At 37.6% G+C, this 72089-nt stretch overlaps 1 long non-coding RNA gene across 1 annotated transcript; it reads right to left on the reverse strand.

Moving 5' to 3' along the window:
* Nucleotides 1-23491: 23491 nt before the first annotated feature.
* Nucleotides 23492-25221, reverse strand: LOC127125955 (uncharacterized). The gene is made up of 2 exons (XR_007804844.1): nucleotides 24949-25221; nucleotides 23492-24827 (listed from the first exon to the last, which is right to left on the reverse strand). It is a non-coding gene; the product is annotated as an uncharacterized LOC127125955 (long non-coding RNA).
* Between the last annotated feature and the right edge of the window lie 46868 nt (nucleotides 25222-72089).

Consider the following 72089-nt stretch of genomic DNA (forward strand, 5'->3'; position numbering starts at 1 on the left):
TCTATCTATTATCTCTCGAATGAGATGATAACGCCTAAGTATGTGTTTGGATCGTTCATGAGATCTAGGCTCCTTAGCTTGTGCGATAGGACCATTGTTATCACAATAGAGACCAATGGGATCCATAATGCTAGGAACTATGCCAAGTTCACTAATGAACTTTTTGATCCAAACAGATTCCTTTGTTGCACTTGAGGCAGCAATATACTCGGCCTCAGTTGTAGAATCAGCAACTGTATCTTACTTTGAACTTTTCCAGCTCACAGCGCCACCGTTTAAGCAAAACATATAACCAGATTGCGATCTAAAGTCATCCTTATCTGTCTGGAAGCTAGCGTCGGTGTATCCAATTACAGCCAACTCTTCCTGACCTCCATATATCAAGAATGAGTCCTTAGTCCTTCTCAAGTACTTAAGGATATTCTTGACAGCTACCCAATGGGCATCACCAGGATCAGATTGGTACCTACTCGTTGCACTTAAAGCATACAAGACATCTGGTCGAGTACATAACATGGCATACATGATAGATCCTATTGCAGATGCATATGGAATCTTATTCATGCGATCCCTTTCTTCCTTAGTTGAAGAGGATTGTGCTTTTGATAGACACAAGCCATGTTGCATAGGTATGAATCCTTTCTTGGAATCATGCATATTAAAGCGTCTCAGCACTTTGTCTATGTATGTACTCTGACTTAGGCCAAGTAGTTTTTGTGATCTATCTCTATAGATTCTGATTCCTAATATATAGGCTGCTTCACCTAGGTCCTTCATAGAAAAGCATTTCCCCAACCAAGACTTTACTTGTTGCAGGGTAGGGACATCGTTTCCAATGAGTAATATGTCATCTACATATAACACCAGGAACACGATCATGCTCCCACTAACCTTCTTGTAGACACAAGGCTCATCTTCGTTCTTGATGAATCCATATTGTTTTACTGTTTCATCAAAATGAAGATTCCAGCTTCTGGAAGCTTGCTTCAATCCATAGATTGATCTTTGTAGCTTACATATCTTTTGGGCTTCTTCTGGTATGTCAAATTCTTCAGGATGTGTCATGTACACATCCTCAAGAAGATTCCCATTGAGGAAAGCCGTTTTGACATCCATCTGCCATATTTCACAATCATGATATGTAGCGATAGCAAGTAAAATCCGAACAGATTTAAGCATTGCAACTGGTGAAAAGGTTTCATCATAGTCAACCCCATGAATTTGTTTATATCCTTTTGCAACCAGTCTTGCCTTATAGGTATGTACCTTACCATCCGTGTCAGTCTTCTTTTTGAAGACCCACTTGCATCCTATAGGACTAACTCATACAGGAGGCTCTACCAAGGTCTAAACTTGGTTTGTGTACATGGAATCCATTTCATATTTCATGGCTTCTAGCCACTTCTCAGACTCAGGACCAGTTATGGCCTCTTGGTAGGTCACAGGCTCATCTTGATCCATGACTAATACATCACCTTGATCTGTTATGAGATATCCATATCTCTCAGGTAGGTGACGTATCCTGCTTGACCTACGCTGGTCTTGTTCTACTTGAGCAGGTTGCTCTTCCACAACCACTTGTGTTTCCTACTCTAATTCCTCCATAGGTGTATCGATGCTTTGTGATTCTTGAATTTCTTCAAGCTCTACTTTCCTCCCACTGGTTCCTTTGGAAATAAAATCCTTTTCTAGGAAAACTCCAGTTCGAGCGACAAACACTTTCCCTTTAGAAGGATTGTAGAAGTAATACCCTCTTGTTTCTTTAGGATACCCCACAAATAAGCATTTCTCAGATTTGGGCTCAAGCTTAGTTGAAATTTGTCGTTTCACATAAACTTCGCAACCCCAAATCTTCATGTAAGACATATGTGGGTTCTTACCACTCCATATCTCATATGGTGTCTTCTCAACCTTTTTGGATGGAACACGATTAAGTGTGTAAGCTGCTGTCAATAGTGCATGTCCCCAAAAGGAGTTTGGAAGATCGGCGTGACTCATCATGGATCGGACCATGTCTAACAGGGTTCGGTTTCTTCTCTCAGATACACCATTCCATTGGGGTGTTCCAGGATGAGTGAGTTGGGATAGGATCCCAAACTCTTTCAGATGGTCATCAAACTCTAGGCTTAAATACTCACCACCTCGATCTAATTGAAGAGTTTTAATATTCTTACCTAGTTGGTTTTGTACTTCATTCTTGAATTCCTTGAACTTTTCAAAGGACTCCGATTTGTGTTTCACTAAATACACATAACCATATCTACTGAAATCATCAATGAATGTGATGAAGTACTGAAAACCTCCTCTGGCTGGTATGTTCAGTGGTCCATATACATCAGTATGTATAAGGGCCAAAAGATCATTCTCTCTTTCACCTTTTCCTGTGAATGGAGACTTTGTCATCTTTCCAATTAAACAAGATCTGCATGTCTCATATGATTCATAATCAAAAGAGTCCAACAGTCCATCTTTATGGAGTTTGGAAATGCATTTCTCATTTATGTGGCCTAATCGACAATGCCAAAGGTAAGTTGGATTTAACTCATTAGGTTTCATCCTTTTAGTATTAATGTTATAAATAGGCATTTCAAGATCAAGGACATATAATCCATTGTTCATTTGTGCAGTAGCATAGAATATATCATTCAAATAAATTGAACAACAATTTTTCTTTATTATAAATGAAAAACCAAACTTGTCCAAACAAGAAATGGAAATAATATTCCTGCTAATTGCAGGTACATAATAACAGTTCTCTAACTGAATTATTAAACCACTAGGTAAAGTCAATACATAAGTTCCTACGGCTAAGGCAGCAACCTTTGCTCCATTGCCAACTCGTAGGTCGACTTCACCTTTTGCCAAATCTCTACTCCTTTTTAGTCCATGCACATTTGTACAAATGTGAGAACCGCATCCAGTATCTAATACCCATGATGCAGAAGTAGATAAATTAATTTCAATAACAAAAATACCTGAAGTTGGAGTCTCTACTCCATTCTTCCTATCTTCCAGGTACTTTGGGCAGTTCCTCTTCCAGTGTCCGGTCTTACCGCAATGGATGCAGGTGCCTTCTTTTGCTATGCCTCCACTAGGCTTCAAAGCAGCAATAGTGGGTTTGGGTTTGACAACTTCCTCGCCTTTCCCTTTTTCATGTTTGAGGACAATCCTCATGTTTCGGTACCAATCTAGAAAATTTGTCCCAGACAATTTTTCCTTCTCAAGGATTGATCGCAAGATGTTGTTAGAGGTGTTTGTTGTCATGGTAATCTACATAAGGATTAATGAAAATATAAGTATCATTGACATATTTAATTAGGCCTTTAATTAAATATGCTCCCACTATTTTACTCAAAACAAATGACCCTCATCATTTGATTCGAAAAATCCCGTTGGAAGATTTTCTAGTGGGTCGAGAACCATATTTCACTTCGTTCTAAGTCCGCGTAGGCGGATTACACAAAACTAGGTTATTTAGGTAGGAACTCCTTCCAATTGTATCTCATACAACTCAAAAAAATTTCAGTTGGGTGAATAACTCCTTATTCCAATCCATCATATGGATCATTCCCAACTCTTGCTTCTAAACATATATAATATTATTATAATTAAGTTTGACCCATCGTTTTAGCAGTTGGATATTACAATTATCCCATCGTACCTTACCAATATAGAAAATGCACCTCGCGTAGGCGAAACCTACATTGTCCGATACTAGTCTTGATGAGTGCTAAAACTTGGAAAGCAAACACATATAATATTATTATAATTTGTTTAGTTAAGTTTGACCCATTGTTTTAACAGTTGGATATTACAATTATCCCATCGCACCTTACTAATATAGAACATGCACCTCGCGTAGGCGAAACCTACATTATCCGATACTAGTCTTGATGAGTGTTAAAACTTGGAAAGCATAAACTTAATATTTAGTTTGAGGGAATTGCAATTTTTCTGATCTCACCGGCTTATTTATCATATAAATCGCCTCTCACATGCATCAACATACATACATACATAATGAAATAGTTATGGCCCCTAGCGCAATTGTTCTCCCAAGCCAATGAGAGAACCTAAGTTAACCTAACAACGATCTAAGCTTCTCCAAGCAAGATCTTCAAGGTTGTCCTCCTTTGGCACTGACTTCTTTGCTTTCTTCATATCATTACATTACATAAAAGAAACTCATTTTACATACGAGGGAGTGAGATGAGAAAAGAAGTTACATTGAGAGACTAAAAAAAAGGCACGACACGCAGGTCGTATTTTAAAACCCAAAACAAAGTAAAGGAAAACTAAGGCCATAACTGATCACCACAAGACAATAATAAACACATTATTATTATTATTATCAATTTTAATTCTTTTAATTAATTAAAACCAAATTAAATTTCGACGACCGATCACACTACGCAGAGTTAGCCGGGGGTCCGCTGCCCGGTCAGCGGGAACGGGTTTTCGCATCAACACTTGATACTTTAAAGCACTTAGTTAGCCGAACGGGTGAATTTTGCCTTGCATTAACCGGTTAACCAAATGCGTTAACCGGTTAACACTATTTGGAATCTGTTCAAAAATTGTTTTCTGTCTTGCGTTAACCGGTTAACCAAATGCGTTAACCGGTTAACACTGTTTGAAAATCTCTTGGAAAACTGTTTTCCGTCTTGCGTTACCCGGTTAACCAAATGCGTTAACCGGTTAACACTGTTTGAAAAACTTAAAAAATTTATTTCGCATTGCGTTAACCGGTTAACCATATGCGTTAACCGGTTAACATTGTTCCAAAAAGTGTTTAGAAAGCAAAACTCTTATGCAGTCACAACCTCCATCGCATAACTCTCTGACAACACAACCCTTGTGCCGTCACTAACCCTGATGCACCAATTTCAGACCGTCAAACACATCTCGATTGTTGATTCAGTATGATTGATCAACACGTCATTGCTTCACCATACTAATGTCGGATCAAGAAGCAAATGACCATTGATCGCTCAAAGGAAAACAACCATTGAGTGTTTGAATGAACGAAACGAGAACACTATATCATATATATGTATTTTGCATCAGGATTACATATATCATATATATAACTTGATCGATCTCAATTTAATCTTTGATTCATTCTGTCTTTAATCATATTAATACAGAACAAAAACAGTTATCAGATTCATGGTTTCGTAAGTGGCTCTGATACCACAAAAGGAGAATTACCATCCAAGGCGCAACGGAATTTAAAAATTTCTCCATTTAGTGATCCTTACGAATGGGCATGATCAGTGATAGAATCGTTACCTCTTGTGGCGATTCAAACCTTTGGTGCAGATCTCTTGTAACGATCAAAACCTTGGATACAAATCCACGGAGCGATCACGAACGTTGAACGATGACAACGTCTCTACTCAGTCCACACGAACGGGTTCCTTCAATCTCAGTGCTAGCTGGTACGAATGAAGGCTTTGAGTGAGAGACGGAGGGAAACAAAATTCCAAGTCTTCACTTGAGTTGAGTCGGCTTGACAATGCTTCTACCCAAGGGTTCTACTTATAGAACCACTTGTGTGGGCTTCAAGCTAAAAAGCCCACTTAAGTGTAGTTTGGCCCATATCTTATAATATGCCTAAAATCACTTAAGCGTGTGGTACCTTACCATATTTCGTATTCCACTTAAGTGCACCGTACCTTACGGTGTTCCTTAGTTACTCTATTTCTCATCAATCTGTCCTTTGTGTGTGACCCTGTAGGTTTTCGCGACGTTGGCAATTATATTAAATCACGCATTTAACATAATAAACAGTGAGCGGTATCTAGCAACACATCACTACTACCCAAGACACGAAAATGTCATGTGATCTGACAAAACCTCCTGTGATAATAATTCTGTGTATAATTACCCCTTTGCCCTTATGTCTATATTGAACACAAGGTATATACCGTGTCATCCTTGTCCAGTTCAATATTGGGCCCATAGACATTTATCCTGTTACGCAGGATGGGTAAATTCCATCTAGGTCACTCATGTCCCTCAGCATGCTTCGTGGAGTACCCATCAACTGTCTTTATGGTTATCTAGTTATGGACAACGTTGGATCAGCAATAAAGCACTCGACTCTACATCTAGGGTTCACAGTGGTTTCAGGTCGAAGAGTGGTATACACCATTATCACTATGAGAATAACTTATGACACTTTGCATAAATTTCTATATAGTATTCTCATAGCGGGTCAATCCGGTATAAATATTACTCTTAACATTCATACCTATGTTTAAGACTTGATAACTCTTTATCCATGATCCATGAGATGTGATCATCAGTCTACAAACATAATAGTCTTAATGCTTTAATGTTATCCCACTTCACAATAAATCTCGACTACGGATACTTTAAGAATAGCGTCCTTATATTTAATGTGATCTCATGATTAAGTCATACTTGATACATTAAACGGACTAGCTATTCTAGGGATTTTATTAATCAAACATAATAAAGAAAAAGCCTTTTAATTATTAATAAGTAATTCGATACAAGTACCAAAAGTATTGGCCTCTAGGGCTTACACCAACACATATCCCGCTAGATTGAGTACCTCACCCTGGGGCAATCTAGGCAAAAATTAGGGATTTTTGGCAAGTAACTGCATCCTGACAAGACTTTGTTCTGCAACTGCCTTCTTTCAAGGATTCCTGCTCAATCGTCATCAACTGAAGCTTCAAATACAGTGGATTCAGAGTTGGTGGAGAAATGGTCATTATGTTCAATGTAGCCCTTTTTCCATGTATATCACCAATTTCAAATTTGTAAAGATCCATGGAGTCTCGCCATTTACGGACTACCATTCTATTAAATAAATTCGAGCCTTTATCCAATTCTTTGCACTCTTATTTGTTTTTGTTTAACAAATGTTCGCATGTTTTAATTAATGAATACCATTGTTTTAAACAAATAAAGTTTTTATAAACTATTTTTAACAAAATGAACATTCACAAGGACTAAAAGGACAAGTGGAATGTCCTCAGTTCTTTTCCAAGGGTAGTATGATTTCCAAAGGGTAAGATATTTGTTCATGTTCTAGCATTTTTATATCCTTTTCATCAGCTTTCAGTTGTCTCCCCGTCGAGCGCAGAAAGATTGTTACATCATCAGCTTCCTAGAGAGTCTGGTATGAGAATTTCTCTTTGCTGACAGTGACAGGATCTATCTTATTGGATTGCTTTCTCCTAGTAGAATTTGTGGATTTTCATCCAACGCAGTTCCCGGATGGTTTGTTTGTGCATATATGCTTGTTTCCCCTGCGGGGTCTTATTAATCCATGATTGGCACTGGCATTTGTGTTTTATCAATTATATGGTTGTCATCCCTTGTGTGCATTGATCTAAAATCCCTTATAGATTGATAAAAGTTGATATGCTATACTACTCACGAGGAAGTTCGTCTTTCCCCAGCATGAGTAAAAGTTCTCAGCGGAGTAAACATATATTCCCTGCAGAGCTATCTTTCAGACAGTTGTCACCTCAGTAGGAAGTGGCCTTGGGCAATCAATGAAGGGCTTGTTTCCCTTTTCATCCTCGACATGTCACATGTTGACAAAGGATTCATTTCCGATTCCCTCAGCCAAGGCAGTTCCTTTGAGAATACTTGCAGTTTATCCCCAGTAGGATTGCCTGATCCGAGTTTGATAATTTGTATCCCCTCTAAGTCTGAAGATTTCTTCTAGAGATGAGAGATGATGTAGAAGATGTGTTTGCTTCCTTCCCCCCAGAGGAGCAAATTGTTCTTTCTCCCCTTAGTAGAGTTTCCTCTCCAGCGTTTAGAAGGGAGTGTTTTGATTGATGTGTATATGGTTGGTGTTTGTTCCCCACGGAATTTCACATCATTTCTTGATAAGTTCCCTATTAGAGTTTCTTCTACGACGGATCTTATTGATATTCGGCCACTTGTTCTCGAGAATTGATGGAAAGTCCCAGACAGAATCTTCTGCATCTTCTTTATGCCAGCATTGTTGGCCCTTGGAAGACTCCTCTTGGGTAGAATTTTGTTTCTTGTAGTTGGAAGTTGTGACTTTTCCTGTCCCCAGCTATGATCGATATCTGCCCGTGTTTGATCATCCCCACCAGAGCTGAGTTCTCCTGTAGGCTTTGGCCTTCTTGTTGAGATGTTATGTCGAACGTCCGTTCGTGATTCTTGGACCTGTTTGTGTTAGATATATCTGTCTGTCAGCATTAGTCATACACAAATCATGCATATACGCACATAGTCATAGCATTCAGATATTCATGTTGCATTCTTTTCCATATATCTTTGATTGTTATCTCTTGCTATTGGTGAAACTTTCTTCCCCATGCAGATGTTTGTGTTTGATCTCTCCATATAGAGTCAGCCTCATAGGCAGAAAGTGTCTACCTTTCCTTCTTTCTTCCCCACTGAGTTATGTCCTCGTGAATGATTATTGTTTCAGTTTCCTCTCCAGTTATGTACCGGGATGGAATTACTCCCCTGAGATATATCCTCATTGGGTTGAGTCTTGTTTGATTGTGTCTTTCTATTTTGTTCCTGGATTGACTCTCCTTTCTTGTTATCCCCTGCAATTCCCTGTGGTTTAGTTGTTCAATTGCTCAGTAACCAGCAGGTGTGCATCTTTCCCCAGCGATCTCTGTGGCCTTCCACCCAGTAACCGGTAGTTGTAAGTCCTATTTCTGTGGTTTTCTACCCAGTAACCGGTAGATGTAATCCCCTCTTTGTTGGTTATCTTTACCCAATAACTAGTATTGATACTCCTTCATTTTCGAGTATTTCACCCAGTAACCGGTGATATATCTCTTGGATAATTGCTTTTGTTAGGAAATTTATCCCTTGCGAGTCGTATTTCATTTACCCTTGTTTGGTAATGATTGTTTATCCTTCTGATTGGTCATCATTTTATACCCAGTAACCGGTATCCCGATGTCCTTTCTTTTTCGATCGATTTATCCTTCATTAATCCAGTAATCGATTGTGGATAATCTTCCATGTGATTATGTTATCTACGTTATGACGGTAATAGATAATATATCTCATGCGCTCTTCAGTCGAAGTCTTTTTCTTCCCCAGTCGAGTAAGATTCGTATTTCCTTGTGGAATCGAATGCCCATCCTGTAAGTCGAGTCTGCTTTTTCAGCCCTCCTTTCGGATGATGAGTGTCTTGGATATGTTCCCAATTCACGCCTGGTTGGTCACATATTATATGCCCAGTAACCAGTATCCCTGGTGTTCCTTCCTTCTGCTCCCTATTATGACTTTTTGTCCCCTATGGAGTCGGATTTCTCCTAGAGCGTGTTGTTCTCTCACCCAGTAATCTGTGTTTTGATAACATGTCTCGCTTTGAGTTTATTACCCAATAACCGGTAATATCTCATTTTTTTCTTTCTCAGTTGAGTCCTTTATGGACATCCCCGACTGAGTCCGTATTTTTTCCAAAGTATCCGTTGCGGATAGTTTTGCTGTATTGGTATATTCCCCAATACATGTCTCTTTGTGTCAACTCTAGTCTTTCTATCGATTTATTTTCGTGGAATCCCTTCGTGTCTCCCAACAAGTTTTCAAGTCGTGACCTGCTCACGCATTTTTTCATTATTTACCCCAGAGTCTTTGTCTCCCTAGTGAGTGTGTTACTCCTATGGATTTTTCAGTTTCTCCTGATTTCTTTTCCTTCGTGGCAATTATTCACCATGAAGATTTTATTTTTGCATACATACATTTACATCATGAGGTCTCTTAGGGACCAAAATTCGTCTCTTTGTTATTATTTAAGCTCATTCTGCCTCGTCGAGACGAAGATTTTAACCATCATATCTCCAGCTAGAATGAACTTAAGTAGGGGCATCTGTAAGACCCTAATTTTGACCCTAAGATCCCTCATGGCAACATATCATGGCACTAGTGCATTGCCTCAAGGATCATAGCATGTTTGGCTCCTTAACCCTAGGGTTGGGACTTGTGTGAGTGGTTTGAGACCACCAAGCATGCTTGTATTGTATATTATTTCTTTTCTTATTTTGTTTACTAACCAAAAGCATAAAAATATGTCACTAACTCTTTTTGTTTTGAAGCTCAAGTGATCATGTGCTCCAATGCTCCTAGGAGGCTCCTAAGCTCAATGCAACGGCTAGATGAAGATGAGAAAAAGAATGACAATGGTCCATAAAGCTCTCAATCATCATATATGTCTCCCAAGTATCTCAATTTTCCAATTTGATTAAGATAACCCAAAGGGCTTGAGGATTATTTCCCAAGGAAACCCTAATTCAACTGTGCCTTGACTGTGCCTTGCTCATGAACCAACCTCAATCTATGATCAAATTTAATCAAGTTAAGTTCTTTAATTAATTATTTTATGAATATATGATCTTATTTGAGGATCCTCAATCATTTATTCATCAAGATTGGAAGTTTGGCCTTGAAAAGTTGACCAGTCAAGTCATCTGACTAAACTGAGGTCCATTGAGATGTAACTTTTGATGTGTTTGTCAAATGAAGATGACCCTAAGAGAAAATATGTTCTTAGTAACCATATGAACAACTTTCATGTTCATCAAAAATCCATTTGAAACTTGTAAGGTCATCATTCATTTCAAAACATTATGGGTCATTTTGACTGAAACCCTAATTTTGGGTCAACTTCCCAAGGACATAACTTCCTTAATTTTTATGATTTTGAGGTGATACCAAGTGAATTGGAAAGCTTAATATGTATAATTAAAATTTTATGTTGTACAAAATTTCATAATCCTAAAAGAAATACATGTGATAATACAAAACATTATAGGTCACCTTGGACCTAATTCATTGAATTTGAAAAATACCCAACTTCAAATGCCCATAAATTTGTCATAGAAAATCCAAATTATGCAACATTTGAGTCTAAATTAATCATATTGAAAATATCTACAACTTTGATGTTGGAGGTTTTTCCATTTGAAGCTTGCATCATGGAAGCAGAGGGGCTTGAATAGGCTTGCTTTTGGTGAAATTTTCCAAAGGTGACTTAAACATGTTTTGTACCTAGACTTTCACAGCCAGTTTTCATTAATTTCCAAATTCCAAATGAATTTGTGTCCAACATAACTTTTGTTCCTTATTTCAAGGTCTTTCCAACCATTACTCACATTACTTTTTTGGACTTTCCATGTGGGAGTTTCGAAGAGCTCTTTTTTTTGTCCATTTTAACATTTCATGGTGAAACTCAATGTGCAAGCTGATTACATCACATGTACACGTCCAATTCCATTTCAAATGAGTTCAGCTTGGTTTTGCACCCATCATTGGGCCTCACATGCGCCTGTACAGGCCCATGCACCAAAGTTCAAATTGTCATGCACACGAGGGAATCATGAACTCAACCACATTTCAACTATAGATAAGGCTTCATTCTCATTCATTTAACAACCCTTTGGAGACCTGAAATACTGCAGCACTGAAATCCCAACCATTACTAAAGGAATTTTCTAGATTTTTCTCTCATTTTCAAGCTTGAAATTCAACATCATTAGTTGATTTTCAAAGCTTAATTCCTTAGCCTCTCATCTCCATTACATCTCCAGAGCAAAAAGGAATCAAGATCTTGAAGAATTCGTGGCCTTAAGAGCTCTAATTCAGAGGTAGAACTTCAAACTTTTTGGATCTAGATCTTGCATTTCAATGTAGTTTTCTCTTGTTTGTGTGTTTTTCTGAAGTCCTCACACTTGAGGCAAGCCAATGGTGGTTTTAATTTTCCATTTCGTGCACTTTCAGTTTGAACACCATGATCTTCCACTTCACATTTCTCTCAAAATAGGAAAAGTGAGGAAGATCCATGGATACAATGGTGATGTACATCACCTGAGCTTCAATTTGATGTCCTTGTTTTTCATTTTTGTTAAAAACTTTTTCTCTGGAAGTGGTGGCCGGAATCTGGTAGCTCACCGGAGAAGATGATGGTTTCCACCACCATCACCACGTGTGCATCTTCCTAACCATTGGATTGCTATGCCACGTTATAATCCTGATCGTTCCTTATGTTTACTTGTTTTAATTCATTATGCCGCACATTTGACTCAAGTGCACCATGCGCCCTTGCATATGATCCATTCATCCACGCCACGTCATTTAATGAAGCTGGTCATGTGGCGCTGGATTTTTCCTTTATTTCTATTTTCATTTTAATTTCAGTCAATTCCTTTTATTTTCAAAAATTCATAAAAAATTTATTTGAAGTCACAAAAATATGAGACCAATTCCAAAATTTGGTTTTTGTACCGAGATAACCCACTTTTTCGAAAAAATTCCCAAAATACCCCAGTTTTCAGCAAAATTCCTAATCTACCCCACTTTTAGGAGGAGGCGCCAATTGAATTGGCGAATCCTGTTAAAAATTTCAAGGAGGCGCCAATTGGATTGGCTAGGGAACCTGCCCTAGCCAATCCAATTGGCACCTATGTGTAATTTTTAAGAGGAGGCGCCAATTCAATTGGCGAATCCCTTAAAAACGCCTCAAATGGAAAAAACTCCAACATGAAAGTTGTAGATATTTTCAAGACAATGAAATTAGACATAAAGTTTGCATCATTTTGAGTTTTTATGAGAAAGCTATGGGCAGTTGAAGTTGGACTTCTGAGTTTTTCAACTGTTATTTGACCTATAATGTCTTGCATTATCGCATGTGTTTATTTTAGGAATATGAAAATTTGTCCAACATAACATTTGAATTAGACATCTCAAATTTTCCAATGCACTTGGTCCCACCTCAAAATAATTAAAAATGAGTGAGTTAGGTCCATGCGAACTTGACCCAAAATTAGGGTTTCTGTCAAAATGACCTATAATGTTTTGAAATGAATGATGAGCTTCCAAGTTTCAAATGGATTTTTGATGAACATGAAAGTTGTTCATATGGCGACTGTTGTTAAAACTTGAATGGAGGCGCCAACTCAATTGGCGACTCCCTCATAAAATGCTTTTTTTGTCTTATAAATAGATGCGTTGTGTGACCAATTGTTCCACAACTCATATAATCATTTGGCTATCATGTTTGGTGTTCGTCGCCGATACGGTAAGGTGATTTATGCGAGAGACAAACCTCAATTGCTGATGCTGCTTTGGAACATCACCACGTTAGATCAACTGAAGAGGGAGTTGGTTCGATGGTTAAACGGGAAAATACCAGAAGGGGAAAAAATCAGAAGTATTGAGAGACTTGACAATATCTTTGGTTGGGTGCGAATGAAGACTGATAAGGATGCTAGGGAAATGATGTTCGGTCGAGACGACATTAATTTGATTGTTGTAATCAGTTAGAATTATTTATGTTTTCAGATGTTTTGTACTGATGTTGGTTATGAAACTCGTTGTAACAAGAACTTAATGATATATAATGATTGATTGTTACAGAAATACAATGTTAAAAAAAGCTTAAGATCTAGATACAATGTTACAAAAAGCTTAAGATCTAGATGATGCTCCTTGATTGGGACAGTTGTTTTTGTTGTGTCCTGGTTGACGACAGATACTACATAATCTTATCATTTTATCTGTGGAATCCATCTCTGTTCTGATACGTGTGCTGTTTGGCCTTCCTTTCTTCTTTCTACGCATCTCTTCATTGTGCCAAAAAATATCTCCTTCATATGGAGGCCAGTAATCCTCCATTGGTAGTACTGAAAAGCTTTGACTATATACATTCATGATGGTGTTGGCCTTGTACACATCAGATAAATGGGTGTAAGCGTCTTGACGAGTATAAGCGCATGCTGCAATGACATGGGAGCAAGGTATGCGGAAGGCCTGAAATTTTCCACAATCGCACCAACTTCTGTGTAGTCTAACAGCGTAGGCTAAATTTCATCTACACCAATACCAAGAACATCCCCCATACCACCACCAACAAATGGACCATCAACCTCAGACCGAACATCGCTTCGCACCCACACCATCACCCTACCAAAGTCGCCTTAGCCAAAACACTAACCGCCCTTCCTCCTACCGTAGCCAAGAACCCCAAACATCACAATACCAAAACATCCCACAACCATATCTCTTCCAAACACCCCAACAACCTTTCCAACCTTTCCTAGACCCATCATTCACACCCATGTCTCCCTTCAACCGTCCCGGTCGCCCATCCATGAGTCAACCACACCCTAACTTCTCTGGCATGGGTCATGAGCTTAGCTACGCCGGTACACCATGATTGAATACTGAAGACTATGCTGAGTTGGCTGAATACCTCAACGGATCTTCTCCTGTAGGAGGTAATGACGCTCCTGGACCATCAGATGAACAAACACCAGTGCAGAATCGTCAACGTGGGTTAGGGCCAAGGGTTAGGGTAGCTAGGGGATGTGGGACCGGAGGTCGGTTAGGTGATCCCGGTCATCACCATTAGGGAATTTTCTGAAAACTGGGGTATTTTGGGAATTTTTTCGAAAAAGTGGGTTATCTTGGTAAAAAAACCCCAAAATTTTTCTTGAAAAATGTAGTTTCATATTTTGATTTTTAAATATTTTTGTGACTTCATTTAATATTTTTTGTGAATTATTTGGTTTTTAATAGTTTTAATTCATTTTAAATTACTTTCTGATATTTGAAAAATCCAAAAATATTTTCCTAACACCTATGGATCATGATAAGTCAATGAAAAATAGTCTCATCAATTTCTTATTTGATTTGAGATTTATTTAAGATTTTAGTTCATATTGTGTTATTTTTTAGTGTTTTTAATTGTTTTTTAAATACTTTCTGATTTCCAAAATTGTTGAGAAAATTAGTCAAAGTTTATTTGACCATGTTAGACCTATGAGAATTTAATTTGACTTGTTGAAGTTGATTTAAATTAAATTTGAGGTTTGACCTTATTTGATTATTTTTATTTGCATTTTATTTTAATTCAAAAAATACCAAAAAATTATGGTCGACTTGTTGACTTGTAATCTTCATTTCTTTTCTGTTTGGCATTGATTGATGTTGACTTGGTTCACATTTGGTCAATTGGATTTGATGCTTGTATTCTCTTTCCCTCCCTTTGATCTTCATCCCATTCTTTTCATCATTTGGCCAATGAGTTAATGTCTTATGGTTGGTCTTGACAAATGAGAGGTTTAATCTCCTTTGGTCCAAACCAAACTCAACTTGATCCATGATCAAGTGAGTTGTTTTGTGTCCAAGATAGGTTGCTTCTTGGTCAAGCAAATAACCTAAAGTCCATACAAGGCCCTTCCCCTTTTGTTTTGGCATGGCAAGTTTATGGAGCTTGGCTTACTAGTCATGATCTCTAACTTGTGTTATTTGCCTATATTTTTATTGACCCGCCTCAGATAGGTGTGACTACTACATTAGTCCACTTACGGTTGCTTAACATAGCGCTACATTGTCTTATGACAAACTAACATAACTATACTAATTACTAACTTTAATTTGAGCATTTAATTCCTTGCCCTTTACTTTTAATGCCATTTTATTTTTTGCTCATTTATTCATATTGCTTTTCATTTTGCTCACTTGAGCACATATTTTATGATTATGTCATTTTTCTTTTGCTCATTTGAGCCCATTATTATATATAAATATATTGTTATCTTGTGTTTGCTTTATCTTTGTTTTTGTGTGAACCAAATGTAAAAGGAGAAAGGACTTAGAATTAGGACTTACCTATGCTTAAAGGAGTTCAAGAGCAACTAGGCCTCATGCCTTTAGAATGCTAAAATTATTGAAGAGCAATTAGGCCTCATGCCTTTAGAATGCTAAATTTTTTGAAGAGAAACTAGGCCTCATGCCTTTAGAATGCTAAATTTCAAAGTTGATCTTAAAGGACTTCTCATCCAAACCTATTCTTTGTCCATTCCCCTTATTGTTTTGTGAACTTGTTGATGTTTGCTCTTGTGTGATAGGGATTCCATCTTGAGATTGTGAAAAGAGGACCATTGTCATGAGTAGCCAAGTTAAGAGAGACAAGCCAAATGGAGATCCTAGGAGCTTGAATCTAAATTGTGTGATTGCTTGATTGTATGCTAATTCCAAAGGAAAGGAGCATCTTGAATCATCTCTATGATTTCAAGAAAATGAACTCCAAGGGTTTATCTTTTTTCCTCTTATCTTTGTATGCTTTAGGACTAGCCTTTCTCTTCTTCTCCTCACTCTAACCAAGCCAAAATCATTTTCAAAACTTTGACTTTGTTTCAAATTAGAAACCTAGGCCTTAAGCCTTTGACTTTTCAAATTCTTTTCATAAATACTCATTGTGAATAAATCCTAATTCAACTTTGACTTCATTTTTGTAAATAAATTAACTTGTAAATATAACTCACTTCAAATTGTTTTTGTGGTTCCAATGGCCACCTTTGTTAAAACCTTTTCAAAAACATTAGTCATAGGTTTGAGTTATCATAGTGGTTGATGTAAATCTCACCTCATCCTTAGTGATTGGATTATAAGTCTGCCATGCTTATTATAGGGTTAACCCCTCACTAGCATGTTGAAGCCTTCCTGACATGGTGGATTGTTGGTTTAGGTTGAGTTTTCTCCCTTTCATAATAAAAGACCTTAAGGCTTTTGATCAAATCAATTCACCAATCTTTGAGATTTTTACCCCGAACTACGAGGTTTTGATCCTCCTTTGTGATGGTACGTAAGCAATGGGTTCATCCATTCAAATAACAAAATTTGTAAATATAATCTATTCTCTTCTCATCCCTCCAATCTTTGTGCATAAATCTTTTCACAAATACCAACCTATAACACATATTTGCAAAAAGGGTTGCCTTAGGATACTAAGGATGTTTTGGATGCGTAAAACCTTCCCATTTCATAACCAACCCCCTTACCCAGATCTCTATATCTCTGACATTTTTATTAGTTTTTGATTTGAAAAACTTCTTACCTTGGCTTTTGTTCGCTTTTTAGCCTTTTCTTTGGACAAATAAAAGTGCGGTGGCGACTCGAATTATATGTTTACTTTTGGTTTAGTTAATAAACCTAAAGGTAACGAAAACCCCGCTACAGCTACGCCATGCTTTCCCAGCGTCCAATGCTGCCCACCAGATATCCTGATTCAAGCTGCATGGAGGCATTAGGCATTGAGCCTAGTGTCAGGCATTTGTGCAATCAGTTACAATGGGATGAATATACTGATACGATGCATGTGACTTATAGGAACCTCACTTTGGAGTTCTTGAGCTCGCTGAACTACGAACCCTATGTTGGTCACGCTAGTGATGATGGCTACATTAATTTCAGGTTGTTTGTGACAGAATACACCTTCAACCACAAGCGTTTCGGTGACTTACTTGGATTTCAGACTGCTTATGATGCCTCATCTGAGCTCCCCATGAGTTATTTCCTGAGTAGAGACGTTGAGAAGTTTTTGAGTGACATTACATGTGGAGGTAGCCCTGACCCTTCCACCCAAATCTCTAACAAGATCTATAATCCTGCTTTAAGATACTTTCAAATGATTATTGCCCACACCTTCCTGGGGAAGAGTGACCCTGATACGCATGTAAGTGCTAAAGAGATTTTCATCATGTACTGTACCACTCAGTCACGCCCAATAGATTGTGGAGCTTTTCTGATCGAGAGTGTCTATCTTAATGCTCGCTCTGTTGTGAGCCCTATACACGTTGGAAGCACGGTGACTCATATAGCCTCCGCCCTAGGACTTGATAGAAGACTATTTCACCTGACGTCTTACTGCAGCTATACTTTGATGAATATTGACTTCTGTCTGGACCACGGCCTCATGAGGAGATCTTCCTTCCAACCAGATCAATACAGGCTCTTGATCGAGGGTGAGACTATTCACTACTTTACTTTACCGGACCCTCAGGTAACTTGTGTTATTGATCAGGCCAACTGGGCTTATGCCATAGAAGTGCAAGGCGAGACAGTAGATGAGCAGAGAATCGCACCTACCAGAATAAAAGTGCTCCCCAATAATCCAAATCTTCAGAGTCCAAGCATGCATTCTGAACTGGTTAAGCTCCGTATGGAGATAGCCGAGCTTCACCAGGAGGTCGCTGACGTTGCTTTGCAGGTTGAAGTATCAGATGCCACACATGCCACTGAAGCTGATATACTGAATAATGAGATCGCCGACCTTCGACACCAGATCGCAGAGCTTCGAGGATACGAAGTCGAGGAGACTCCACTATTCCCTGAGCATTGATGTTATCACCGACCGAGAGATGCCGTTTGATTTACCTATTTCCCATTGTTTATTATTTATGCTTGTTTTTATTGTTCCTTTCGACTTTATGCTTGCTTTTTCTAGGATCTCTCGACCCGTGACTTACTACTAACTCTTCACACACACACACACACACACACACACACACACACACACACACACACACACACACACACACACACACACACACACACACACACACACACACACACACACACACATATATATATATATATATATATATATATATATATATGTATATGCATTGTTATTATTATGTTTTTATGTCCATTTTATTTTATTTTATTTTATCTCACTTTACTATTTTATTTTATTTTGTCAAGCTTAATCAAAAAATAGCATACCATAGAAACCTATGAGCACCCCCCTTCTTGCAAAAATGAAGAGAAAAAGTTGTGACCCAAGAAGCAATGAACAAATCCGGCCCAACCAATTTTGAAGCCATGGTGGGCGCTATAAGCCTCATGGCGGGCGCCATGAGGTCTGAACATTTAACGAGACAAAATCCCCAATTTCACCATTTTCACCTTCTTCAACCTCTCAAAACCCATTTTCTCCTCCTCCCAACTCCACCAAAGTCAACGAAAAATCCCAACTTCCTCATTTTAACTCCAAGCCATTACCATTTCCAAACTTCACTCATCCATTTCTCCACCAAAAACCCACTAAAACTCCATTTTTCACTTCCTTTCCATAAACACCCATTTTTCTCTTCCCTCACCATCAATGGACGGAATGGAGTTCAACGATATCATTCTTCGCGGAGGAAAACCCGGAGAGCGACAAAACAAAATTTTACAAAAATTGCACTCACAGGAAATTCTCGCTACCAAGTATGTAGACGAAGATTGTTTGTATACTTTAGGGACATACCATAGTGTCTTCCATATGCTTGATACTTTAGGATTACATGATATTTTTGCTAATAAAGCACCCACCTATGATATGATGACTAGGGAATTTTTGAGTTTCCTAATTTACATTGTTTACCCTGGCACTGCTAGCACGATCGGTACCGTTTGTTTTGGAATGTTTAATGTGGAATACGAGTACACTACCGATGCCTTAGCACGTATGTTAGGAATGCCTTACGGAGAGGGTACCATCTGTGAGACACCCTTAGATGCTGAATGGACACTCGAAGCATTTACTTTTAATTACTTCTATTGCTAGAGCGTTAAACTTCAACGTTGAGTTAGCCACCTTAGAACCACTCCCTCACCGCACCATTAACTTAAATTTTTTTAAGGATATGAAATTATACAAGGTGCGGCGAGCAGGTGGTTATCACCTCATGATCCATGGTGTAGCTATATGCAGTGTTGTTTTACCTTGCTCTCAGCATACATATGTGCGACATGCAAGGAACTAGACGTATGATCTCAATGTTCCACCTTTTACCGGTCATTTGCCACCTAATGTTCCTATGGATGATGAGCAAGGGACCGATGATGAGTATGACCGGCGCGACCAGTCACCTGCTCATGATATTCCTACTGCATCACTTGCACACACTGCACCTTCTTCTTCTGACCATTTTGCAGGTACCACTCCTGGTTTTTACATCATTGAGGAGATGTGGCGCGAGCACCTGGCTCGAGAGGAAAGGCGTGACACCCTTCTGAATACCATAAACCAACAATTGACAGATAATATGAGTTTTATGGTAGCTTCCCATCAGCGTAGTGAGCAAGCACATCGAACTATCACTGAGTCCTTACTTGCGATCACTAATGAGCAGCATCGCCAGCGACAGGCTACTTAGCGTCACTTTGCACTTATTGAGCCCAACCGATGGTCTTTCTTAGGTCGCTCTAGGCAGTTGCAGGAAGGACTTAGTACTCATAGCAGGCATCGTCGACCCAGGTATCCTGACCAAGACGGTGACGGTGACGGTACTGGTGATCACCCATAGTTCTCTCTCTCTCTCTTCCAGGTTACTCCTACCATATCTCATATCGAAACATTGAGGACAATGTTCGTTTTAAGTGTGGGAGGAGATTTTTATCGCTTTCCTTTATTTTTAGTATGTTTTGTGCGTTTTAGTTGTTTGCCTTTTCTTTTCAATAAAATAACATGTGTTTGATGAGTCATCTATGTAGTGTATCCGTATTTCTCCCACTTCTTTAACCTTACCAAAAAAAATTTTTGAGCTAAGACAACAGTGCATCTTGAATATTCAGGCTATAAGACAGGTTTATGACGGGATGTAAAAGACTTGGGAAAACTTTTTCTAAAAATTGATATTGTCTTAACACCGTAGGCTTCATGATTATAAGAGTCGATCCCGATACCCCATATGTTGTGGCCCTAATTTTTGTTCCAAATAAGTCCTTAAGTAGTTTATCTTTGTAGTCAGCTCCGGCTTAAACATGCTCTACGTAGGGGACCGATGAAAATAAGTGAATGATCACAAAAATTCCTGCTTTGTTCTCTAATTGTATGAAAATCCGAGCTAGGTGACTCTCACACAGTCATTTAACCCAGCAAAATAAAGACATTTGCGAAACATGCAGAAGAAAAATAAAAATAAAAATATATATATAATGATATGCCTATTGTTGGTTGGTTCAGAGGTATCTGGTGCTGAACTTGGTAGGGTGAATTACGATCCAATCCCCTACAACTGCAAATTAGGTTAAATAAAGGGGTTACACTAACTTATGTACCAGAGCCCCATGCTTAAGATCATAATCACTAACCGGTCACCTTACTACGAGTATGTACGGATAACAGGCTTAATGTGATTGCACCTGAATGAAAAGGACTTGAAGAAGACGAAAAGAAGGCTTAGGTATAGTGGGGTGATGTGGATTTATTTGTATAGGAACGAAGTCTATGACCGCATTTGCGGGAAGTGTCACTACAATATCCTTAGTTCGATTCGTTAGTACCTATCGATACATTCCTTGAATGAGCTTATAAGCATTTTTGCCTTGAATTAACTCTGGTTGATATTGTTTTTCTTGCATGAGCTATAAACAGTTTTTGCTTGAGGAAAAGCAAAGGTTTAAGTGTGGAAGAATTTGATTACACTGAATCACACCGTGTTTTTGACTCGGGTTTCACATGTTTATTAGGTATTTATTATCATTTTGCTTGTGTTATGCTCTCTTTTATGTTGTTTTCAGATATTTAGCTCTTTCGGGACCCTTTTAGAAGAAACGAAGCAAAAAGACCAAAAATTAGGGGTTTTCGACAAATATTGTACACATGGCGTTATGCATGGCGGCCGCTATAAGAGAAGCCATGACTCATCAACCCTCAACCAGGAGGTAACCGCCACGATCCCATGAACTTTCCCATTTCTACACATGGCGGGCGCCATGAAGGGGTGGCGGGCGCCACCTTTTCATTTCGCGTTCCCACTAAGGAGAAGTTGAAGGGCACCATGGTCTTTGCAAGCTGTTGAAATCCTCTATAAATAGGTCGTTCTAGTTCATTTCCAAATCATCCAACTTAGTTTACAACACTAAGATTATATTATCATCTGTAAAAGCGGTAATCCGTCACATCGAGGGGTTATCGCACCTTAGTGAGATTGAGTTGGAGCACTTCGATTTTGCTGTCGTCTTTATCTTCAGAGTCGAAGGTTTATTTTCCTTGTACCAGATTTAAAGTCTCCGTTTGGAGCAGGTTCTAATTTAATCGCTTTTATTTATTTTACTTGTCATGCTTTACTTTATTTAATTTCCTGCTATGCTTTACTTTATTTAATTCCCTGCCACACTTTACTTTATTTAATTCCTGTCATTGTCTTTATTTTATTTAAATTTCTCGCCATTATCTTTATTGCTCGTTTTAATTATTTTACACGCTTTATTTGTTCTCTACGTCTTACATTCTAAAACAACTTTTCATCATGATCAATATCGTTGTGTTTGTTTGTATTACCATGTCTGGCTAAATCTTTCAAAGGATAGAATGTAAGGATCACGGTTAAAGAGATGTTTCACATATTGAATCTGTAGAAATGCTTTAAAGGATGTTTTGATTTTTAATTCAAGTTTTCTGAAACAAATTTGGTTAGTTTTAACTATTCAAGGAGTGCGAAAGCACCCTGACTTAGTTAACTAGGAATTTTTATCACTTCAAGGAAAAACGATTTTTGAAACTGTTTTCGGACGCGTTGATAGATTTAAAATCAGGAAACTCCTTGGGTAAACTTTCTAAATCAAAATCATTTTTCAACTAAGTTTACGAGTCTTATTTCTGAAAAATAAGTTTACTACTTTAGCGTTTTGCGCCCCTTTTATAAGTAACAATAAAAGGCCTTAATTTAAGGGTAAACTCGGTTTTAAATACGCGAAAGCGACAGTTCCTGTTAAATAGATTCTTTTCTACAGTAGAAAATATTTCCCCATAAGTAGTTCTATTTAGACAATCGAAACATCGTTTAACTGACGTGAAATACATTCAAACCTGTCTTTATCTGCACTGTATTTATTATTTTCTTTATTTACTGTTATTTTGCAACATCAATATCTCTTTTATACCGCCTTAGATAAACGTCGTAACGATAGTAATCGATAGATTGACGATTTGATCTCTGTGTGATCGATATTCTTTTATATTACTCTGACGCGATTCGTGCACTTGCGAATAGAGCGATCAATGAGCAATCTTCAAGTGTAACTCATTTGGATTTAGTGGTTTACAAGCTTTTGGCATCATTAAGATCCACTCATACATTACGTTGCATCTTTAGATTCACCATTGCATTATTCACTGAATAACATGGTTTTTACCCAAGTTGACTTTTTAGTCAACTCGTTAACTTTTTGGTCAACTAATTGACCAAAGTCAACAATCAAGACGGGAATACCCTAAGCCTTTTACATGACATTCTAATCCTAATTGACAATTACCATTGAATAGCTCTAGTCCATGGCATGAACTTTGATTCATAAAATCAAGTTTTAGTCCATTTGCATTAAAATGGTTTATATGGAATTAAGGCATTGAATAAGTTGTCATTAGGACATTTCATATAACTTTCATAATAAGTTGCATACATTTGGTCTAACAAAGAGATGAAAGTGATTTGAACTTTGAATCACAAATTGGAATCATAATTTAAGTTTTTCCATTACACAAATGTTTACATAACCATTTCAAATCATATATAACCCAAAACTAACATTTCAAGACATTACCATTACACAACCTTACCATTTACCAACCATTAACATGCCAAAACAGATAGCCATGACCTTTTTAATCTAATCGAAAATTACATATTACCAATAATTCAATTTCATTCAACCATTCAATTTCCAACCATGAGAAAATACCATTTTTCCATTCAAACTATACAACATTACAAACCAATTTCCATGACAACATCCAATTTCCTACATAAACCATTGATTACAACACCATTTAAACTACAAATTACATTTTCAATTAATACACAACTTGGTTCCCAAAGATAACCATTGTCGTACACCCCTTTCCAATTGCCAAGAAAACCAAGCCATAACTTTCCAAACGTGAGCAGAACTTCAAGTCTTTCAAGCAACCAACCCATAAGTCATTCCACTTAGCATCCAAGCTCATTTACATCTTGCGAGAATCCAAAAGTCAGAAGTAAATCATTCACAAATTAGCATCCAATTATTACATAAACTACTTGACTTCACAAATTAACTACTAATTAATCACTAATCGAAGACTCACCATCAATAAACAATATAAACATCTAGCATAACAATAGTGCATCAAACAAAGCCTCACTAGTGGCCCATGTCATATTGATTACCATTCATCAAATAACAACATTCCAGATAAGGCATACAATACAATGCATCGATAAATAAGGCATACAATACAATGCATCGATAAACGTTCATCGCATATTAACTGCTTCATTCATTTAACCAACAAATCAATTCTAATTAACAACCACAATTCAAAACCTTTTAACTAACCATTCTGTTTCGGTTTCACGACTAATGGCTTCTAGCTAACAATTAATAGAACCAACTAATTACTAATAATTTGGCTCATAGTAAAATCAACAAAACCAAAACAATTCTGACCAATTGAACTCCACCCTCCAATTTAACCTTAAGCTGCAGAATTTTCAAGTAACAAAAATAAGAATAGGAAAACTCCACACAACTAACAACTCAGACTTCATAACAAACTAATTTCAAATCAACCTAATTCAACTAACTTTTTGATAACTAACTTTTTCTAACTAATTTCTAACCTGAGTTTTAACAAAAAACAACGTCAACCTAACTCAGTTAACATAATTGACATCTCACGATCCATTTTACAGAAATAGAGGCAAAGTCATGACAGATGACAAAACTCAAAATCCAGTTAACAGATTTGCTAACAGAAGATCAACGTTTAACCAACTTAGCCTATCATAACTAACAGTGTGACTTCCCTCTTTTAACTTTTGATTCTATAAAAACCTCAACTCAATGCATTCATCACAGAATTTCATTTCACTCTCAATTTGTTCCATACTCATTTTTTTCTCGATCTCTCTTAAAGCTTCGAAACGTTTCACCCTCTCAACCTCTCAGAACATATCTTTCAGAACCAGTATCCACCATCACACACAAACAGAAGATTCCTTCACAACTCAGAGGAAGTTCTTCATCTGTTTTCAAGAAGGAAGAAAATTGCTTAGTACGTTCACACACAAGAGTATCATAAATCGCAGAGAACGCAAAAACGCAAAGGTGATTCGCAATCAAAAATAGAGAGGGATTCACAGTAACTGGTTTCTTTCCACCGCGTTGAATCCGGTAAGCTTTTCTTTTCTTCTTGCTTCATTGCGATGAGTCTCAATTTCGTTTTTCTGCTGTGATTCAGCGCCATGTAAGATTCTTGTTTGGAACTTTGAACCGTTTTATGATGAGCGTGAAGTCCTTGAAGCTGGAACAAGGTTAAGGGCGCGCGACGTGGAGACGGAGCAAAGAAGAAGACGTGAAATGTTGAAACGCGAGGATTGAATTTCTGATACATTGCTGTTAAGAATATGTTGGACTCGGGTAGCCCTGGCCTTTGATAGCCTTGGCCTTTTCAAACCTTGAATCTAGTTTGGGCCTAAGGCCCAAACAAACCATCCATTGTTTTGCTTCATACACCCTGTACATGGAGGCACCTCTCCCTGCCTGCATGATGATTTTGGATTTGAGCTTTGGCATGAAAGCCGACATGCATTACTCCTTGACACCTTCTTCAGGGTCATTACCCCTTCCAGGCCCATTTTCTGATTTTTACATGTTTTTGTTTGCTAATTATTTTCTAATTAGTTAGGAATTTATTAGGTTAATTAGAACTAATTAGATTTTAGGATTAATAGTGTAGTGGTAAATTCATGACCATCAAGCTATAGATACGCTAGACGTCAACAAAACCAGAGTCGCCACACACACTTTTATTGTTTTCAAGGGAAAAAGGAAAAGTACGAACAAAACCCAAAAGTAAGAAGTTTTTAAATCAAAACTAATAAAATTCCAGAGATTACAGGTAAGGGGGTTGGTTACACAAAGGGAAAGTGTTAGCACCCAAAGTGTCCTAGGTACTCCTAGGGAGCCCTTTTTTGTGTGCATATGTGTTTTTGTACAAATGATGTTTGCAATAAATAGAATGGAGGGATGAGAAAATAATTCATTAATTATATTTTTGTGTTTAACAAGACCTTCGGACTTGTGCCTACGTACCAACATAAAATGAGGGATCAAAACCTCGTAGTTAGTGGTAACAATTTCAAAGTGAGTCGATTGCTTTTAATAAAAGTTTAAGTTTTAACAAAGGCATGGATCCTTGAACCAATACATCTTCCAATGGAAGGAAAAAAGGACAAGTTTCCACACAATACCATGAAAGAGGGGAGCTTAACAATCTCACTTACTAGAATGATATGCCTTTTTGTGTGACAAATTTAGCGCTATGTTAAGCAATCGTAATTGGACTTATGTAGAAGTCATAACTATTTGAGATCAGACAATAAAATTTTGGTATTAATGCATGTTAGAGACATAGTATGATGGACTATGATCATGAGACATACCACACACAAAAAGAATATGTAAAATGGTGGACCTAATCTCATCCATACTCATGTTGATTTTGCAATCAACTAGCCTTAGGATATTGAGATATCATTGGTCCAATGACATGAATGAATCAAGAAGGGAAATGAGATTAAGAGGGAGGGGGAATGGAATCAACACAAATTGGTCAAAGGAGGACTTTTACCAAATTAAGATCATTCATTCATTTTGGGAGATGAAATGTACATTTCATCAATCCCCTAAATCCAATGATCTTAACCTAACAAAGTCAAATCAACCTTGACCAAGGCCCAAACAACACAAGTCAAACTCAACAAGTCAATTAAAATGGCTCAACACAATTTATTTGGCATTTAATCAATTAAAATCAACTAAAATATGCATTAAATTAAATTATGGTTGGTCAATTTCCTAAAACCTCATCAAAACACCAAAGCAATGGCCATGAAATTTATCCTAGGTCAAACAAGGTCAAAGGACCTTGGAGAAAAAGTTTCATCATTTTTGGAAACTTAAAACTATTTTTAAACAAATAAAAATATTCACAAAATAAATTAAATCATGAAAAATATTAATAATGATTCAAAAAATAATTTTAATTCAGAAAATGAAAGAGGATTTTATTTAATTTTTTTGGTGAAACTCATATTTTTTGGATCAATATTAAAATTCATATGAATTAATGAAAATAACACAATTAAAATGAAATTCAAATAATCAGAAAAAATGTGGACCACTTGATCTCCCTCATTAATTGAGGTGGCAGATCAAGTGGCCACAAACGTGCGTTCCATGATGGACTTGAGTCAGCGCGTCACAAGAGTGGTAATCAAAACCAACGCTCGTGATTAAAACAATTTGAATATATCATGTGGCTTTGGACCTTGCCAACTCACCACCGGAGCAAACCTCCGATCACCTTCTCAGGCGAGCCTCGTCGGACTGGTCCATTCATAATCATCACTAAAATAAAAAAGAAGGACATGATTTCAAAGTAAAAATGGCACTAAGCACGAATCTGGCCTCAATTTATCCTAACTCCAAGTATATTGAGAGATACATGGAGTTGAAATTTGAGGTGTATGATTTGAGTTGCTTCGATTTAACCTCAAAGCAACTCAATCTTCTTGCCTATATTGGTAGGACTTCAGACAACCAAATAACCAAGAGAATTATGGAGAGTTGAGTGAGAATCGAAGAGATGAAAATTTCTAGAAAATACCTTCAATGCAGGTCAGAATTTGCTTGCTCTTACTTTGATTCTTGCTTGATCTTACTCAGGAAGCTTGCAGAAGTAGACTAGAATCAACCAAAGGCTATGGATCACTGGAGTTTTGAATCTCAAAATAGTGAGATTCAAACTCAATTTTCAAAGAAAACTCTCAGGATTATCCTCTCAAATGGAAGGGTTTGGGATCTTGGAGCAAAGCTGACGCAAAGGGATCCTTAATTCTGAGCCTAGAGGCTTCTATTTATAGCTGAATCACATGATATTTGCACCTTCAAATCGAACATCCAAATTTGGCAATGGATGATGCATGCTTGCATGGGCGTGTACATGCCTATGAAGTCATTCCTTTAGGTCCATAATCAAGTTCGAATGAGTCTAAATTCAACTTGGAATGCAAGGCAAATGTGTACAGCTGTTTGAAGTTTTGATTTTTCCAAATGATGATGCCATGTTCCAACCATGCGCAGACCATCCAAATCTTGTCCAAAATGGATGAAATTGGACTTTTTGGAAAGGTTAGATCAAGAGGAACAACTCTTATGTTGGACACTTTTCCATTTGAAACTTGTATCATGGTGAAGTTTGAGGTGGAAGTTTGGAAATTTTAACATATCAACATTTTTTCTAAGTGTCAAGCCATAAGTTCACTTATTCCACCTTGGCTAATGTTTTGTGTGAGCTTCAAGTGAGAAAAGCGTCTTTATCAAAGTTGTAGATCTTTCAAAGACCTACTAAATGGTCATAAATTTGATCTCATTTGGATTTAAAACGAATGAGTTATGCATTTTTGAAGTTGAGGAAAATCACTTGTTCAATGGTATTGGTCCAAAATGACCTATAATGTATCCTCATATCACATGCTCATAAAAGTTGAATTAGATCTTACTCTAAACATAAAAGTTGAAGTAGACACCTTGAATTACATTGTGCAACTTGGAAATAGTTCATCTCATAAAAATTGAGCAAGTTATGGCCTTGGGAAGTTGACCTCTAAGTTAGGGTTTAGACAAAATGACCTATAATCTTTCACCATAAAAAATGACTTTCCAAGAAAAACTAGCTCTATACCTCAACATGAAAGTTGTTTTTAATGTCATTTTGAGTAACTTTACTCTTGGAATCATTTTCATATGATAAACATTGTAGAAGATAGGGTCTAGGGGACCCCAGTTTTGATCAGATGAAATCTTCTGGTCAACCACCCTGAACCAACTTTCTAGCTTGCAATTCTCTTGACTTTTGGGACTCATGAGAGATAATATATGTATAAGATGATGGAATTTGAAGTATCCCTTGAAGTATTTGATCAAATGTTGAAGAAGCTTGGTGAAGAAGTTACACAAGATACCTAGATGAACTAGGGCTTCCAAGGCAAATCAATTCCAAACTCTTGATGCTTTCTTGACCAAAATAATATGCAAAGATCATAGAGACTCATATATGATGTATAAATCCATTGTAGACCAATTCTTGATTGAGCTCTTAGGCATGAGGGTCTTAAACCCTATATATGAGCTTGATGGATCAAAGGTGATCATGTGCCTTACCTACCATAGAAGTAGACAAATGCAAAGACATAGTTTTGGTATTTTGGTTAGTAAAGATAATAAAATATAAAGTATGATACAATCACATGGTGATTGGTGATCTCTCCTAATGCAAACCCAATGAGTGAGGATGCCAAGGTATGATCTCAATGCTAATGCATATGATGAGATAGCATGAGGGATCTTAGGGTAAAAATTAGGGTCTTACAACTGCCCCTATTTAAGGACATTCTAACTGAGGAGATGAAGGTTAAAATATTCGTATCAACTTAGTAGAATGGGCTTAAATAACAACATATAGGAACAAATTTTGGTCCCTAAGAGACCTCATGATGCATATGATATGAATGTTAAAAGAAGTCTATGTGGGGAAATATTGCCACAAAGGAAAAGAATTCAGAGAGACTGAAGATCCGAAGGAGTGTAATGCATTCCATAAGGAAGACTCACTAGGGAGACAGAGACTCTGAGGGGAGTAAATGGCTATGCGTAGGCCAGGCTACGACTTAAAAAATATTGGGGGACACGAGGGATTCCATGAAAAATGGAAAGACTCGGCCTGGGGGATAAAAGGAACATCTGCAGGGGAAACAGGTAGATCAGAACAAAGCTGAAATACTCAAACCATGCAGGAACAACAATTTCACTAAGGAACACACACTCAACTCGACTGGGGAAGAAAATACTTCAACATAGGAGAAGTAGAGATATATTATCCACTACCAGTTACTGGGTATGGAGATAACAAAATCTAACAGGGAGGACATCCGTTACCGGTTAGGGTAAACATATTAAGGATGACTCGATGAGGGCCGCTAGGAGGTGTATTCGTTACCGGTTACTGGGTAAGAATAGAATTGTCGGGGAAAATCTAAAAATAGGATTTACAACTACCGGTTACTGGGCAGAAGACCATAAAGAAGAGAATATTCTTCACTGGTTAAAGTAAACATATCAAGGATAGACTCAGAGGAAATAAAATCCTTCATCGGTTAAGATGAACATATAAAGGATAGACTTGCCTGGGGATGTTAAGTAGGATACCAATCATCAGTTAAGATGAACATATCAAGAATAGACCGCCTGAATAAAAGGTAGGAATTACATCTATTGAATGTTGGGTAGAATACCAAAAAGAGAATATCCGTCACCGGTTAGGATGAACATATCAGGGATAGACTCCGGGGGAAGAATAGGAATTATATCTATTAGTTACTAGATAGAAAACCAAAAAGAGAATATCCGTCACCGGTTAGGATAAACATATCAAGGATAAACTCTACAAAGGGGAAAAAAGCAGGATTTACAACTACCGGTTACTGGGCAGAAGACCGCAAAGAGAAGGAAACCCGTTATCGGTTAGGATGAACATATCAAGGATTAACTCTCTGGGAAACAAAATAGGGATTACAACTACCTTTTTACTGGGTAGAATACCAAAAAGCGAATATCTGTCACCGGTTAGGATGAACATATCAAGGATAGACTCAGAGCAGGGGAAGAAAATATCTGTCATCAGTTAGGATGAACATATCAAGGATATACTTCCCGGGGAAACTTGAAAAACGAATCCACTGGGGAGAAAAGGGTTACTTTTGTCGGGTATTGGGCGAGAAGTAACAAAACTTCCAACTAAGAAGAATATTACCAGCTATTGGGTAATGAACTCTCAGGGGACCAAAAGCATCTCTCTAGGTAATATCTAGAAAGAAACGGTCAATCAAGACTCCACCCAATAAGGATTTAACTCAAAGGGAGTGGTTCCATCCAGATAATCAACTAGGGAGGAAACTGAAATAACAAACATCCATGAGGAAATAGCTCAGTGGGGAAAGGAGAAAGGTTAAAGTATTTCTGCTTAGGGGGTTGACACTCTACGATTAAAGGAGGACAACCACACCAAACTTGTATAAGGATAAAGTACCACCATAGCAGAGGACAAAAATCACAAGATGTAATAATATCATAATGAAGTTATATGGGTGTGTATGCATATGTATATGTATATGTATATGTATATATGATGCTTATGCTGACAAAATGATCACAAAGGATACACAAATATCGCTGATCTGAATCATCGACGCAATTCCTAACCAATCCACTAAAGAGGGAAACAATTGTCTGAGAAAATTTCAAACATATCAAAGGCTCAACCCTAGCTGGGGAAGAGAGGAGGAGATTTGTTGAGGAAACTGCTATCAACTCTGCGGGGAGTTTTAGGTCGACACCATATCAAATGGGAGACAACCCTGTAAGGGATAAACACAAATAATTGCTCAGAAACCAGGATGAAACTCTGACTGGGAACGAATCTGATGGCGACTTGCGGGGAATCAAAATCCTGCCAAAATTTGTTATAATGAAGTGCCTGCAACACGAGGGAGGACAATCACAAACTTAGTTGGGTATAACGGTGAATTAACCGGCTGGCGAAATCGACAAACATCGGATGAGAGCATACTGTCGGGGATGAAAGAGGAAACATGACAACTGCTTGGGGAACCCAATAATGTTCCACACTTAGGGCTTACCACTTTCAAACCACCGTTGATATTCCCTTTAATGAAATCGATTTCTTAAAATTAACGCTTACATATGTTTAAAAATTAAATTTCAAAAAGTGATCATAATAAAATTTAAATCTATTAGGCTGAATTAAATAAGAGTAGAAATAATTGGACACAAGCTCAACTTTATTTAATAGAATGGTAGTCTGTAAATGACAAGACTCCATAGATCTTTACAAAAGTTTGAAAAATCGTAATTTACATGGAAAAGGGCTACGTTGAATACAATGATCACTAATCCTTCTACCAACTCTTGATATAGGATGTGCTCTTGGATGCAACTAGGGATCAGAATTCGACAATGTGCTCAAGAAAGTTTTCAGAACTGAAGATCAGCAGGATGCAGTTACTTGCCATAATCCCTAATTTTTGCATAAATTTCCCCAAGGTGGGGTACTCAATTTATCAGGATAATTATTTTTGTTTTATGTCTCTAACTTTTGCCTGGATCACTCTTTCGGGTTTTCAATCCACCGAGACACTCATTTTTGCCTAATCCGCCCTTTCGGGTTTTCAACTTAGCGAGTTGTTCTTTTCTTTTTAGGTGAAGTATTTCTTGACTGCATCAGCATTCACATGACGAGTGAACTCTTCACCATCCATAGTTGTAAGAATCAAAGCACCGCCTGAAAAGGCTCTCTTAACAACATATGGGCCTTCATAATTAGGAGTCCATTTTCCCCTAGAATCTAGTTTGAAAGATAGAATCTTCTTGAGCACCAGGTCGCCTTCTCTAAACACGCGAGGTCTGACCTTCTTATAAAAACCTCTCTTCATCCTTTGTTGATATAACTGACCATGACACATGGCAGTTAATATCTTCTCTTCTATCAAATTCAACTTATCAAATCTGGTCTGGCACCATTCAGCCTCAGTCAACTTAGCTTCCATCAAGATACACAATGATGGGATCTCAACCTCTATGGGGAGCACAACCTCCATACCATAAACAAGATAGAAAGGGGTATCCCCTGTTGAAGTGCGGATGGATGTACGATACCCGTGCAAAGCAAATGGGAGCATCTCATGCCAATCCTTGTACGTCACAACCATCTTCTGGATGATCTTCTTGATGTTCTTGTTCGCAGCTTCAACAGCCCCATTCATCTTAGGTTTGTAGGGAGAAGAATTATGATGTGCAATCTTTAAGTCTTTACAAAGAGCTTCCATCATATTATTGTTCAAGTTTGATCCATTATCAGTAATGATCTTACTTGGCACACCATATCGGTATATAATCTGATTCTTGATAAACCTCACAATAACTTGCTTGGTTACATTTACATACGATGCCGCTTCAACCCATTTTGTGAAGTAGTCAATAGCCACCAAAATGAAATGATGTCCGTTCGAAGCTTTTGGCTCAATCATGCCAATCATATCAATTCCCTACGTGGAGAAGGGTCACGGAGAGGAAATGACATTCAACAGTGTCAGAGGAACATGAATCTTATCTGCATAAATTTGACACTTGTGGCATTTCTTCACAAACTTGCAAAAATCAAATTCCATTGTCAGCCAATAGTAACCTACTCGCAACATTTTCTTCGCCATTGCATGTCCATTGGAATGAGTACCAAAGGAATCTTCATGGACTTCAGTTATCAATAGGTCTGCTTCGTGTCTATCCACACATCTGAGCAGAATCATATCGAAGTTTCTCTTATACAATACATCACCATTCAGGTAGAAGTTGTCGGCTAATCTTCTCAAAGTCTTTTTATCTTTCAAAGATGCCCTAGACGGGTAAATCTGACTTTGGAGGAAACATTTGATATCAAAATACCACGGCTTCTCATCTTTGATCTCTTCAACAGCAAATACATGAACTGGCCTATCAAGACGCATTACAGTCAAATTAGGAACCTCGTTCCAATACTTTACCACGATCATTGAAGCCAACGTTGCAAGAGCATCTGCCATCCGGTTTTCATCTTGAGGGATATGATGAAACTCAACCTTTGTAAAGAAAGTTGAAATCCTCCTCGCATAATCTCTATATGGTATCAAACCGGGTTGATTTGTCTCCCATTCACCTTTGATCTGATTCACAACCAAAGCTGAATCTCCATAGACATCCAAATACTTGATTCTGAGATCAATGGCCTCTTCAATCCCCATAACGCAAGCTTCATACTCAGCCATGTTATTTGTACACTTGAAAGTTAATCTAGTTGTAAATGGAAAATGTGTGCCTTGAGGAGTAATAATCACTGCCTCAATGCCATTACCATACTGATTAACAACTCCATCAAATACCATGCCCCAACGGGAACCAGGTTCTGGCCCCTTTGTAAGCAATGGTTCATCACAATCTTTCATTTTCAAATACAAAATCTCTTCATCAGGAAAATCATGCTGCACTGACTAGTAATCTTCAATTGGTTGGTGAGCCAAATGGTCAGCCAAGACACTACCTTTGATCGATTTCTGAGATCGGTATTCGATATCATACCCTGATAACAACATCTACCAGCGGGCAATCCTCCCAGTTAAAGGAAGCTTCTAAAAAATATACTTGATTGGATCCATTTTGGATATCAACCAAGTGGTATGATTCAACATATATTGACGCAGACGCGTAGCAGCCCAAGCCAATGCGCAACAAGTCTTCTCAAGTATAGAATGCTGAGTCTCACAATCGGTGAACTTCTTACTAAGGTAGTAAATAGTATATTCTTTCTTTCCAGTCTCATCTTGCTGACCTAGAACACAACCCACATTCTCTTCAAGCACAATCAAATACATGGTTAATGGTCTTCCTTCAACAGGCGGAGACAAAATTGGAGGCTCAAGCAGATATTCTTTGATACTATCAAAAGCTTTCTGGCAATCCTCGATCCAATCACAAGACTGATGTTTCCAAAGAAGCTTGAATATAGGCGTACATGTGGCAATCATGTGTGAAATAAATCTAGAGATGTAATTCAAGCGGCCGAGAAAACCGCTGACTTGCTTCTCAGTTTTGGGCGCAGGCATCTCTTGTATTGCTTTGACCTTGGCAGGGTCAACTTCAATACCCTTCTCGTTGACAATAAAGCCCAACAACTTACCAATGAATACCAAAAGTACACTTATTGGAATTCAAGCGGAGTTTATACTTCCTCAAACGCTGGAATAACTTCAACAAATGCTCAACATATTCCTCTTCATCAATACATTTAACAATCATATCATCAACATAAACCTCAGTCTCTTTATGCATTATATCATGAAAAAGAGTAGTCATTGCTCTTTGGTAAGTTGCACCAGCATTCTTAAAACTGAAAGGCATCACTCTATAACAGAATGTTCCCCAGGGTGTAATGAATATGGTCTTCTCCATATCTTCGGGTGCCATTTTGATCTGATTATATCCGGAAAATCCGTCCATAAATGAAAAGACTTTGAATTTAGTTGTACTGTCTACCAACATATCAATGTGCGGCAGAGGAAAATCATCTTTCGGACTGGCTTTATTCAAATCTTTATAATCAATGCACATACAGACTTTTCCATCCTTCTTCGGAACAGGCACAATATTGGCCACCCACTACGGATAATCAGCAGTAACAAGGAAACCGACATCAATTTGCTTCTGCACTTCTTCTTTGATCTTCACTGCCATATCAGGATGAGTTCTCCTCAACTTCTGCTTGACTGGCGGGTATTCTGGCTTCGACGGTAATCTATGCTCCACAATCTCAGAATCCAAACCAGGCACGTCTTGATAGGACCAAGCAAACACATCTGAATACTCTCGAAGAAGATCAATCAACCCCTTCTTGACCTCTGGACACAATCGAGATCCAATCTTGACTTCCTTCACATCATCTTCGGAACCCAAATTGACTGACTCAATCTGCTATTCGAATGGCTGAATGGCTTTTTCCTCGTGCTCAAGTAGACGAGACAATTCATCAGATACCTCTTCATAACTTTTCCCCTCAGCCTCAAACACAGGGAATTCAAAATTTGGAGAAGGAGAAGGATCATTGTATTCAATGGTTTTAGCAACCAACCTATATAATGATTTGATATTTTGATTTTAGAGAAGTGAATTGTGACCAAATATTATGCAGATGGACAAATTATTATTTATTTATGTTTTTCGTGATTACCATTTTCAGAATAAAGCAAAAAGTAAAAATAAAACATCATAGATGTGGCTGAATAGAATTATATTTTATTGATGATCAAATTTGAAAATGTTAAACAATGTTCACTTCTCCCTTAGGCATAGGAGAAGGATTTTCAAAAACAAATAAAACCAATTACTTAAATCGATGCACAGTAATAGAAACATCAACAATAGTCCAATTGTTGCAAGCTTTTCCATGCATCACAAAATCGGTGCAATCTTCATCTTCATCACCCTCGATCACAGCAGCTAAGTGTTATTCATTATAGCGGTAAATTCATGATCATCAAGCTATGGATAAGCAAGACATCAAATAACAAGAGTCGCCACCGCGCTTTTATTGTTTCCAAGGGAAAAGGGAAAAGTACGAACAAAACCCAAGAGTAAGAAGTTTTCAAATGAAAACTAATAAAATGTCCGAGATTACAGGTAAGGGGGTTGGTTACACAAAGGGAAGGTGTTAGTATCCAAAGTGTCCTAAGTACTCCTAGGGAGCCCTTTTTTTGTGCATGTGTATTTTGTACAAAGTGATGTTTACAAACAAATAGAATGGGGGGATGAGAAAAGAATTCATTAATTATATTTTTGTGTTTGACAAGACCTTTGGACTTGTGCCTACGTACTAACATAAAAATGAGGGATCAAAACCTCGTAGTTCGTGATACAAATTTCAAAGTGGATGCTTTGCTTTTAACAAAAATTAACTTTGAAAGGCACAAAGGCCTAAAAATGGTTTGAATGAGTTAGTTATTTTTGGATTTTTGAAATTTTAGGTCAAGTATAATTAAGTCTATTTACAAGTTTGATTAAGAAAAAAAGTTTGAAAATGCAATGGCATAAGGCCAAAGTTTCTAGTTTGCAAAGTGGTCAAAGTTTAGAACAAAACTAGTTCAAGCAAAGAAGAATTTTTAAAAGGAGGGAGAGATTTTGAAATTAAAGAGACGGGGAGGAGATGAAGGACTAATCCTAAGCACAAAATTAAAAGTTAAGAGTTGAAAAGATCTAACCAATGGGTAGCAATCCGACAGACAAAAATGTCTTATAGAAACCCCAAATTCCCTTGGATATTAGAATCAAGCTACAAACAAATGCATATAATATTATCTTGAAGAGCAAGGCATCAAATAAAGATAGCCCCATCCAAGCTTTAGCCACTCCATGATCTTCTTCAAATTAGCCCATGTAGCAGATGAATTCCACAAGTTACAAGTTCAAAATAACAACTTCACAATGATCATGTTGCAGATGAACTCAAAGGGATCTTCAATGATGTGTCAGATGAAGTTTCAAATTGCAAGCACTTGGTTTCATAAAAGTTGGCATTGCCCAAGTCCTTTTGCATAGGGATGTTGCCTAAATTCTAAGTCCAATTATCCAAGATCAAACCAACAGTCCACACAATAGTTTTTTAGGGTTTTTGTTTCTTATTATGTGCATTAATGGCCAAAGACCACACAAACAAACAAAATATACACAAGCAAGATATATCACACAATATGGTCCAAATGGACACAGTGAAAATGACATTAACATAAACAATTAGAATGATATGAACAATGGCAAATGAATATAGACTTGAAAGTAAATGGCATTAAAGTAAATGACTTGAAATTAAATGTTAGTTGTTAATATGTTAGAAGTTAGTTTTGTTTTGCTTTTCCTTTTTTGTTTTAAGTCATTCTTTGGAGAACACTCAACCCACTTATCACAAGCATGGATCCTTGGGCCAAGACATCTTCCAAAGGAAGGGGAAAAGGCTAAGTTTCCATACAATACCATGAAAGAGGGGGGACTTACAATCTCACTAACTAGAATGTTATGCCTTTTGTGTAAAAAATTTAGCGCTATGTTAAGCAATCATAATTGGACTTATGTAGAAGTCATAACTATTTGAGGTCGGGCAATAGAATTTTGGTGTTAATGCATATTAGAGACATAGTATAATGGACTATGCTTATGAAACATACCACACACAAAAAGAATATTCAAAAGAAGTTGCCTAATCTCATCCATACTTATGTTGATTTTGCAATCAATTGACCTTAAGATTTTGAGATGTCATAAGCCAAATGAAATGAATCCATAAAGAAGGGGAATTAGATGAAGAGGGAGGGGAATGGATCAAAACTCAAATTGGTCAAAGGAGGACTTTTACCAAGTTAATATCATTCATTCATTTTGGGAGATGGAATGTACATTCCATCAATCCCCTAAATCCACTGATATTAACCTAGCAAAGTCAAATCAACCTTGACCAAGACCCAACAACATAAGTCAAACTTACACAAACCATCACAAGAGGTCAACACAATTATTTGGCATGTATTCAATTTGAAAATACTAAAATAATGCACTTAAATTAAATATGGTTTGTCAAATTCCTAAAACCTCATCAAAACACCAAAGAAATGGCCATGAGATTTATCATAGGTCAAACAAGGTCAAAGGACCTTGGAGACAAATTTTCAGAATTTTTAAAGACTTAAAAGTATTTTTTAACAATTAAAAATAATCAAAAAATCAATTAAATCATGAAAAATATTAATAATGATCCAAAAAACTAATTTTAATTTAAAATATGAAAGAGGAATTTATTTAAAATTTTTTGGTGAAACTCTCATATTTTTTGGATCAATATTAAAATTAATATGAATTAATGAAAATCAAACGAATTAAAACAAAAATAAAAAAATCAAAAAAACGTGAGCCACTTGGTCTCCCTCATTAATTGAGGTGGCAGATCAAGTGGATGGAAACGCGCGTTCCATGGTGGAACTTAGTCAGCGCACCACACGTGTGGTAATCAAAACCAATGCCTAAGATTAAAACATTTCAAATGGATCCTATGGTCTAGAGACGTGCCAACACATCGCCGGAGCCAGAACTCCGGTCTTCTTCTCCGGTGGACCTCACCGGACTGGTCCATCCTCAACCGTCACCAAAATAAAAAGGAGGACATGATCTGAAAGAAAAAATGGCGTAGAGCACGAATCTGACCTCAATTTCAACTAACTCCAAATATATAAAAAGATATGAGGAGTTGAATTTTGAGGTGTGACAACTGAGTTGCTTCGATTTGACCTCAAAGCAACTCAATCTTCTTGCCTACATAAGTAGGACTTCAGACAACCAAAGTTCCAAGAGAATTGAGATAGAATCGAAGAGATGAAGTTTTCTGAAATTTACCTTCAATGCTGTGCAAAAATGATTCTTGCTTGCTTCAACCTTGATCCGATCACACTTGAGAAGCTTGCAGGAGAGGTTTGGAAATGGTATAAAGCTTTGGATCCTGGAGTTTCTGATTCCCCAAACAGTGAGATTCAAACTCAATTTTCAAGTTAAAAATTCTCAGGTTTTCCTTTGAATGGTGAAGGTTTCAATTGGGGGGCAAAGCTGGCGCGTAAGGTGTGTTTGAATTGAGCTCCAAGGGTCTGTATTTATAGCAATTGGGACTGATATTTGCACACTTGAAAAATTTCTAAATTTGGACATTTCATGCACAAGCTTGCATGGGCGTGTACATGCCGATGAAGCAATCCAATTTGATCCATGTACAATCATTCTGAAGTTCAAATGAGGCTTGGATGTCAAGGCAATGTGAAATGTGATTTTTGGCATTTGATTTCTTCCAATCTTGCAGACCTGTTAAAGCCATGCGCAACCCTAGCAAACTTTATCCAAAATGCATGAACTTGGGTTCTTTGGAAATCTTAGATCAAGGGGAACAAATTTGATGTTGGACACTTTTTCATTTGGAACTTGTATCATGGTGAATTTTGAGGTGGAAGTTTGGAAATTTCAACATGTTGAAATTTTTTCTAAGTATCAAGTCATTTATCTCAATATTCCACCTTGCTTAACTTTTTATGTGAGCTTCAAATGAGAAAAGTGTATTCATCAAAGTGGTATCTATTTCAAAGACCTTTAAAATGGTCACCAATTTCATGTCATTTGGGTTTAGAATGATAGAGTTATTCATTTTTGAAGTTGAGGAAAATCACTTGTTCAATGGTATAGGTCAAAAATGACCTATAATGTATCCTTAGATCACATGCTCATAAAAATTGAATTAGCTCTCACTCAAAATATAAAAGTTTAAGTAGACACCTTTAATTTGATTGTGAAACTTTGAAATATTTTATATCATAAAAATTGAGCAAGTTATGGTCTTGGGAAGTTGACTTTCAAATTAGGGTTTAGACAAAATGACCTATAATGTTTCAACATAGAAAATGATTTTCCAAGCAAAACCAGCTCTAGGTCTCAACACGAAAGTTGTTTGGAATGTCATTTAGAGTAACTTTACGCTTGAAATCATTTTCATATGGTGAAAATTGTAGGAGATAGGGTCTAGGGAGACCCAGTTTTGATCAGATGAATTCATCTGGCCAACCACCATCAACCAACTTGCTAACCTTCAATTCTCTTGACTTTTTAGGATCATGGTAGATCATATATGCATAAGATGATGAATTTTAAAGTGTCCCTTGATAAATTTGATCAATTGGTGAGATAGCTTGTTGGAGAAGTTACTTAAGATACCTAGTCAAACTAGGGTTTCCAAGGCAAATCACTTCCAAACTCTTGAAGAAAACTTGACCAATATAACATGTAGAAATCATTGGGACTCATATATGATGATTATAACCATTTGTGGATCAATCCATGGTTGTTCTTTTAGCCATGAGGGTCTCAAACCCTATGTGTGAACTTGATGAATTTTGATGATCATGCCCTACCTACAAAAGAGTTAGGCAAATACAAAGACATATTTTTGGTATTTTGTTTAGTGAAATGATAAAATACAAGTATGATACAATCACATGGTGCTTGGTGATCTCTCCCAAAACAAACCCAATGAAAGAGGGGTAATGAGAATGCCAAAGTATGATCCCAATGCTAATGCATATGATGAAATTGCATGAGGGATCTTAGGGTCAAAATTGGGGTCTTACATTCGTTACCATGAATGAACCCTCCTCTACGGAAACTGGGTTTCACATCTTCAACTTTAGCCACTAATGAACCTCGTTGGAAACCCAAACCGACTCTGCTCTTGTTGTCGGAGACCTCTACCATTCGTCCCCACTAATCAGACTGACCATCTTCAACAATCCTTTGTGCATCTTTATATGAGGACATGGGTGCCCCAACTCTCTTTTCCTCAGCAATAGACAAAGCTTGGATTGGAGTTCCAATCTCATCCTCAGCTTCTACGTATGATAGAGATGACAGGTGGCTCGCCAGCAAAGCCTTCTCCCCACCAACAATAACTAGTTTCCCACTCTTCACAAACTTTAATTTCTGATGCAACATTGAAGTAGCGGCTCCTGCCTCATGAATCCATGGCCTTCCTAACAAACAACTATAGGATGGGTGGATATCCATTAATTGAAAAGTAATTTGGAAATCACTCGGACCTATCTTCACTAGAAGGTCCACTTCACCGATCACAGTCTTGCAAGAACCGTCAAAAGCTTTGACGATCATGCCACTATATCTCATAGGAGCTCCTTTGTACGACAGCTTTGACAGAGTTGATTTCGGAAGTACATTCAATGAAGAACCGGTGTCAACCAACACAATTGACAAAGCATCCTCCTTGCAATTCATCGAAATGTGTAGAGCCAAGTTATGATTTCTACCTTCCTCAGGGAGTTCTTCATCACAAAAGCTGAGGTTGTTGCAAGAAGTGATGCTAGCTACAATATGATCAAACTGATCCATCGTAACATCATGTTCCACATAAGCTTGCTCTAAGACTTTCTGTAGTGCTTCTCTGTGTGCTTCTGAGTTCAATAGCAGAGACAACACCAAAATCTTGGAGGGAATTTGGAGCAGCTGCTCCACCATATTGAACTCGCTCTTCTTGATCAATCTGAGTACATCATCGTCATCGTTAGGCTTCAAGCCGCTGGATTCACCAGACTGACACTTCAGAGCACTAACAAAATCTACCACAGGCGCATCAAATTTCTTATTAATAGATATATCTTCCACGTTCTTTTGGAACACCGGCCCAAAAACTCGACCACTACGGGTCACCTTAGTAACATCAACTATGCTCACAACAGAACTAGTCGTAGGTAAAGGGACCTCTTGACCATTCTCTAGCATGGTAGCATTGCACTGATATGGGACAACCTTATCGGATGCATACGGGACGGGGCCCGCTAACCGTATAACCAACGATGATACCGATCTATTGTTGACATTGTTATTGCTGCTGCTATTATACTAAATCACTACTCTTTCAAGAGTTTTGAAAACGGGAACAATAACATTCACGTTGTCGTCTACATGACGGGACTGGGTAATCTGAATCATACCTTCATCCATCAACCTCTGGATGTCTCTCTTCACAACCATACAATCTTTGGATGTCTCTCTTCACAACCATACAACCTCTAGAATTGACACTACAAATAGTACAACCATCATGGTCGTGCTCACACTCGCTAACCAAACATATCTCCTTGTGCATCCTCACCAAGGACCTTCTAATGAAGCGTACATCAAATACCTTAAATTCCATGGGACATCTGTCCACCATATTAAGAGATGAATATCCATGGGCAGGTAGTGGGTTAGCTTTGACGTTCGGCGCACGGTCCTTAAAGGACACCATTCCACTCTTGACCAGCTTATGGACTTCATACTTCAGGGGATAACAATTCTCAATATCATGACCAGGAGCTCCTTGGTGGGAAGCACAACGAAGTTTCGGTTTGTACCACCATGGAAGTGGTTCAGGGATTTGAGGTGGGTTTCTCAGTTGCAGAAGGTTCTTGAGAACCAACGATGGATACAATTCAACATACATCATAGGATTTGGGTCGAAAGAGACCTTCTTCCTCTCGAAATTGTGTTGTTGTTGATGATTGTTGGTATTGTTGTTGTTGTAGGTGTTTGTTCGTTGTGGTGGTTGTTGTTAATGTTGTTGTAGAACTGGTGTTGATTGATTGTTCGAAAATACCTGAATGATAGATGATACTTGATAATGCTGTTGACGGTGTGGTTGACTTCTTCTGACATGAGGCCTCTTCTGCCTCCTAACAAACACTACATTAGCTTCGCTTTCTTTCTTCTTAGCAAAATTGTTACCATACCTCTTGCTGGTCGAAGCTTCCTCCTTATATAACTGTCCCTCTCGGACACCTTTGTCTAGCCTCATCCCCATGTTTACCATCTCAGTAAAATCACTGGGGGCACTGGTAATCATCCGCTTATAGTAAAATGAGCTCAGGGTCTTGAGAAAAATCTTGGCCATCTCCTTCTCTTCCAAATGAGGGGTAATCTGAGTGGAAATCTCTCTCCATCTTTGAGCATACTCCTTGAACGTCTCATTATCCTTTTGAGACATCGACCGAAGATGGTCCCTATCTGGCACCATATCCAGATTATACTTGTATTGCTTTACGAATGCTTCACCCAAGTCATTGAACATGCGGATGCTTGCACTATCCAAACCCATGTACCACCTTAAAGCGGCACTAGTCAGACTATCCTGAAAATAATGGATTAATAACTGATCATTATCAATTTGCGTTGACATATTTTTGGTGTACATCACAAGATGATTGAGTGGGCAGGTATTCCCTTTGTACTTTTAAAAGTTAGGCACTTTGAACTTCACCGGGTTTTGACATTTGGAACCAAACAAAGTTCCGCAACACTCTTACCAAACAGATCTTTACCCCTCAAAGTTTTCAACTCCTTTCGCAGCTCAAGGTATTGATCTTTCATTTCATCCATCTTTTTATACACATCGGGGCCCTCAGACAGCTCAGAATGATAGATGGTGTCTTCAACACGGGGTAGCGTATGCACAACTGGTGGCGGCACAGACATGACCGGGCTAGATGCCGACATGGAAGCAAAAGTAGGTGCAAAACCTTCAGGCATAAAGTTGGGCGGTATTCCCCGCAGGAACCCGGTAGGCATGCTAGGCGCAAAATGAGCAGCAGCGGCAGGAATGGTAGAGGTAGCAACCTCTGAAATAACAGTCCTCTGGGGAGGAGGAGTTGCAGGCGTTGGAGAAGATTGGCTCTGAGCAGCTAATACTGACTCCATCATGGCAGTCAGATGGGCAATCTCGTCCTTCAAGTCTTTGTTATCTTCCTCTAGATGCTCCATAATCTTTGAGTGATTGGCGCAGGTATTGTATCGATGAGTCAGCTTGGCTGAAGCACATAAGAAATACCAATAAGACATCTGGCGAAAGAGAAACCTGTTATGCAAATGATGCATGAAATGCAATGGTTGGTTGGTTTTTATTTTCAAGGAACTTACTATATTATTTGCAAATATATAATAACAATTTTCATAATTTGATTGACCACAAAAAATCTCTTTTATTTATAATTGGAAGGATTACATTGAGTACAATTTCAGAAACCAAATGAAAATACAAGAGAAAACGAGACTAGTCATCCTAAGGATCCCTAACAACAATGTTAGAAGACCTAGCTGCAGCTGCGTACTTCCTTCGAATGCGTCGGATCTCGGTCTCAAAAGAAGCTTTCATCTGAGTCTTCTCGAGGACAAGCTGATCAACAATCTTCTTCCAAGAAACGGAAGGCTGAGGCATACTAGAGGAAGATGAAACCTCCGGTTCTCTCTGTCTCTTCGTTACTCGGTTTTTAAGTAGCTCAATTAGTGCATCTTTATCCTTATACTCAAGCTGCAACTCCTCATGCTTTCTGCTCAAAGCATGGAAACATTCTTCCCACATATCCTTCTCTTGCTTCATCTTGGCGAGCGCATCTTCCAACTCCTCTACATCTTGGTTAGGGAGAGTTAATGGCCCAACCACAACCATACACATAGGTCTCTCATAAGCATAAGGCATCTTCAATTCCAAAGCTCTATTTTTCACCTAAATAGTGTAAGCTTCCAAAGCTACACAATTGCGCGGACCAAGCTCGGATCTTCCTTTCCTATGCACATTATGCCAAGCATGCACAATCTTCTACTTCAAATGTTGGGGATCTTTACCCTCTTGATAGAAAAGACATTCTAACAAAGTGTTATTAGGTTTGTCTCTCAAGGGGAACCCAAGTTGACGACAAGCCAAAGCAGGGTTGTAGTTGATTCCTCCTTGTGTACCAATGAGGGGTACATTAGATAATTCACCATAACAATCAATAATCTCCAAGCTACTTAAGGAAGAATCATACCAAACTATATCATCATTAGTGAGAGACATAAGTCTCTGATACCACCTTAGACATTGTTTGTTCTACACAAAAGCAGGCGTCTGAGGCAAGTGAAAAATAAACCACTTGTACAGAAGAGGAACACATCACACATTAGTTCCACCACCTTTATAATTCCTTAGATTCAAAGAAAAGTACATATCACCCAACAAAGTAGGCACGGGATTCCCAATCAAGAAAATTATAATGGCGTTAACATCAACAAAACCGTCAATGTTAGGGAACAAAGCTAAACCATAGATGAGCAACACAAAGATAGCTTCAAAAGCATCCACACTACCGGCTTGAGCAAAGGTAGTAGCTTCCTAGAAGAGGGGTTAAATGTTCTACGGTCCTCAGCTTCTCGGACCCCAAATCAAAGATAATAATGCCTAACCACAAATAACTTGTGTGACATTTATAACTCCAAAAGGATATCCACTGAGTAGATGGGTATCAAGCCAACTTGTTAAGGACTACTCCATACAAGTCGAACATGACTATACCATCCCCCTATCTTAATTGCACTCAAGTTCGGGTTAGAACTTATCTTACCACTCAGAGATCGCCAAGCACAACAAGCAGATTATATCATAAAAACAAATTAACATACATCAAATATACAATTATATGCATACAAAAAGGTAGGCTAAACCCACTAGAGACTACTCCCCAGTGGAGTCGCCACTTAATTTCTATAACGGTAAATTCATGACCATCAAGTTATGGATAATCTAGACGTCAACAAAACTAGAGTCGCCACCGCACTTTTATTGTTTCCAAGGGAAAAAGGAAAAGTACGAATAAAACCCAAAAGTAAGAAGTTTTCAAATCAAAACTAATAAAATGCCAGAGATTACAGGTAAGGGGTTGGTTACACAGAGGGAAGGTGTTAGCCCCCAAAGTGTCCTAGGTACTTCTAGGGAGCCCTTTTTTGTGTGCATATGTGTTTTATTACAAATGTTGTTTGCAATAAATATAATGGAGGGATAAGAAAAGAATTCATTAATTATATTTTTGTGTTTTACAAGACCTTCAGACTTGTGCCTACGTACCAACATAAAATGAGGGATCAAAACCTCGTAGTTCGTACTTTCAAAGGGAGTGGTTTGCTTTTAACAAAATTTTAAGTTTTAACAAAGGCACAAGAGGCCTAGAAATATTTGGATGAGTGTTAGTTCTTTTTGTCTTTTCAAATTTTAAGTCAAGTATAATTAAGTTCCTTTACAAATTTGATTAAGAAAAGAGCTTTAAAAATGCAATGGCATAAGGTCAAAGTTTCTAATTTGCAAAATGGTCTAAGTTTAGAAAACAAACACAAGCAAAGAAGATTTTTGAAAAGAAGGGAGGGATTTTTTAAATTAAAGAAGTGGGGAAGAGATGAAGAGACTAACCCTAAGCAAAAACTTAAAAGTTAAGAGGTGGAAAGATCTGACCAATGGGCTGCATTCCAACAGACAAGAATGTCATATAGAAACCCAAATTTCCCTTGGATTTTAAAATCAAGCAATATCAATACACATATAGCAAGATGAAGAGCAAGGCATCAAATAAAGATAGCCACATCCAAGATTAGCAACTCCGTGGTCTTCTTCCAAATTCCCATGTATCAGATGACTTCAAAGATGGCATTAGACACAGGTTCAAAGTAACATCTTCAAGTATGATCATGTTGCAGATGAACTCAGATGGATCTCCCATATTGTATCAGATGAATGCTCACTTTACAAGCAATTGGTTTCATGAAAGTTGGCATTGGCCAAGTCCTTTGCATAGGGAGTGTTGCGTAAATTCTAAGTCCAATATTCTCAGATTAAACCAACAGTCCACACAACATGTTTTTTAGGGTATTTGTTCTTATTATGTACATTAAGGTCAAAATACCTCACAAACAAACAAGTATATACAAACATAAAATATCACAAATTATGGCGCATGTGGGCAAAGTAAAAATGGCATTAAAATAAACAACTTGAATTGTATGAATAATGGAAAATGAATAAAAGCTCAGAATTTAAAGTGCTTAAAAGTAAATGACTTAAAATTAAATGTTAGTTGTTAGTTGATTAGAAGTTAGTATTGTTTTTGCTTTGTTTTGTTTAAGTCATTCTTTGGTGAACGCTCAACCCACTTGTCACAAGCATGGATCCTCGAACCAAGACGTCTTCCAAAGGAAGGAAAAAAGGCTAAGTTTCCACACAATACCATGAAAGAGGGGAGACTAACAATCTCACTTACTAGAATGCTATGCCTTTTTGTGTCACAAATTTAACACTATGTTAAGCAATCGTAATTGGACTTATGTAGAAGTCACAACTATTTGAGGCAGGGCAATAGAATTTTGGTGTTAATGCATGTTAGAGACATAGTATGATGGACTATGCTCATGAGACATACCGCACACAAAAAGAATATGCAAAATGGTGGACCTAATCTCATCCATACTCATATTGATTTTGCAATCAACTAGCCTTAGGATATTGAGATATCATAGGTCCAATGACATGAATGAATCAAGAAGGGGAATGAGATGAAGAGGGAGGGGGAATGGAATCAACACAAATTGGTCAAAGGAGGACTTTTACCAAATTAAGACGATTCATTCATTTTGGGAGATGAAATGTACATTTCATCAATCCCCTAAATCCAATGATCTTAACCTAACAAAGTCAAATCAACCTTGACCAAGGCCCAAACAACACAAGTCAAACTCAAAAAGTCAATTAAAATGGCTCAATATAATTTATTTGGCATTTAATCAATTTAAATCAACTAAAATATGCATTAAATTAAATTATGGTTGGTCAATTTCCTAAAACCTCATCAAAACACCAAAGAAATGGCCATGGGATTTATCCTAGGTCAAACAAGGTCAAAGGACCTTGGAGAAAAAATTTCATCATTTTTGGAAACTTAAAACTATTTTTAAACAATTAAAAATATTCACAAAATCAATTAAATCATGAAAAATATTAATAATGATCCCAAAAATAATTTTAATTCAGAAAGTGAAAGAGGATTTTATTTAAAACTTTTTGGTGAAACTCTCATATTTTTTGGATCAATATTAAAATTAATATGAATTAATGAAAATAACACAATTAAAATGAAATTTAAATAATCAGAAAAAACGTGGACCACTTGATCATCCTCATTAATTGAGGTGGCAGATCAAGTGGCCACAACCGCGCGTTCCATGATGGAGTTGAGTCAGCGCGCCACAAGAGTGGTAATCAAAACCAACGCTCGTGATTAAAACAATTTGAACAGATCATGTGGCTTTGGACCTTTCTAACTCACCACCGGAGCAAACCTCGGTCACCTTCTCAGGAGAGCCTCGCCGGACTGGTCCGTTCATAACCACCACTAAAATAAAAAATAAGGACATGATTTCAAAGTAAAAATGGCACTGAGTACTAATCTGGCCATAATTTATCCTAAGTCCAAGTATATTGAGAGATACATGGAGTTGAAATTTGAGGCGTATGATATGAGTTGCTTCGATTTGACCTCAAAGCAACTCAATCTTCTTTCCTACATTGGTAGGACTTCAGACAACCAAAGAACCAAGAGAATTATGGAGAATTGAGTGAGAATCAAAGAGATGAAAATTTCTGGAAAATACCTTCAATGCAGGTCAGAATTTGCTCGCTCTTGCTTGATCTTACTCAGGAAGCTTGCAGAAGTAGACTAGAATCAACCAAAGGCTATGGATCCCTGGAATTTTGAATCTCAAAACAGTGAGATTCAAACTCAATTTTCAAAGAAAATTCTCAGGATTATCCTCTCAAATGGAAGGGTTTGGGATCTTGGAGCAAAGCTGGCGCGAAGGGATCCTTAATTATGAGCCTAGAGGCTTCTATTTATAGCTGAATCGCATGATATTTGCACCTTCAAATTGAACTTCCAAATTTGGCAATGGATGATGCATGCTTGCATGGGCGTGTACAGACCCATGAAGTCACTCCTTTAGGTCCACAATCAAGTGTGAATGAGTATGAAATCAACTTGGAATGCAAGGCAAATGTGTACAGTTGTTTGAAGTTTTGATTTTGCCAAATGATGATGCCATGTTCCATCCATGCGCAGACCATCCAAATCTTGTCCAAAATGGAAGAAATTGGACTTTTTGGAAAGGTTAGATCAAGAGGAATAACTCTTATGTTGAAAACTTTTCCATTTGAAACTTGTATCATGGTGAATTTTGAGGTGGAAGTTTGGAAAGTTTAACATATCATAAAAAATTCTAAGTGTCAAGCCATATGGTCACTTATTCCACCTTGGCTAACTTTTTGTGTGAGCTTCAAATGAGAAAAGTGTCTTCATGAAAGTTGCATATATTTCAAAGAAATACAAAATGGTAACAAATTTGACCTAATTTGGATTTAAAATGAAGAGTTATGCATTTTTGAAGTTGAGTAAAATCACTTGTTCAATGGTATTGGTCCAAAATGACCTATAATGTATCCTTATATCACATGCTCATAGAAGTTGAATTAGCTCTCCCTCTAAACATATAAGTTGAAGTAGACACCATAAATTGAATTGTGCAACTTGGAAATATTTCATCTCATAAAAATTGAGCAAGTTATGGTCTTGGGAAGTTGACCTCCAAATTAGGGTTTAGACAAAATGGCCTATAATCTTTCACCATAAAAAATGACTTTCCAAGCAAAACTAGCCGTAGACCTCAACATGAAAGTTGTTTGTAATGTGATTTAGAGTAACGTTCCTCTTAGAATCATTTTCATATGATACAAATTGTAGGAGATAGGGTCTAGGGGACCCCAATTTTGATCAGATGAAATCTTCTAGTCAACCACCCTGAACCAACTTGCTAGCTTGCAATTATATTGACTTTTAGGACTCATGGGAGATCATATATGCATAAGATGATGGAATTTGAAGTATCCCTTGAATTATTTGGTCAAATGTTGAAGAATCTTGGTGAAGAAGTTATATAAGATACCCAGATGAACTAGGGCTTCCAAGGCAAACCAATTCCAAACTCTTGATGCTTTCTTGACCAAAATAACATGTAAAGATCATAGGAACTCATATATGATGTCTAAACCCATTGTAGACCAGTTCTTGATTGAGCTCTTATCCATGAGGGTCTTAAACTCTAGATATGAGCTTGATGGATCAAAGGTGATCATGTGCCTTACCTACAAAAGAAGTAGACAAATGCAAAGACATATTTTTGGTATTTTGGTTAGTAAAGATGATAAAATACAAAGTATGATACAATCACATGGGGCTTGTTGATCTCTCCTAACGCAAACCCAATGAGTGAGGGGTAAGGAGGATGTCAAGGTATGATCCCAATGCTAATGTATATGATGAGATAGCATGAGGGATCTTAGGGTCAAAATTGGGGTCTTACAAATATATTTTTAGAAATTAATTAGATTTTAGATTTTAGAAATTAGTTAGATTTTAGGATTAATAGGTTTTAGAAATTAATATAGAATTTGATTAGAGTTTCTTTTTATTAGAAATTTTAGGAAGTTAGATTTAATTAGAATTATAGAATTAGAAATTTTAGAATTTCATTTTATTGTAATTAGGTCATGATTAGAATTTTAATTATCCTTAATTGATCTTCAAATCATGCTAATTCTTGTTAGACTTTGTTTTGATCTTGTAACTTATTTGCCTTTTAAACAACTCATGTTCCCTTGGGATTAGAAATAGATTTAAATTAATTATCCATTTTAATCAAATTAATATTCATGTGATAGTTGGTAATTTGATTAATCTTCCTTTAACATGTGAATGATCCCTTTGGTATAACTTGTACATATTTTTAATCTTAGATTAGGTTAACCATTGATTTTGTTTAATTCAAACCCTTTGATTCAAGTTGATCAAAATATATTTTGATTAGATAAATCCTTTGATGATGTATAATATCACATTCTATTCAAGTGATCAAAATACCCTTGATCACATGATAAGACTATTTTGTAAAGTTGTCGATCTCAAGGCTTCAAGTCTAGACTTTAATACAAGGTATCTCAGGAAAATCAAGTAGTGGATTATACAAGACATATCAAAGGTATTTCTTCAAGACCTTGTCAATCAAGATTAAAATTGTGTGACATGAGCCTTTAGAGATAGGGAATGAATGAGAGTGCATAATTTCATTAACTCATTCTGAATATCTTTGTGTACGGGACGAACGACCCAGTTTCTCATCGTATTCACCTCTATTCATATACTTTAGCATAATTCAAATCACACGATTGTCAAGTATCCCTTCAAAGAAAATAGTGCAACAAGCAGAAGACTCTACCAACAACTAATCAATCAGGGTTCAAGTTTTATGCCATGAGCCTTAAGTAACAAAGAATGATGAGAGTTGAGAATTCATATTATTGTCTAGGGTATCCTTGGGTACGGGATAAATGACTCAGTTGCCCAAGGTATTCACCTTTGTTCATAGACTTTAGTGCAATTTGAATCACATGATTGATTGAGTCTTCATCATCATAAGGAGCAACAAATATTCTTCTTCAACAACTTGAAAGTTACGATGAGAATCACATGCCATGAGTGATCGCGACTAACATGTCTAACAGATAATAACTGCAAGTATTCATTTTATCGCGTAGTTTTAAAAGATTTTTGAACCCATGTGTAAGACCCCAATTTTGACCCTAAGATCCATCATGCTATTCTCATCATATGCACTAGCATTGGATCCCACCTTGGCATCCTCCTCACCCCTCATTCATTGGGTATGCATTGGGAGAGATCATCAAGAACCATTTGATTGTATCATAATTCAGTTTTATTTATTTACTAACCAAATTATTAAAAATATGTCATTGTATAGCTTAACTCTTTTGTAGGTAGTGCACATGCTCATCTATGCTCTATCAAGCTCACATATAGGGTTTAAGACCCTCATTGTAAGGAGCACAATCAAGAATTGGTTTACTATGGCTCTAAGTATCATATATGAATCCCCATGATCTTCACATGTTATTTTGATCAAGAAATCATCAAGAGTTTGGAATTGGTTTGCCTTGGAAACCCTAATTCATATGGTTATCTTATGTAACTTCTTCAACAAGCTTCTTCAACAATTGATCAAATATTTCATTGTATACTTAACATTACATAATCTTATGCATATATGATCCTCCATGGTTCCCAAAAGTCAAGAGAATATCAAGCTAGCAAGTTGGTTCATGGTGGTTGACCAGAGGAATTCAACTAGTCAAAACTGGGGTTCCCTAGACCCAATATCCTACAACTTTTGTCATATGAAAATTATTCCAAGAGAAACATTACTCAAAATCACATTCAAAACAACTTTAATGTTGAGGTCAAGAGCTAGTTTTGCTTAGGAAGTCATTTTTTATGGTGAAAGATTATAGGTCATTTTGTCTAAACCCTAGTTTGGAGGTCAACTCCCCAAGACCATAACTTGCTCATTTTTTATTATATGAAAGCTATTCAAGTTGCATGATCAAATTAAAGATGTATAATGCAACTTTGATGTTTGGAGGAAGTGCAAATTCAACTTTTAAATGCATGTGGTATGAGGGAACATTATAGGTCATTTTGGGCCAATACCATTGAACAAGTGATTTTCCTCAACTTCAAAAATGCATACCTCCTTCATGTTAAATCCAAATGAGGTCAAATTTGTGACTAGTTTGAAGGACTTTGAGAGAGATACAACTTTGATGAAGTAACTTTTGTCATTTGAAGTCCATAGAAAAAGTTACTCAAGGTGGAAGCAGTGAACATATGGCTTGGTACTTAGTTTTTTTTTGATATGTTTGATTTTCCAAACGACCACCTCAAAATTCACCATGATCCAAGCTTCAAATGAAAAGTGTTCAACATGAAAGTTGTTCCTCTTGATCTAACCTTTCCAAAAAGTCCAAATTTCTCCCATTTGGACAGAATGAATGACTTGCGCAAGGCTTAAATTTGAAGGACCATTTTGAAGATTTGAAGTTCCACTTTCCATACACGAATGCATGGCCTTTCCACATGAGTTCAACATTGCTTACACTCATTTTCTGACCTAAATGCATCATTCCATGGGCCTATCACACACCCATGTATCCAAGCAAAGAATATTGCTATTTTGGAATTTTGAAAGAAGTGTGCAATTATCAATCACTTGGCCTATAAATAGAGCCCCTCTTGCTCAGAATTAAGGACCTTGGCATGCAAGCCTTGAATCAGTAACCCTAAACCCTCACATTCAAAGGATAAGCTTGGTGATTTTCATTGAAAAACGAGTTTGAATCTCTCAACTGTTTTGAGATTGAAACTCCAAGAGTCCATCACTTTTCTTGATTCATTTCCACTCCATCAAGCATTTGAAGCAAGGCCAAGCACAATTGAGAGCAAGATCGTGCCAATCTGAACCTTTCATCTCCACTGCAGTGAAGGTGAATTTCTGAATTTTTCATCTCTTCGATTCTCACTCAATTCTCCACTATTCTTGTTGATTTTTGGTTGTCTAAAATCCTACCAATATAGGTAACAAGATTGAGTTACTTAGAGGTTAAATCGAAGCCACTCAGGTCACGATCCTCAAAATTCAACTCCCTGTATCTCTCTATATACTTGGAGTTAGGTGAAATTGAGGCCAGATTCGAGCTCCTGAGCATTTTTACTTTAAATTCATGTCCTCCTTTTTTATTTTGGTGATGGCTGAAGGTGGATCAGTCCAGTGAGGTCCACCGGAGAAGAAGACCGGAGCTTTGACTCCGGCAGTGTGTTGGCACGTTTCTGAACCACATGATCCTTCTATTTTGTTTTAATCTGGGGGGTCCGAAGTGATTACCACGCGTGGGGGACATTTGACTTGGAGTATGGTGGAACGCGCGCTCAGATCCACTAGATATGTCACCTCAATTAATGAGGGAGATCAAGTGGTCCATGTTTTTTTGTAATTTCTAATTTTCATTTTAATTGACTTATTTTCATTAATTCATATTAATTTTAATATTGATCCAAAAAATATGGGACTTTCACCAAAAAAATTCAAATATTTTTCTCTTTCATTTTCTGAATTAAAATTATTTTTTGGATCAACATTAATATTTTTCATGATTTAATTGTTTTTGTGCATATTTTTAATTGTTTAAAAATACTTTTAACTTTCCAAAAATAATGAAATTTTTTCCCCAAGGTCCTTTGACCTTATTTGACCTATGATAAATCTCTTGGCCATTTATTTGGTGTTTTGAAGAGGTTTTAGGATTTTGATCAACCATATTTTAATTTAATGCATTTTTTAATTGATTTTTATATGTTTAATTGTAAATAAATTGTGTTGAGCTATTTTTGTTGACTTGTTGAGTTTGACTATTGTTGTTGGACCTTGGTCAAGGTTGATTTAACTTTGTTGGATTAAAATCATTGGATTTAGGGGATTGATGAAATGTACATTTCATCTCCCAAAATGAATGAATGATTTTAATTTGATAAAAGTCATATCATGACCAATTTGAGTGTATTTCATTTCCCCTCCCTCTTCATCTTCAATCCCTTTCTATTCCATCCATTTCATTGACCTATGATATCTCTCCATCCTAAGGCTAATTGGTTCATAAATCAATATAAGTATGGATGAGATTAGGTCCACCCTTTTTCCATTTTCTTTTAAGTGTGGTATGTTTTAAGAGTATGGTTCATAATACCATATCTTTAACATGCATTAACACTAAAAGTTCTATTGCCCAACCTCAAATAGTTGTGACTTCTACATAAGTCCAATTACGATTGCTTAACATAGCGCTAAATTTTGACCCAAAAGCATAGCATTCTAGTAAGTGAGATCGTAAGTCTCCCCCATTTCATGGTATTGTGTGGAAACTTGGCCTTTTTTCCTTCCTTTGGAAGATGTCTTGGTTCAAGGATCCATGCTTGTGAATAGAGGGTTAAGTGTTCTCCAAAGAATGACTTAAACAATTGAAAGGCAAAAGCAAATAGTAACTTCTAATCAACTAACATTTGACTAACTTTTAATTTCAAGTCATTTACTTTATGAACTTTAAATTCAAGTCTTTATCATTTACATTATTCATACCATTTAACTTCTTTATTTTAATGCCATTTTCATTTTGCTCACTTGAGCCATATCTTGTGATTATTCTTTTTTGTGTATTTTGTTTATGTTTGTGGTCTTTTGACCTTAATGTGCATAATAACAACAAAAACCCTAAAAAAGATTTATGTGGTCTGTTGGTTTGATCTGAGACATTGGACTTAGAATTAGGCAACACTCCCTATGTAAAAAGGACTTGGCCAATGCCAACTTTTCTGAAGCCAGTCATTGTAAATTGAACTTTCATCTGAAGCAAGTATGGAGATCCCTTTTGAGTTCATCTGCAACATGGTCTTGAGACAATTGTTATTTTGAACCTGTGTCTAATGCCTTATTCTGAGCCATTTAAGGAGTATGTCATCTGATGCATGAGAGCTTAAGAAGAAGACTATGAAGTTGCTAGCTTGGATGTGGCTATCTTTATTTGATGCCTTCCTCTTCACCTTGCTATTTGTGTATTGATATTTCTTGATTCTAAAGTCCAAGGGAAAATTGAGTTTCTATATGACATTCTTGTCTATTGGATTGCATCCCATTGGTCAAATCTTTTCAATTCTTAACTTTTAACTTTTTGCTTAGGAATAGTCTCTTCATCTCCTCCCACTTCTTTAATTTCAAGTCTCTCCCTCCTTTTCAAAATCTTCTTTGCTTGTTATTTCTAAACTTAGACTCTTTATTGCAAATTATAAACTTTGGCCTTATGCCATTGCATTTTCAAACTCTTTTTCTTAATCAAAATTGTAAATGAACTTAACCATACTTGACTTAAAATTTCAAAAGACAAAAAGAACTAGCACTCATTCAAACTCTTTTAGGCCTTTTGTGCCTCTCTCAAACTTAAAATTTTGTTAAAAGCAACTCATTCACTTTGAAACTGTTACCACGAACTACGAGGTTTTGATCCCTCATTTTTATGTTGGTACGTAGGCACAAGTCCGAAGGTCTTGTCAAAATCAAAAATATAATTAATAAATTATTTTCTCATCCCCACACTCAATTTATTGCAAACATTATTTTATACCAAAACACATGTACACACATAAAAGGGCTCCCTAGGAGTGCCTAGGACACTTTGGGTGCTAACACCTTCCCTCTGTGTAACCAACCCCCTTACCTGTAATCTCTGGCATTTTATTAGTTTTGATTTGAAAACTTCTTATCTTTGGGTTTTGTTCATACTTTCCCCTTTTCCCTTGGAAACAATAAAAGTGCAGTGGAGACTCTGGTTTTATTGACGTTAAGTTTATCCATAGCTTAATGGTCATGAATTTACCGCTACAGAAATTAAATGGCGACTCTGCTGGGGAGTAGTCTCTAGTGGGTTTAGCCTACTTTTTTGTGTGTATATAATTGTGTATTTGATGTTTGTATATTTGTATGTATGATATAATCTTCTTATTATGCTTGGTGATCTCTGAATGGTGAGATAAGTTCTAACCTGAACTTGAGTGCAATTAAGATATGAGGATGGTATAGTCATGTTCGACTTGTGTGGAGTAGTCCTTAACAAGTTGGCTTAAGACCCGTCTACTCAGTGGATAACCTTTTGGAGTTATTGATGTCACACAAGTTATTTGTGGTTAGGCATTACTTTCTCTGATTTGGGGTCCGAGAAGCTGAGGACCATAGAACACTTAACCCATCTTGGCCTATTTAGGACGTAATGTAGAGACTGTTCAGGTGTAGACTTAATAACAGTTGTTACGTAATACTACACTGATACGAGTTTCTCTTGAGAATATTATGGGTTGATGAGTCAGTCATTCTAACCTGTAATATCTGATAGATGGAATTAAGACTCTGGGAATGCCGCCCAACTTTGTGCCTGAAGGTTTTGCGCCTACTTTTGCTTCCATGCCGGCATCTAGCCCGATCATGTTTGTTCCTCCTCCAGTTGTTCACACCCTGCCCTGTGTTGAGGACACCATCTACCATTCCGAGCCGTCTAAGGGTCCGAATGTTTATGAGAAGATGGACGAGATGAAAGACCAATTCCTTGAGCTGCTGAAGGAGTTGAAGACATTGAAGGAAAAATATTTGTTTGGTAAGAGTGATGTGGAACTTTTCTTGGTTCCCAACGTCCAGATCCCGATGAAGTTCAAAGTCCCTGACTTTGAAAAGTGTAAGGGAAACACTTGTCCACTTAGCCATCTTGTCATGTACGCCAGGAAAATGTCAATGCAAACTGATAATGATCAGTTACTGATTCATTAATTTCAAGATAGTCTGACAGGTGCCGCTCTGAGGTGGTACATGAGTTTGGATAGTGCAAGTGTCCGCACGTTCAATGATTTGGGTGAAACATTTGTGAAACAGTACAAATACAGTATGGATATGGCGCCAGATAGGGACCAACTCTGGTCGATGTCTCAGAAGGATAAAGAGACATTTAAAGAGTACGTCCAGAGATGGAGAGAGCTAGCTGCTTAGATCAACCCTCCGTTGGAAGAAAAGGAGATGACCAAGATCTTCCTCAAGACCCTGAGCTCGTTTTACTGTGAGCGAATGATTTCTAGTGCCCCCAATGACTTTACCGAAATGGTAAACATGGGAATGAGATTAGAAGAAGGTGTCCTTGAGGGACGTTTATCTAAGGAAGAGGCATCATCAAGCAAGAGGTATGGTAGCAGTTTCTCTAAGAAGAAGGAAGCTGAAACCAATGTAGTATCAGTTGGGAGGCAGAGGAGGCCTCATGTCAGAAGAAGTCCACAACCCCGTCAACACCATCATCAAGTATCATCTGTTATATAAGTATTTTCCAATAATCAATCAGTACCAGTTCAACAACAACGTCAATAACAGCCACAACAAAGAACAAACAACTACAACACCAACACCAACAATAATTAACAACAACAAAACTTTGAGAGGAAGAAGGTCTCTTTCGACTCGATTCCTATGTCTTATGTTGAGTTATACCCATCTTTGGTTCTCAAGAACCTTCTTCAACCAAGAAATCCACCGCAAATTCCAGAACCACTTCCATGGTGGTATAAGCCAAAGCTTCATTGTGCCTTTCATCAAGGGGCTCCTTGCCATGATATTGAGAATTGCTATCTGCTGAAATATGAGGTTCAGAAGCTCGTGAAGAGTGGGATGGTGTCCTTTGAGGACCACACACCGAATGTGAAAGCTAACCTATTGCCCGCTCATGGTAATTCCTCTATCAATATGGTAGATAGTTTTCTAGGAAATTTCCGAGTATTTGATGTGCAACGTATTCGTCGATCTTTGGTTGAGATGCATAAGACCTTGTGTACTATCAATGATTGCGAGCATGATCACAACATTTATTGAAGGTGAGAAAAACAAGAAAGGGGGGGTTTGAATTGTTTGAAAAATAAGCGCTTTTCAAAAATGAAAATCACACAATGATTTTATACTGGTTCGCTTATAACACAAAGCTACTCCAGTCCACCCGGCCAAGGTGATTTCGCCTTCAACAAGGACTTAATCCACTAATCTTGATAGATTACAAACAACACCTAAGAGAGAAGAAAATCTCTTAGTCTTCTCAAGTCTACAGACCACACAAAGTCACTTGAGGAAATCAAACAAATAAAAGATACAAGATATGTAATCTAAAGTGCTTCTAAGAAAGCAAATATTACAAACTTAAGAACAGATTTTTTCACTTAATAAGCAAAAGCTTAGTGAAATTCTTTGAGAGCAAAGATGATTTTCTTGAGCGTGAAATAATTCAGTATAGTTTTGGCTAGTTGATTTCTTGTTACTGAATGTTGATTGCATCTCTATTTATATATGAGTTGGAGTAGAGTTGAATCTGGTGGATATTAAACTGAGTTTACTCCATCACTTAAATAGCTTCTGCAGTTTAACTTTTCGTCTTTGAAGTGACTACTTACCACAAGTAGTATCTTCTCTCTTGGAAGTGGAGATTAACGTCTCTTTCTCTGTTTAGGAAATCCAATTGAAAATCTTTACTTGTCTTCAACGTTACTCTTTCATGATTAGCAAATCCATAATCAAAGTATTTGTGTAACTGGAGAAACTAGGAATCTTGCTTCTGATGTTGATCTAAATAGATTCTTCAGAGGGCGTTGTTCAGAGTCAGAGCTTCTAGACTTTACTTCATGTTCAGATGCTTCTGAAACTTTGTAGTTTTGTCCAGAGTCAGACTTTCTTGAACGAGATTCCACTTCAGATGCTTCTGATACTAGAGAATTTGTATCTGATCTTGTTGTGCATCTGATGACATCATCAGATTTATTTCTTCTTTCTTTAGAACCCTGCACACTTAGAAACTTTTCGTTAGGGTGCCATTTTTGGTTTCATCCTTTGTTATCATCAAAATCAAGGAATCTGTTGTAGAACAATTTTTGTTCTTACAATCTCCCCCTTTTTGATGATGACAAAACAACTTAAAATAGCAGATGAAACATGAATAAAAAAAGATCAGATAGACAGAAGCTCCCCCTGAGTTAGTGCTAGGGAGTTCAGAAGTTCTTACCAGAGCTTTCCAAGTAATGAGATTTCTGAAAGCTTTCTGCAATTTCTTAAATTTAATGTTAGAGCTATTTAATCAGAGTTATTTTTATCAGAGCTATTTCTAAATTGTTGCAGAGTGCTTAAGGTTTTTAGACAATTTTCATCAGAGCTATTTAATGATTTCTCCCCCTTTTTGTCAGAATCAAAAAGACATAGAAAATAAACAATTGAAGAGAAAAACAAAACATTGTATTAAAATATAGCAGAAACGAAAACCAAGAGAACACAAGACATCAGAGTCAGCAAGACAAGAAAGCAAAAACAAGAAGGCAAGCAAAACATAAAATCCTAAGTGCCTAAGGGTTCTGAGGCAATTTCTGCAAGATCATGGCAAGCATCTTCTGGATGTTCTCATTGACCGTATCTTGCTTGTCCATTCTGTCTCGGAGGATATTCTGATCTTCCTTAAGGTCCTTCAAGGTCTGAAGAATCATGGGAACAGCAGTTGAAGACTCCCCCTGAGTCAGAGCCTGCTGGGCTTCAGCTTCTGCAGCAGCTTGAGCTTCTGCATCTGCCAGAGCCTTAGCTTCAGCTTCTTGTTGCCTTAGGATTTCTGCTTCTTTTGCCAGTCTTTCTTCCTCTAGTCTTTTTGCTTCTTCTTCAGCTTCTTTAGCCAACCTCTCTTCCTCAAGCCTTCTGGCTTCAGCCTCTCTGGCTAATCTCTCCTGGAGTCTTTCCTCAGCATCTCTGATGTAGCCATTTCTGACTTGTTCAGAGACACTCTTCAGCCTATAAGACTTAGAGGTCATCCAACTAATGACTCTGTTCCAGTGTGTCCTAACAGATTTAGGATCATCACTGACTTCAGAGTTGTTAGCCAGAGACTTGATCTTCTGGATTGAAGCTTCTGCTACCTGCCTGATGGCTTCCTCAAGGGTAGGTATGGTAAGTTCAGGTTCAGGTTCAGGTGAATGAGGTGGAGAGTTTGGAGGGCTAAGATTTAGAGTTTGAGGTTCAGATTCTGCTTCTGGTTGAAGTTCAGAATCTACTTCTGGTTGAAGACTGGGGGATGAAGCATAAAGTGGGTTTAAATCTAATGGTTCGGATTCTGGTTCAGGGACAGCGGGAAGGATTGGTGGAGTGATATTAGAGGTGAAGGGATCAGATGGTTGAGTTTCAGAGGGGAGAGTTGTTGTTTGTTGTGGTGGAAGTGAAGTTTGGAGTGGTGAGGTTACTTCAGATTGTGTTAGAGTTTGTTGTTGAGAGGCAAGTCTATGAGCATATAGAGTGGCTATTGTTGGGGAGTCAGGATCAGAAGGTTCAGGGTCAGAGGAAACAGTAACATAAGGTGGTGATTCTGGTATAGAGGATGATGAAGAAGAAGAAGTGCTTTGGTGAGTTTGTGCAGGGATAGAGGGAGGAATGAAAGTTCTAGCTATGTTTAGAACTGGTGTAGGTTGGGAGGTTCTGGTGATTGAGGGTGGGATTTCAGAGGTAGTATATAAGGGAGGTGTTGTGAGAGGATGAGAAGAAGCCATCATAGGAACAGAAGTAACAAGAGGAATAGACATACCAGAAGAAGAAGTTTGCAAAGGAGCAGGAGATTTGGTTCCAGAAGATTCTCCAAGTCTGGCTTTCTTTGCTTTCCTTGCCTCAGCAGCTATCTGTTTCTCAGAGACACCTCTCTTGTATCTGACTAGATCTTCTTCTGAATCCAGATAGTCGTCGAGACTGAAATCAGAAACATCAAAACCTTCTTCCAGCAGACGATGAAGATAGAGGGCAACAGCGTCTCTGGGCTCATTCTTGAAGAATCTGGCCAGGCCATGAGGCATCTTCCTCTGATCTTTTAGAGATTCCCAGGATGTATCCAGAGTGGGCTTGACTCTAATCTCTTTGATGATTCCCATGCTCTTGAGGTTTCTGGCATTCAGAGGCTTCCCTACATCAATTGCCAGATCATCCAAACATCTGGTCTTTTCCAGATCGTCTACCAGTCCATGCTCAATGAAGATGTCAGAGAGCAATCTTCCCAGAGGAATGTAGGATCTGGGCTTCATGTTATTCCTGGTTTCTCTGACTGAATCCCTCAGATATCTGAACAGGAGAGCAGGGAGGTTGATCTTGATACCCTTCTGAATGCAGTACAGAATGCATTTCTGGTCTGCATTGATATAATCTGAAGAGTTAGAGGCTGGACGGTGATGGATTGTTCCCAGAATTATCTTCAGCCACACTCGGAGGTTCTGGTGTAGCTCTTTGTTCTTAGAGGGGTTTCCTTCAACATTTGGTTTGAAGATAGTTGGGTTGATGACTTCAGTGATGCGCTTAGACCTGGGAGGAATATTGTAAATCCTTTTTCCTCCACTTCCCTCCATATTCAACAAGGAGGCAATTGATGCTTCAGTGATAACAATCTTTACCCTTAGAACAAAAGAGACAATGAATTGGTCATCTGCATCAGCATGTCTCCAGAATTCCTTGACCAGAAGAGGGTAGATTGGACCATAAAGCCTGTTGAAGTAGGTTTCCCATCCTTGTTGACGAAGTTCCTTGGTAAGATCAACGCCATTTCTTCTTAGGTTGTCAAAATCAACCAAAGATTCATACAAAACATCCAAACCTTCAAAGGGAGTTGAAAGGTTTATGTGGCGTTCTCGGTCAAGAATGTGGGGTTCTTGATAAACAGGGGTTATAGAAACACCGGTGACGGTTGGAGTTGGAATACTAGAGGTTTGAGCGGTGGAACTTGACTCCATTTGCTGTGAGTAGTTGAACAGTTGTTGTTGTTGAGCATCCATTGTAAAGAAGAAGATGAAGATTGATGAAGATGAAGAAACTTGCAGAGAATGCTTCGAGAGAGAGGGTTTAGGGTTTTAGAGTGAGTGAGAGTGATAAGTGTGAAATGTGAGAGAAAGTGTTTATATACTCTAAGTAAAACACATGCAAAACGACACCTCAGAAAGCGTTAGACACAATACTCAAAATAGCACGCTTGGGGGGAAAAATGATTACAGCTAATAAATGAATGTCTAATCCCAACAGTACGCACACTGCTCTAGGAGATTTCAAACGTTCTGACCTTTGATTTCTATTGACAGCTGTCTAGAAGTTCTAGGGTTAGACATTTAATGCTCCACGTGTTGATGTATCTGATCTTCAGGAATACCAAAGGATTGGTTTCTGAAGATTTCTAACTCAGATATCTTCTTAACTTGTAGAAGTATCAGAGTCAGAGGCAGAAGTATATTTGTTTTTATCAGAGTCTCATTTTACATGTTCAGAGCCAAATTTTACTCAGGGCAATTTTTAATGTTCAGATTTTCTAATATAAAAAGAAATCTATCTTCAGCTAGAGGCTTAGTAAATATATCTGCCCATTGATGTTCTGTATCAATGAACTTCAATGTTACTATCCCTTTCTGAACATAGTCTCTGATAAAATGATGTTTTATTTCTATGTGTTTGGCTCTGGAATGTAGAATAGGATTCTTACTTAAACAAATAGCAGCAGTATTATCACAAAAGATAGGAATGTTACTCTCAAATATCTGAAGATCTTCTAGCTGATGCTTCATCCAGAGCATCTGAGTTGTGCACAGTGATGTTGAGATGTATTCTGCTTCTGCAGTTGATAGAGCAATAGTTGACTGTCTTTTGCTAGCCCAGGAGATTAGATTGTTTCCCAGAAGCTGGCAATTCCCAGATGTGCTTTTTCGTTCTATTCTATCTCCTGCATAATCTGCATCACAATAACCCGAGAGTCTATACTCTGATGTTTTCTCATACATCAGGCCCAGGTTAGGAGTTCCTTTCAGATACTTAAGAATTCTCTTAACAGCTGTTAAATGAGATTCTCTAGGATCTGATTGGAATCTGGCACAAAGACAGACGCTAAAGAGGATATCAGGACGAGTAGCAGTCAGATAGAGAAGAGAGCCTATCATACCTCGATAGAGCTTCTGACAAACTTTGTTGCTTACCTCTTCCTTCTCCAGAATGCAAGTTGGGTGCATGGGAGTCTTTGCAGAGTTGCATTCAGTCATGTCAAACTTCTTCAGAACGTCTTTAATGTATTTACTTTGATGGACGTACGTGACTTCTGGAGTTTGATTAATTTGAATTCCCAGAAAGAACTTTAGTTCTTGCATTAGACTCATTTCAAATTCTGCCTGCATTAACTTAGAAAATTCTTGGCAAACAGAGATATTAGCAGAACCAAAAATAATATCATTAACATAAATTTGGCATATCATGAGATCATTATTAAGGTTTTTACAGAAGAGTGTAGAATCAACTTTCCCTCTGATAAAATTTTGTTCCAGAAGAAAATTGCTTAAGCGTTCATACCAAGCTCTGGGAGCTTGTTTAAGTCCATATAAGGATTTCTTAAGTTTAAAAACATGTTCTGGAAAATTTGAGTTTTCAAAGCCTGGAGGTTGATTGACATACACTTCTTCTGAAATATAACCATTAAGAAATGCACTCTTGACATCCATTTGGTATAATTTGATAGAATGATTAATAGCAAAAGATACAAGAAGACGAATAGATTCTAACCTCGCGACTGGAGCAAAAGTTTCATTATAATCAATACCTTCTTGTTGACTATAACCTTGAGCTACCAGTCGAGCTTTGTTTCTGACAACTTCTCCTTTCTCGTTCAGCTTGTTTCTGAAAACCCATCTGGTTCCAATGACGTGAGTGCCTCTGGGTTTAGGAACGAGATCCCAGACATCATTCTTGGAGAATTGATCTAACTCTTCTTGCATGGCTGCCACCCAATCGTTATCTTGAAGAGCTTCATCACAGGACGTAGGCTCAATCAGAGACACTAGTCCCAGAGGAATATCTTCAGAGGTTCTGAAGGTAGATCTGGTTCTAACAGGTTCATCTTTGTTTCCCAAAATCAAATCTTCAGATACGTTAATACGACTTTTAACTTTCCTTGGAATTTCTGGAGATTTAATTTCTTCAGAGTCTGGAGTGACAGTTGCTTCTGGAGTTTTCTCAGATTCTACCAGAGTGATCTCTAAATCTGCAAACTTTTCAACTAGCTTTGACTTTTCAGGGTCAAGCTTATCATCAAATCTTACATGAATTGATTCCTCCACAATTTTGGTTTCTGTGTTGTATACTCTGTAGCCTTTAGAGCGTTCTGAGTATCCTAACATAATACCTTTTTGTGCTTTGGAATCAAACTTGTTCAGATGTTCTTTAGTATTTAATATAAAGCAAATGCATCCAAAAGGATGAAAGTAAGAGATGTTGGGTTTTCTTCCCTTACACAGTTCATAGGGAGTCTTTTCCAGAATAGGTCTAATAGAGATTCTATTCTGAATGTAACACGCTGTATTTACAGCTTCTGCCCAAAAGTACTTTGCTACATTAGTTTCATTGATCATGGTTCTTGCCATCTCTTGGAGTGTCCTATTCTTCCTCTCTACAACTCCATTTTGTTGTGGAGTTCTAGGGCAGGAGAAATCATGGGATATTCCATTAGAATCAAATAATTCTTCAAAATCTTTATTTTCAAATTCTCCACCATGATCACTTCTGACTCTAACAATTTTAGAGTCAAATTCTTTTTGCACTTTAGAACAGAAACTGGTGAATACAGAGTGAGACTCACTCTTGTGCTTTAGGAATTTTACCCATGTCCAGCGGCTGTAATCATCAACGATTACTAGTCCATACTTCTTTCCATTGACTGATGCTGTTTTCACAGGGCCAAATAAGTCAATGTGAAGAAGCTCCAGAGGCTTAGAGGTAGAAACAACATTTTTCTTTTTAAAAGATGTTTTTGAAAACTTTCCTTTCTGACAAGCTTCACACAGAGCATCTGAAGAAAACTTCAGTTTAGGTAAGCCTCTGACTAACTCAAGTTTAGTTAGCTGAGAAAGTTTTCTCATGCTAATGTGGCCTAAGCGTCTATGCCAACCCATTGCTCTTCGTGAACTGACATTAAACATTTAACATTTTGATCTTTTAAATCAGAAAGATTTATTTTATAAATGTTGTTTTTCCTCTTGCCTGTGAAAAGGACAGAGCCATCGTTCTGATTAATGGCTTTACATGTTTTTTGATTAAAGATTACATCATAACCGTTATCACTTAATTGACTTATGGATAACAAGTTATGCATTAATCCTTCTACATAAAGAACATCAGATATAGAGGGAAGAGTACCATTACCAATAGTTCCGGAGCCTCTGATCCTTCCTTTCTGATCTCCTCCGAAGCCTACAAATCCAGCGTCTTTAAGTTCCAGGCTTTGGAACATAGACTTTCTTCCCGTCATATGTCGCGAGCATCCAGAGTCCAGGTACCATGACTGGTGTCTGAACTTTGCTGCATAGGATATCTCTTCAGATTCTTCGTCTGAGCAGCTGGATGTGGTAGCCATAAGTGCTACGTTGGCCTGTTCATCAGAGTCAGATTCTGATGATCCAGATTCACTGTCATCCCAGGTAGCCATCAGTCCTTTCTTTGTTCTGAAGGTGTTTTTCTTGAAGCTTTCTTTTCTAGGGTTGTCTTTCTTCAACTTGGGGCATTCATTTCTGTAATGACCTGTTTCTTTACATTCATAACAGGTAATATCTTTGTTAGCTTTACCTTTTGAAGTTGACTCTGATCTATCCCCTCTGGGTCTTGGTCTTCTGAAGTTGTTGTTCCTCTTTTTCCAGAGTTGCTTGACTCTTCTGGTTAGTAGGGACAACTCTTCTTCATCATCAGAGTCTTCTGGTTCAGAATCGTCAGTATCTTCAGCTTCTGCCTGGAGAGCTTTGGTTCTGTCAGGCTTCCGTCTTTCAGATCTGGACTTAAGCGCTACGGACTTGTTCCTTTTCTGAGGCTCATCCTCCTCTAGTTCTATCTCATGGCTTCTGAGAGAGCTAACAAGTTCTTCAAGGCTGATATTGTTCAGATCCTTTGATAACTTCAGAGCAGTAACCATTGGTCTCCATTTCTTTGGCAGACTTCTGACTATCTTCTTAACATGATCTGCAGTCGTGTATCCTTTGTCTAGCACTTTAAGACCTGCAATAAGAGTTTGAAATCTGGAAAACATAGCTTCTATAGCTTCATCATCTTCCATCTTGAAGGCTTCATACTTCTGGATAAGTGCCAGAGCCTTCGTCTCCTTGACTTGGGAGTTTCCTTCATGGGTCATCTTCAGAGAGTCAAGTATATCTTTGGCAGTCTCTCTGTTGGTGATCTTTTCATATTCATTGTATGATATAGCATTTAGAAGTATTGTTCTGGCCTTGTGGTGATTTTTGAAAACACGTTTCTGATCTTCTGACATTTTGCTTCTGGGAACTTCAGCTCCATTTAAGACTGGAGGTTTGTATCCATCTGTGACAATGTCCCAGAGGTCAGCATCATAACCCAGAAAGAAACTTTCGATTTTGTCCTTCCAGTAATCAAATTTTTCTCCATCAAAAACAGGAGGCTTGGCATTGTAAGAATCTCTTTCATTTGAGTGGGCCATTTGTTTTTCTCGTACTGGATCTCTCTACACGGTTAAGTGTTTGATTAGAAAATCAATAACAGAGCCGGAGCTCTGATACCAATTGAAGGTGAGAAAAACAAGAAAGGGGGGGTTTGAATTGTTTGAAAAATAAGCGCTTTTCAAAAATGAAAATCACACAATGATTTTATACTGGTTCGCTTATAACACAAAGCTACTCCAGTCCACCCGGCCAAGGTGATTTCGCCTTCAACAAGGACTTAATCCACTAATCTTGATAGATTACAAACAACACCTAAGAGAGAAGAAAATCTCTTAGTCTTCTCAAGTCTACAGACCACACAAAGTCACTTGAGGAAATCAAACAAATAAAAGATACAAGATATGTAATCTAAAGTGCTTCTAAGAAAGCAAATATTACAAACTTAAGAACAGATTTTTTCACTTAATAAGCAAAAGCTTAGTGAAATTCTTTGAGAGCAAAGATGATTTTCTTGAGCGTGAAATAATTCAGTATAGTTTTGGCTAGTTGATTTCTTGTTACTGAATGTTGATTGCATCTCTATTTATATATGAGTTGGAGTAGAGTTGAATCTGGTGGATATTAAACTGAGTTTACTCCATCACTTAAATAACTTCTGCAGTTTAACTTTTCGTCTTTGAAGTGACTACTTACCACAAGTAGTATCTTCTCTCTTGGAAGTGGAGATTAACGTCTCTTTCTCTGTTTAGGAAATCCAATTGAAAATCTTTACTTGTCTTCAACGTTACTCTTTCATGATTAGCAAATCCATAATCAAAGTATTTGTGTAACTGGAGAAACTAGGAATCTTGCTTCTGATGTTGATCTAAATAGATTCTTCAGAGGGCGTTGTTCAGAGTCAGAGCTTCTAGACTTTACTTCATGTTCAGATGCTTCTGAAACTTTGTAGTTTTGTCCAGAGTCAGACTTTCTTGAACGAGATTCCACTTCAGATGCTTCTGATACTAGAGAATTTGTATCTGATCTTGTTGTGCATTTGATGACATCATCAGATTTATTTCTTCTTTCTTTAGAACCCTGCACACTTAGAAACTTTTCGTTAGGGTGCCATTTTTGGTTTCATCCTTTGTTATCATCAAAATCAAGGAATCTGTTGTAGAACAATTTTTGTTCTTACATTTATGCAATCTGCAATGTAAACCCCCTTGGGTGTTTAGTTGTCAAGAGAGATATCCAGAAGTTGATGGATGAGAATGTAATCCAGATTCAACAGTCGAGGTATATAGATGATGTCAACGTAATAGTACCAATGTTCAAAACTCCTGAGAAGGTGGTAATTCAATTCGATAGCAGCAACAATAGATCGGTATTATCATTGGTAATACGGTTAGCGGGTCCAGTCCCGTATGCATCCGATATAGTTGTTCCGTATCAGTATAATGCTATTATGTTAGAGAATGGTCAAGAGGCTCTGTTGCCTACGACTAGTTCTATTGTGAGTATTGCTGATGTTACAAAGGTGACCCGTAGCGGTCGTGTTTTTGGGCATGTGTGCCCAAAGGGTGTAGATGATGTTGGTAAGAAGGTGGAGGTGCCTGCACTATATGTTAGTGCTCCAAAGTGTCAGTCTGGTGAACCCAACAGTTTGAAGCCTAATGATGATGATGAGGTGCTCCGTTTGATAAAGAAAAGCGAATTTAATGTGGTGGAGCAGCTGCTCCAAACTCCTTCCAAGATTTCAGTGCTATCTCTACTCATGAATTCTGAAGCACACAGAGAAGCATTGCAAAGGGTATTGGAGCAATTTTATGTGGAACGTGATGTAACAGTAGACCAGTTCGATCATATTGTGGCTAACATTACTTCCTGCAACAATCTGAGCTTTTGTGATGAAGAACTTCCTGAGGAAGGAAGAAATCACAACTTAGCATTGCACATATCGATGAACTGCAAGGAGGATGCATTGTCAAATGTGTTGGTTGATACCGACTCTTCTTTGAATCTATTCCCGAAATCAACTCTTTCCAAATTGTCGTATCAAGGAGCTTCGATGAGATACAGTGGCGTGATCGTCAAAGCTTTTGATGGTTCTCGCAAAACTGTTATAGGAGAAGTGGACCTTCCAGTGAAGATAGGTCTGAGTCATTTCCAAATTACTTTCCAAGTAATGGATATCCACCCGTCCTATAGCTGCTTGTTGAGAAGGCCGTGGATACATGAGACGGGAGCTATGACGTCAACTCTGCATCAGAAGTTGAAATTTGTGAAGAATGGTAAGCTCGTTATCATTGGAGGAGAGAAAGCTTTGTTAGTAAGCCACCTGTCGTCTTTCTCGTATGTTAAAGCTGAGGATGAGATTGGAACTACATTCCAAGCTCTATCTATTTCTAAAGAAAAGAGAGTTGGGGCACCCATGTCCTCTTTTAAAGACGCGCCGAAGATTGTTAAAGACGGTAATTCTGATCAATGGGGCCGGATGGTAGAGGTCACCAAGAACAAGAGCAAAACTGGTTTGGGATTCCAACAAGGGTCATCAGTTGAAGATGTGCAACCCAATTTCCGTAGCTGAGGGTTCATTCATGGTAATAAACAACACTCAACTGCCGTGATCAAGGGGGATGAAGATAAAGACCGCACCAATTTTGTGACGCATGGAAAAGCTTGCAATAATTGGACCACTGTCGATGTTCCTATTATTGTTCATCATTCTAAGTAATTGCTTTATTGTTTTTGAAAATCCTTCTCCTATGCCTAAGGGAGAAGTGGACATTGCTTGGCATCTTTTAATCTGATCATTAATAAAATGCAATTCTATTCATCCACATCTATGATGTTTTTATTTTTACTTTTTGCTTTTCTGAAAATGGTAATCACAAAAAACATAAAAAAATAAACAATAATTATCCACCTGCATAATATTTGGTCACAATTCACTTCTCTAAAATCAAAATATCAAATCATTATGTAGGTTGGTTTCTAAACCCATTGAATACAATGATCCTACTCCTACTCCAAACTTTGAATTCCCTGTGTTTGAGGTTAAGGAAGAAAGTGATGAAGAAGTGTCTGATGAATTGTCTCGTCTACTTGAGCACGAGGAAAAAGCCATTTTGCCATTTGAAGAGCAGATTGAGTTAGTCAACTTGGGTTCCAAAGATGATGTGAAGGAAGTCAAGATTGGGTATCAACTATGTCCAGAGGTTAAGAGGGGTTGGTTTATCTTCTCCGAGAGTATTCAGATGTGTTTGCTTGGTCCTATCAAGACATGCCTGGTTTGGATTTTGAGATTGTGGAGCATAGATTGCCGTTGAAGCCAGAATGCCCGCCAGTCAAGCAAAAGTTGAGGAGGACTCATCCTGATATGGCAGTGAAGATCAAAGAAGAAGTGAAAAACCAAATTAATGCCAATTTCCTTGTTACTGCTGAGTATCCGCAGTGGGTGGCCAATATTGTGCTTGTTCCTAAGAAAGATGGAAAAGTCTGCATGTGTGTTGATTACAGAGATTTGAACAAATCTAGTCCGAAAGATGATTTTCCTCTACCACACATTGATATGATGGTAGACAATACAACTAAATTCAAAGTCTTTTCATTTATGGACAAATTTTCCGGATATAATCATATCAAAATGGCACCCGAAGATATGGAGATGACCACATTCATTACACCTTAGGGAACATTCTGTTATAGAGTGATGCTTCTCGGTTTAAAGAATGCTGGTGCAACTTACCAGAGAGCAATAACCACTATTTTTCATGATATGATGCATAAAGAGATCGAAGTCTATGTTGATGATATGATTCCTAAATCCAGTGATGAAGAAGAACATGTTAAGCATTTGTTGAAGCTATTCCAACATTTGAGGAAGTATAAGCTCCGCTTGAATCCCAATAAGTGTACGTTTGGTATTCGTTCTGGTAAGTTGTCGGGCTTTATTGGTAGTGAGAAAGGTATTGAAGTTGATCCTGCCAAGGTCAAAGCCATACAAGAGATGCCTGCGCCCAAAACTGAGAAGCAGGTCAGAGATTTTCTCGGCCGCTTGAATTATATCTCAAGATTCATTTCGCATATGACTGCCACATGTGCGCCTATTTTTAAGCTTCTTCGGAAAGATCAGTCTTGTGATTGGACCGAGGACTACTAGAAAGCTTTTGACAGTACCAAAGAGTATCTTCTTGAGCCTCTGATTCTGTCTCCGCCTATTGAAGGAAGACCGTTGATCATGTATTTGACTGTGCTTGAAGAAAGTATGGGTTGTGTTCTAGGTCAGCAAGACGAAACTGGAAAGAAAGAATATGCTATTTACAACCTCAGTAAGAAGTTCACCGACTGTGAGACTCGGTATTCTATGATAGAGAAAACTTATTGCACATTGGCTTAGGCTGCTAAGCGTCTATGTCAGTATATGTTAAATCATACCACTTGGTTGATATCCAAAATGGATCCAATCAAGTATATTTTTGAGAAGCCTGCTTTAACTGTGAGGATTTTCCGCTGGCAGATGTTGTTATCCGAGTATGATATTGAATACCGATCTCAAAAAGCTAGCAAAGGTAGTATCTTGGCTGACCATATGGCTCACCAACTAATTGAAGATTACCAGTTAGTACAGTATGACTTTCCTAATGAAAAGAACTTATAATTAAAAATGAAATATTGTGATGAACCATTACTTGAAGAAGGGCCAGAACCTGGTTCCTGTTGGGGCATGGTATTTGATGGATTTGTTAATCAATATGATAATGGCATTGGGGCAATGATTATTACTCCTCAAGGCAATCATTTTCCGTTTATAGCTAGATTGACTTTCAAGTGTATGAATAATACGGCTGAGTATGAAGCTTGCATTATGGGGCTTGAAGAGTCCATTGATATTAGAATCAAATATTTAGACGTCTATGGAGATTCATCTTTGGTTGTGAATGAAATCAAATGTGAATGGGAGACGAATCAACCCGGTTTGATACCATATAGAGATTATGCGAGGTGGATTTCAACTTTCTTTATAAAGGTTAAATTTCATCATATCCCTCGAGATGAAAACCAGATGGTAGATGCTCTTGCAACGTTGGCTTCAATGATTATGGTGAAGTATTAGAATGAGGTTCCCAATCTGACTGTGATGCGTCTTGATAGGCCAACTCATATATTTGCTGTTGAAGAGATCAGAGATGAGAAGCCATGGTA

Source organism: Lathyrus oleraceus, chromosome 3, assembly GCF_024323335.1.
Source record: "Lathyrus oleraceus cultivar Zhongwan6 chromosome 3, CAAS_Psat_ZW6_1.0, whole genome shotgun sequence".
Lineage (NCBI taxonomy): Eukaryota > Viridiplantae > Streptophyta > Magnoliopsida > Fabales > Fabaceae > Lathyrus > Lathyrus oleraceus.